Source organism: Salarias fasciatus, chromosome 2 (assembly GCF_902148845.1).
Source record: "Salarias fasciatus chromosome 2, fSalaFa1.1, whole genome shotgun sequence".
NCBI classification, from domain to species: domain Eukaryota; kingdom Metazoa; phylum Chordata; class Actinopteri; order Blenniiformes; family Blenniidae; genus Salarias; species Salarias fasciatus.
The window spans coordinates 18,475,124-18,536,071 of NC_043746.1; the positions used below are offsets into that span (position 1 = coordinate 18,475,124).

The window sequence follows — 60,948 nt, forward strand, 5'->3', positions numbered from 1 at the left end:
GAAAATATTCTGTGAACTATATTAAGTGACACTGATCCATGAAACACCAGTGAAACAAAGGCTGCTTTGAAAAGAAGTGATAAAAAAAATGTTTTCCAACTCTTTCAAACCTTTCAATGGGAGAGATCAAATCCATGAAGATGAAACACCAACTCTCAAAGCTTTGTCTGTCTCAAAAGCACCAACTATTTGAATAAATTACAAATAAAATCAAGTTTGAAATGCGGCTACTTGCAGGACTGGATGGTTAAAGTCGGATCAGCCTTGGCCACACTGCACTGTGCTTGTAATTTCATTCAAATAGAGAGGAAATCATAAGCTAAGACCTATAAAACAAAACATAAAATTGTCAGGCTATGATTGGATTGTCAATTTGACCACCATGTTACAAAAGTAGACTTTGAGGCTGAGGCTCACAGGAGAAAATCCTGCGGTTCATTTTTAACTAGTTGCAGGGCAGCACACGCTGGCTCTCCGGCAGAAACAATCTGTCCCCCGAGACTCTGAAAGCCCGGGACGCAGCTATGTAGACGAGTGAACCAGCTGTCCTTTCTGCCTCTCAGGCCCCATGTGGAAACGCACGCACACACATCTACCTCCCATCCGCCTCCCTGCCTGCCTTCCTGATCTTTCACTTGTTTAATGTGGATCTCCCTGGAAGGAACACTGTAATCTTACTTCAACGTCAAAACGTGGCACATCCACTCTTATCCATCTCCACTCCCAAGTGTACAAACTCCTGTCCTGGGAAACACGATATCACGTCAAAACAGCAGAGGAGCAGAGGTAAGTTATGGGCCGACGCAGTCTGGGATTCCTTGAAAGTGCTCGGTGACACAAAAAAATATGATGCTCTTCTGCTTCCACTTACCACGGGCAGCTGCTTCTGGCTCATGAAACTCCAGATAATTGGTTTTGTTTGCAGCTGCTGAATCTTTTTTTTTTTCTTTCCATTTTTCATCAAAACTCTTCTTTAATACTCGGACGCGCTGCCTCCTACATGCTGCTGACATATGAGCTGTTTAAACAGACGGGAAGTATTATCTCACAGACTCTTCACTCCTTGGCCCGGCACCACGCCATGCACTCGAGTGCACGTAGTCAATGAGAGAAATCTCACACCGGCCTGCAACCGAAATCTGCGTTTTCGTCATGTTCCAGTGAGAAATGCGACTGAGAGCGGTTGCATCATTAAGGAAAGAAAGAAAGAGATAATATGCATGTTTGCGAGCTGAGGGAGCAACACGAGGAAGAGCCTTTACTGCCAACGTTGTTCCCGTCCTGTCTACCAAGGTCATATTGAGGAGAACTACGGTGTTTGCTTACACAAATTCAAATTGGTTGCGTAACATGTGAGCCAAATTATTTATAGTTCCCACTGTGTGTGCCTTGACATTTGACTTAACAATGTTATCACATCATTAAAATATTGTTTAAGGCTGTTTATAAGCTGGTTAATGGCAGGAAAAGCTGTAATCGAAGAAACAACTGGCCTCAGTGCTCAAGGTGTTCTACACAAAACTTTACAAGTAACGGTATCTGTAGCTCTGGTGAAGGGCTGTTTGAAAGCTTAAAAACGTGGAGAGCTGAGTGAGAGGCATCTGCAAAACTTTCAAGTATGTCTATTTCAAGTATAGTCCAATGAGAATCTAGTCATTTTTCAACCCTTTTCAACAGAGAGTCATTGCAATTTGCGACTCAGGTACAGTCAAGGTCAACACTACTCGCTATTTAGTCGTTATCACTGTCAATCAAAGTCATTTTTATGATCATTTTTATTTTTTTAAAGACCTCTAATGGACATTTTATTTTTACATTTTTTTTTCCTCTTTTGAAAAGATTGAACCCCAGACATTCAAAGACTGGATTTTGCAGCTGTAATTACCTGACAAAATGTTTTAGTTGTGATAAAGTCAAGTCTTCAGTTTGTTCATGTAGTTTTATGCAACATTATGTTCATGTCAGTACAGTACAAAAAGAATAAAGAATCCTAATGAGTAAATGATTAAAACCTTATGAGTTTCTCAGTCTGTAAACTGTCTTTCCTACTATTAAATAGAGTCACTCATACTCCATTTATGTGCTCACCCTGGTAGTTTTTATCAATCTATTATAAAGCACCATATTTTATGGCAGAGATGTGCAGTAAGGGGATTCCTATTTCTAATAACTGAACTCACAATAAACTGCATGTTGCCGAATATAAATGGACATAGTTTCGAGAAAGAAAACGCCAAACAGCAGCAGCAGTATTACAGAGATTTATACTTTCTGAAACTGAAAGTGACGTGAAGGCGATGTTCATTGTGACTTATTGCCACAGGTGTGTGGTCCAGTCAACGTTATCTACATTACTATTATTAGATGTGACTTTGCTGCTCCTCCATGTTGGTTTGGTGACAGTTCCAGATTCTGTTCAGGAAGTTCAGCCACAACCTTATAATGCAGGTCATCCATCAGCTGCTCGCTGCTGGATTAGCCAAAAACATCCTATGAAGCAGGCATTTGGAGCGTGTCCAACTGGTGAACAAAGAGCTGCCTATCTCTCCCTCTGCTCAGGCAATGCACTTGTTAAACTCCGCATGGCGTTTGTCTTTTTTTTTTTTTGGCTTTCTGTAAGCCACTATCGCACTGCAACCGAAAACTTTTGACTCGTCTTTTTAATGCTGCTCCGCTCTCCCCTCCTCCTTCCCTCCCTTTCTAATTTGCTGGTCACAGTTAGGAGCCAGCCAAGTGGGACTTGGTCAGTAATTGGAGTCTCTGCAGTGACTGCCTACAGCGCGGCTCCAAACGATGCACTGGGGAGCGAAAACTCAATAAGCTCTTCACACTTAAGAGTAGTCATCATTACAATTTTTCCACTTTGGTGAACAGTGCACATCTTGTTGGCAACGCCTTCAAACACTCCAAAAAAAAAAAAAAAAAAAAGGAAGAAAAAAAAAAAGAGGAAAATAGTGGCATTGTTTGCTTTTGGGTGTATTTCTCTCATCCTTTTTCCATTTTAAATCATCCTTCATTTCCCATGGCACCGCTTTGTTGTTTTGAAGTGGGTCAAGGTCCTTCCTATTCACAACATTGTCTTTTTCCAGCCATTGAGCCGTCCAGCCGACATTTAAAGTGCACAGAAGAATGAAGCACATTTCAGACAGTCTGGTTTTTTTTTTCACACTGCAGACCTATACTGTCCAAATCCAACCATTTTGCCCTTGTTACAACCACATCTGATTTTTTTAATGACAGTCTGAAAAACACTTTAGATTTTTTTTTTATTTAAATCTCATCGACACCATTTTCATGAATCATCCTAAATTGGACACTTATTAGAGGTTTTTCACACTGACCTCTGTCTGTACAGTGATGTCGCGTTTTATCGGAGTTTTAGGTCACTGAAAGGAGACGGAGCTCACGATTCCCACACAGCACGCCGCATGTGACAACATGTCTTCACTTCAGGACTATAGAATATTCACAGTGGAGTTCAATATATATAATCTAATTTGAGTAAAATAAAAAATGAAACTGAGCATTAAAACCTGCTGTGTGACTAAAGCCTGAGCATCAGTCTGTTTGGTTCAAAAATCTGGAAGTCTGGAATTTAATGGCCACTGCTTTGAGCACCTCTTGTATTTGTGGAGACCAAAGATATTTTGTATTAATGTCGTGGTGTCTGGATTTGGTATTAAAATATCTATTTTATTACCAACTATCTACATTTCTATACATTTAAGGAAAATAAGCACAGGTGCTACATCAGTAAAGTGAAGCAAAGCAGGGCAACGCTGCTGTATATGAAGTATTTTTATTGTAATAAACTTCTTCACTGGCACTAAAATCACGAAGAAACAGACTTTGGTGCCAAATGATACATCTTCACAGGACCAAACTTCAGCAACTTATTGAAGTCATATGACATTTCTTTACTAGGACATATGTCAATACAATGTTAATGAAAACATTTAACTCCATGAAAACAGATCCTACTGATACAAAACCAGGTTAGGGTGAAGGAAAACCTGAGAAGCAAATGTCCGAACACCCAGTGGGACAACATCCTATTTCTGAGTGACAGACAGTTATTCAGAGAACATTTGCAATGTTGACAACAAAATAATCCTTGAATAAGGAAACATGACGAGCTGAAGTGTGACAGAATACATTAGCTGAACATCCCGTCGGTTCAAGAGCTATGTTAATCCAAGAATGTATTTGAGGTCTGACATCAACAGCATATTTGTCTGACATCCTCTGCTGTGACGGGGATATCGACTGAGCGGCGCTTGAGCAATAAAGAGCATTAAACGGTGATGCCCCCTTCCCACTTTAGGGATTATGTGCTTATTTGAAAGCCCACTGGGCACCAGCGAGCACATAAACAAAGTGTTAATTGCGAAAAAAAAAAATAGGATACACAGCCAAGTCAGTGGTACGATGGTGCTGCTGCTCCTCCACAAAGGTCTCACCCCCTCCGGCTGACACAGAAAACAGTGTGCAGGCTTCATGTGAAGGGAGAAAGATGAAAGGGACTCGAGTCCAAACTGCCTTTCCAACATTTATATTGCTCTGCCTCTCGAGATCTGTCAAAACTCTGGAAAGTGAGATCAGGTCTCTGCTCTGCGGCGGAAACTGATCCCAGCGGTGAAGGTACCGCTCTCAGGAGTGGGAATATAAATTTCAGCCTCAAGATGCTGCTTCTGCAGCTCAGCATATATGGTACGACAACCAGAACACACGATGAATCATGGCCGGTTGTGATCATTTCCTGATTAAGCGCTTCCAAAATTCAGACCCCTCTCACACCTGGTAAAGCATGCCGAGAGTCCTGACACGCAGGCGCTCGGGTGACATTGTGATGAATGGGTAAGTGATGAAACACAGAGGCTCCATGACCCCCCCACCCCTGCCCCCCACCCCAACAAACAGTGCCGCCGCCCCTCAGGAGGACAGAACGTATTACATTCACAGCCTTCGGCCTTGGAAAGATGTCAACATGATGTAGCGAAACTGCAGAGAGCGCTGCACGTTGCTCGATTAGGTCTTGTTTGCTTTACCGGCGCTGACAGTTTCATGTTTGTTGTTAAGGAAGGGATGTTAAATGCAACATTAAAACCTCCCGCAAGAAACTGAGCTGCTGAAATTTGGTACACTTTTAGTGCGTACCAAAAGTCCCAGTCTGTCGTCGCCGCCCGCTGAAGGGCCTGAGTTGTCCAATTAAAACAGGAAGAGTGATGACTCGGCTCGTCCTCGGTGAGATATTGTTTTCTGGACTCTTCGCTACGATGTGACTCAGCTCAGTGTCTTCCTCCAGATAGCGAGCCTGCGGTTCAGGCTTCCCGACAGGACGGATCCCGGCATGTTGTGTTATGGCGTCACCGCCACAAAACACACATCCCTCCCCTCCATCGCCAAGACGCTGTCGAGCACAGCTTGTTATGAAACGGCCACGATGATGCAACGCTGGTAGCAATGTTGCGTTCAAGAGTACAAACAAAAACATGAGGCTGTAGAGCGCCAGATAGAGTCACGGCCCCTCAGCGTAAAGGTGTAGAGCTGTGATTGAATCTTAACCTTAATCTTAATCTTTTTGAGGTGGAGAAAAGAAAAAAGCGTCTCTGTATGAAATGTCCATAATTTACAGGCTTTTTAAAGGTCTGCATAATACTTAATGAGTTGGGGTGTGTTTGAACAAGAGGGTCAACCCAGTCATATGAACGCGGTCCGCCGCTGCAGCAACGAACCACAAACCCTGACATTAATCCTGAGGGTAATGTGGCCCTTCCTGTGGCTAATGAAATCTGAAGCTTTTAAATGGCAGCACCTAATGACACTCCCTGACAGCTTTTGAATTAAGCAGCCATGACTGCTGGGACCAAACTAAATAGCACACAGATGGCCCACACTAAAAGTTTTGTCCACCCACCCCCAACATTGTTTGCCCTTGGCTGTTGCATGCGATGCCACACTGACCAGCGCATCACGGCTGCACGCAACTTCCACAGAGAAACCACGAGAACTTCAGGTCCGGCTCCCACCAATGCAAACAAATGTTTGTTGAACTATAACTTCAACTAATGAGCCTAGCACACAATCATCAATGTTAGATTACACTGAAACTCACATATGCTATAAAGCATCTACAAAAAAAAATCACATTTTTAAAGGCTTCTGTTTAATATTACTTCAGTAAAAGAAACTCCAGAGCTGCTGCTTAGCTGTCATGAACCTGACCAACATGAGTATGAGCGACGAAAACTGATTTGTGTTAGAGTCAAGAGATGTTTAGCCTAACCAGGACAGTTTGTCATCATATGAAAACTAAATACTCCAGATTACTGCATGGCAGAAAGTCTCTTGGACTTCAGTAACATCTAAAATCAGAAAAGAATTAATCTTTTTAAAGAATTTGATTAAAGGTTTCACAATGGCTCCTGTTACATTGTATACTGTTCAAAAACGGCGTTTAAAATGCAGCAAATTTAGACTGCTGAGAAGCTCAAAAAGTCACTACAGCACTGGAAGTTTCAGAGGTAAAGAGCTAAATGCATTCCACAACATCTGATCATAAATAGAAAAGAAATGTCTTAAATGAATAAAAAAATGAGTGAATGAAGAAAATATGTGTTGGCTTGTTACTGCGAGATTCAAAAAAAAAAAGTCTCAAACAAGTTGTCACTCTTGTGTTTTGGCCCATTTTCCAGGAAAAAAAAGGCTTGGGTAATTAGAAATAATGCTGAGGCATAAATTTCAAGAGGTGGCCTGCACCCTGTGTGACCAAGCAGGAGCTCCAAAAAGGCTTTTGCATGCAGATCAGTGTCGACTGCATGAGTCCTTGCAACAGTTCAGTTCCTCCAGGAGTGACACTGGGGTGGAGGTGGAGCAGAGGGAGCAGAGGGGTCTCCAGTTGGGAGCGAGCCTGAAATTATGATACCAGTCCAACGAATGAAACGTGGTTCACAAAATATGTTCACAGCTTCCTCCAGGGGAGGTCTCCGGGTACAGGTGGGGGTTAACGACAGGCCTAGTCAGCAGTTGAGGGAGACTTTAACAGAGACCAAGCTACTTGTCCAAGCAAACATTTGGAATATTTCTTTTTTTACTTAACTTTCCCTGATTTCAAAAAAATTCTTTTATCTTCAGCAATTCTCAGAATATCTGCAGTGATTTAATTACCTTGCACAGAAGTAATGAAATAGCACTTAGCTTCACTAATCAAATATAAATGTACATGTATTTTATTTCCATTAAACGGAGACACCTGTGAGGAGGGATCTTGTTTCTTCATTTGCCTTCTCAGCAAGTGTCAGTGTGTGAGTGTATCTGAGGGGAACATGGAGGATCGTTTAGAGGAAAGAAAATATACAATGCATGTCCATCCTGGAATTTAAAACAAACTATATAACTTCTCCAGCGTGGTTGCTTATCTTTTCATCCTGTGCACTGGGATGTTTTCCCCAAAACGTACATTCTCTATTCAGACTAACAATGAACATCAGGATGTTCACCTCGGTTCTGAAGATGTTCTGTCGTCACTTCAAGCCCACGACCAGATGAAACGGGCAAAATAACTGTAGTAAGAATACATGTGGGATCAGTTGTGTAGCGGTTGGCGCATTCACCTCAAAGTACAATTATCCCTGGATCTGTGTTGTATTTACATGTACTAAGGTTTCTTCCCACAGACCAAAAACATACATTTGAGGATAACCGATCGCTCCAAAATGTACTGTGAATGTGAGTGTGTTTGGCTTGTGACGGACAGCTGACCTGTCCAGGGTGAACCCGACGTAACCCAAACTCAGCGGGGACCGGCTCCTCCGCCTCCCGTCCCTTAAACGGATAAAGCGGTATAGATCATAGATGGATTTCTGTCACCACATTATTGTGTCGCATTATCTTTATTCATGACGCCAGGCAATCAGCCAGACATTAAACCCAGCCAGGCCCGTCGGAGGGTAGTTTTTGCTTGTCACAGCTGGACCCAAACATGAAATCCGAAACCACATAATTGCTGATTTGATTGCTCCAAATATGTGATGCATGCAATCTTCCCAAAGCAGATAAATAAATTAATTTACAAACTACCAACCACAGAGAAAGCGCTCTCTCGCTGACTTTTTTTGAAGCAGTGCCATGGAGAATAAGCATCTGCAGAAAAAAAAAAAGCTCGTACCCATTTCTTCTTTTATGTGCAACAAACAACCCATTCCAGCAAACCACAGAGGCTCACTGAGACTGCTGCCAAGGGAACAGAGTGTGAAAATGACTTTATATGGGTTGAAAATGCATCACAAAACCAGAAAATAGAGCTCATTTCACACACCGGGATGATGCTGAGGAAGGATATATCTCTGCAACTCTTGAAATTGTGTCCCTCTGCTCACAAAGCTGCTGCTTTATAACGTCAGTCTTTACTGATTAGAAGCAGCTCGGAAACCAAACATCCACGAAAGGTTAACTTTTAATGCACGGTTCAGCAAACATCAGCAGCACTCAAAGCAAAGTTTTTAAAACAACAGCAGCATCTTTAGGATTGAGTTGCGTGCCTCGCAGTGACACCAGACACGGAGCATACCAGGCTTATCTGCTCTGAAGAGCCTCCCCCGGAGCAGTGCGGGCCCAGTGTCTAGATAATGAGACGGCTCCGAGGGGCCTGGCCGCACATTCGATCACAAACACATCAGGATGAAATGCTTCGGCCTCCCGCTCTCATCTGAAGCAGCTGCAAAGGCGATCAGAGAGGGGAATGTGCCGCCACCTCAACCTACCAGGCATCATTCGCTGATTTCCCATGGTGGCTCAGTCGCCATGGGACCGTTGGGAGATGTCAGAGAGCCGCATTCCAAAACGACGACGAACAAGCAGCGATCGCGTTTCGATATTTCAAAAAAACTCAACGATCGAGTGTTTCTGGTTTGTTTTTCTTTTACAATAGAAGTAATGAAAGAAAATGCCACAATATAAACCAGCTTCATGTGACAGTGGTACATTTTCCAAAGAACAGATTTGTCTCGAATCAATGAATTTCTGCAAATCTGACTGTTGTGTGGTCTTCACAGCGGAGCAGTTGGTTAGCAATCATGCCTCACACTGCGATCCATCTTCAGCTGGAGTCCAGGGTCTTTCTGTGTGAAGCTTGAATGCTTTTTGTTCTTTCATTTTCAAGGAGGTACTGCGGTTCCCTGCCACAATCCAAAAAAAATCATGCATTTGTTGTTAATTGGTGACTAAAATCATCCTGCTGTTAGAAAAACACATCAAGGCCCCATTTTACAATAACAATCTAGCACTGATTGCACTTCATGATTGTTGCATCAACTTGCGTGAAGTTCCAATTCTGAAATGTTAGAAAGTCATTCCAGTCAGGTGCAGTAATATCATGTATCAGTACTCAAAATAAATAAAATAAATTAAAAAAGCATGTTAACAAGAGGAGCTTGATACTCATAAGCCCCTCTTGGAAGAGGAAATCTGTCGGCCACATAACAGCAGCTGGACCTCCATTTTGCTGCTTCCATGCTGGACAGGACAGGTTAAAAAAAAATGAAAGAAAGAAAGAAAGAAAGTCATTCATACATTTGTTAGATCCAGGCTGGAAATGTGAAATAACTTATGATCAAGATTTCCCAGTAAGGCTCCAGAACTGTTAATCTGATTGAAAATATCATGTAAGACTGGCCATATTCCACCTGGATTAGTTTACTTTCACTGGCATATTGAAAAATCAACAATAATATTTCACATCCTCCTGCTCGCCTACACAGCCCCCACTGATCAAGCTCCATTATAAAGTCGATCCATCTTCCAGTGTATCGTCCCTACAAGCCAAACACAGAGTGCACCAGCCTTGATCTACACAAAATAATTTACAAATGGAGCAACATTATCAGCTGTTATCTTCATAGAAATACACTTCACATCTCATTAATGACACTGAATTTTGTTTCATGACGCTCGCCCTCCAGTTCACCCCGGAATAAATGGCTCAGCATCATGAGCCAGGTGTCTCTGGGTTCATCTGCTGACTTCATATTGTGCTGTCGTGGTCCGGCAGGAATGTTACAGGTCCAGCAGATGAAACCTGAAACAGGGGAAGCATGCGGCAACATACTGAACCACGGCCAGACCTTCAACATACCAGCCTGGTCACCAGCGACACAGTCACAGCTTCACGATATCAACGAGCTGCATGATGATCCCAGGAGTGTATTTATCTCTAAAGTGTGTTTTAACTCTGATGAATCCCACACACTGCACTGACTTCATGTTACAGTAGATCAATCTTCGGCAAACCAAATGACTCTAAACTGATTCAGTTTCGCTTCTCAATACTGTTCAATCTATATACATGAATGATGAGCTATTTTTATCCATGAACACAACCCTTAAACTAATGTAACCCCCGCAGTTATTTTGTTGTTCCCTTAGGTTCTGAACAAAGTTTGAAGTTTAAAAGAGAGCGATGCTGTAGTTCTACAACTTCTTCACTGCCCACATTCACATGAGTGTTTAATTTTGCCTTTAAATCCAAATGAAAATTAATTCCGCTTAAAAAAAGACCTTGTAAACATCTAACTCTGAATTAAAATGATGATGCCAATTAAACTTAGTTTCAAACAAAGGTGGACAATTGTTCCTAACATAACCTGTCATTTAAGAGTCCCATTGCGTGCTTACTGTTTTTGTGTTGTTGTTTTGTTTTTGTTTTTGTTGTTGTTTTTTTTTTTTTGCAGTTAGTTGCAGATAATTTAGCGTGCACAAACTGACCAACTATTCAGGAACCACTTCTAGAAAGTCAGGCCTGCTCTCCGCCTCCTTCTAAATAAAGCGTAAAGCAACCTTTTGGAGATATGCGATGGTGAAAATGTGTTGATTGTACGCAGCTATGTGTTGACGCCACACTGCTGAAAGGGGAAGCCGTGGTGTGAAAGACTCCAGCCTCTGGGCGCTGATATCGCAGCGCGGTTGTGTGCAGTACATGTGTTTTGCGTGTTGATTGGGAGAGGTTTTTTAACTGAGGCATTGGCCATTTGCTTGACTGTGTAAGATCTAATGCCAGAAAAACCCTGCCTGGCAGTTAGTGAAACTAAATAGCAGGAACTGTTCAATTGACCCTGAACATAAGCCAACGAGCTGAGAGAGAAAGAGCTTTAAAAAAAATGTTATCCTTTAATGGAGCACCGGTCGACTTTTAGATTTATGGCCGTGTGCATTCACAGATAAAAATGACGTGAAATACAATTCCTAATACCAAAAGTCTAGTTGCTACGTAACTGAGAGAGGTCAAGCGTTCTCTGTGAAGAGACGCGGTTCCTTCAGAGACGTTCATTCATCAAGCGTCGCCAACATGCCAGAAGTACAAAGGACGGCATATCCTCCGTCGGCTCCCTTTTTGTTTGTCTTTCCTGTCTCTTTTCTTCTTTTTAAACTCTTTTCACAGTCGTATTTAACTTCTTTAAAATGACCAAGGCACAAAGAAACCACCATAACTCTTCTTTTTTTTTTTTTTAAGACGTTGTTGGCAGAAAGGCATCAGTAGCTCTTTCACTTTTTTCCCAATTTCACTTTAGATGCCGCTCATAAATATCGTGTCCTGCGATTTGTCAAGCAAGCAAGCGGAATACTGGAGAAAAGGATCTAGGGAATATGAGCGTTTCATTCGACTGTCAGGTGCTCTCCATCTGCATTTCATTGACGTACGTATAAAAGCCCGTTTAATGGGTCTCTAAGCTCATGTCGAGAAATGCCCTTCATCTACCCCCGCTGAGGCAGGTGGGGACCGTGGTGGCTCACATAAAACAGAAACAAATTCTGCTCTGGATACTTGAAGTCCGCCGTAAAACATAATGTGTCATTAATGAAGTTGCCTGCTCTTGGCCTTTTTCCTCCGTCGCTCCGTAACAATAGCAGCTGGGGAAACAGTCACCAGATCTGCTTCAACTTTATAGTCTGTGCCACCATGAATAATTTACTTTGATTGCACGTATCAGAAAAATAAAAAAAGGAGCACTTTTCAATGAAGGATTGTAGGGTTTTCTTTTTCTCTGAGAGAGCAAAGAGAATTCATAATGGAGGAAGGTGACAAGACATCAAAGGGAAATTTTACAGATAGATAAGAGACCAAAGAGCTGCGACTTCAAAACATCGCCAGAGTTTTCCCACTTCACTCCCTCTTCTTTACTCGCCCACACTCACATTAAAATAGAATTTTTCCTCCATTTATTTACAGTTTTTCATTCCGCTCTTCAAACCTTAAGAAACAGTGAACCTTTATACATCTGGAAAGCTTTAAAAAAAAAAAAAAAGAAAAAAAAAGAAAAACGAAATCAATCAATCACAGCAGGAACAGACATTTGAGCTGTGTAAAGTCCCTCCATAATCACCACGATATATTATACTACTGCACTAATGATATGAATAATTAAGCTTTGCATGCATTAACTACGTATTCCCGTGCCGGCAAGCTTAAGTCATCTTCTCAGAGTGATTAGGATTAATTCTGTATCTTAGTGCATAAAAGAACAACGACCAGAGAAGAGGCGCCGTGAAATTCATCTGTGAATCTGGCGATTTGGTGATTAGTGCTTCGTGCTAATTACTCACAAGGAGAAGCTGGTCACACTGGTGCACCAACTGCAAACACGCCAGTCGGGCAGACTGCAACAAAATAGTTCATTTTATTTTATCTCCATTGGCCAGTTTAGCTTCCTCTGACAGAGGAGAAGATGAGCTAATTTGTAATATTTTCTCATTATCTCCAGCGCCAAGAGAAGAGGCAAATGTTTTTCCAGGTTTTTTTGTGGTAGTGACATAAAACTGAATTATGTCTGAAACTTGGGCTAATTTGTTTAAAATCCCAGGATAATGTATTATTGCTGAAAGGTGACGCCTTTACAAAGTTGTATTTGACACTGTGATCTGCGTGGACTTAAAGTTCGAATGGATTCCAGCAAAATGAACAGAGCTTGCAGTTTGACATGAAGCCATGAGGTTCAGTAATATTTCATATTTTTCACATCGAAAACCAAAGCCAAAACATAAACGATCCTCCCACTGCACCAACACAAAGTCTGCTGTAGATCCAAAATCCATTAACAAGCTATCAAGACTTCGCTTATTATGTGAGTAACACTTAAGGAAAAAAACCCGCAGCGCCCAGGTGCTTTTTATATTTCCTCAGGCTTCTGCAATGACAGAAATTGGGGATTTTGGATGGTTTTTAAAGCTTTGTGTCTTCAGTGGGAACCAATGGGCTTTGGGTTACAAGCCACACACAGACTGAGGAAGAGGGAAGTATTGAGATGTGAATGAATGCCGTGCTGGTTTTGGACTTCATTTATAATAAAAAAAAAAAATTAATATAAAATATCAGTGACCTACAGAGATTTCAGAAAATATGGAAAGTTGCACAAAGTAAAGACATATTTATGAGGGACGAGCTCGAATTTGCTGAATGACTAAACATCTGCTCCCATCAGTCATCACCAGAAAAATTGAAAATGTTCTGGGTCCAAATCTGGGGAAAGTTTGTGATGCATGTGAAGTTGATCAGCGACCCTAATTTGCTCTTATGTGTGAAAACAGTTTGTCTCTCTGTGTTTGCCCTGCGATTGACTGGCAAACTCTCCAGGCTCTCCCCTGCCCCCGCCGACAGTTAGCTGGGATCAATTTCAGCTTCCCGCGACTCTGAACTGGATAAAACGCTAAATAAGACGGATGGGATGGAGTGAACAAAGGCAAATTGTTTCAAAAGAGCCCCACCCACATCTGATAGCTTGAAGAAAACTTTGATTACTTGAAAGGTTCAATGCACTAAGTTCCGGCACAAGTTTTTTTCATATTGAACCTTTTTCACTTCACAGTACAGACACACACTTTGTGAGTGTTCAAACACTCTGTCTTCTCCCCCAGAAAACATCCCCCTTATCTCTCATCTGTCAATTCACATTTCTCTATCTTGTTGCATGTCCGAGAGATCAAGCCGTGGCATGCTCGGTGCCCGGCACTTTGAAAACAGAGAGAGAGAGAGAGAGAGAGAGAAAAAAAAAAAAACGGCGTCCATAAGAAAGTAATCGGCCGTTTCCAAACTTCGTGCCGCTCTTCAGACAGATTCACCCTCTGATAATGACAACAATATTAAAAAGGAAGAGAGCTGCTGCCCACCTTGGACACAACACACCCTCCGTCGAGTTTGTTTTGACTCCGATTCTCCGTAATAATGGAGGGTGGATGATCGCCATATCTTCTGAACTATGAGGAAAAAACCACTCCAGGAGAATAGTGCACTCAGTGAGAAGAGGCCTGGTATTTTTAAAGTGAATGGAAGCGTGTAAAAGTCTGGCAAGTCGCCATCGGTTCCCCTCTCCACCGCACATACCGGTGCACATCGACGGAGGAGCTAAAGGTGAGGAGTCTAACTTGAGAAAGTTTGCGAGCAGTGAAGGAGCAGTCAGCACTCGCAGTGAAACATGGAGCTTTGAGGTTGACGTCAGAAGGGCTGCTATCACCCGCCACCTGGAGAAAAACCCTCAGCAGATCTTTATTACTGATTAGACAGCCGCGAGTGCAGAGGCATTCAAAAGACTTCCCTTGTTTGTTGTCTTATAATATCTACGGAGAATCTGTGCTCGACAGGGTGATGAGGGTGCGAAGCGTGTTTTCTACACGCTTTCCAGTGTGATCTCGAAACAAACCGGACTGACGAATGTGCGATATAATATGAATTGAGGAAAGCGATACGAATATATTCCTTAACAGCAGCCGCCATGCAGGTGCAACATCACGGGATAAAAATCTGCCCCCTGATCCTGCAAATCCGCTGAGATGGAAGTCACCTGACAGCGTCTCCACGATGAATAAAACTTCAGGATAAAACAGCTCCCTGAAAATAAAAAAAAAAAAAAAGAAGAAGAAGAAGTAGCCTTTTTATCTGTTGGCAGCAGCAGCAGTGAATTGTCATCTCATGCCGTATCTTCTTCTTCGATCTGCCACCGGCCACTTTGTTTCCAAAGTCTGATGAGTGATGCTGGACTGATTATGAAGAAAAGCGTCTGAGAGTCACGCAACAGCAGTAGGAGGTCGCAGAAGGACCATCCGTCCAGTCAATGAAGGGGGAAAACCCTTCAAACGGTTTGGAAGATTGTGATTAAAAACATAAAAAATTTCTATTCGAGTTTGCCAAAATAGAAAGAAACGGAGGGGGGTGAGAGGTCACTGTTCGGTGAATGTGTTTCCTTTTTGGACCAGCAGTGATCTCTGATCTCAAGAATGTGTGATTATTCTCAGTTCATGGCTGAATTCAGAGTCTGACCGACATTACAGGAGATAAACTCCAGCTGGAGCCCACATTTAGCAATAAACAGACCTCCTGTCTGTCATAATTTCTCAACAAAGAGGCAGCAGACAATAATTTGTTGTGTTATCTGTATGTTTAGCAGAAACTATTTAAGATAATTGCCAACTGCTGCATTTCAGGGCAACAGCAGCTCTCTGTGACAGTTTAATGATTACTAGGAATATGATTCATGCATGTATGAAATTAAAGGGATGTGTGTGACTGCTCTGATTCAATGCAACAGAATAGGAAACAGAGACTGACAGAAAATTGCCAGCGTATCTTCCAGGGGGCTTTCGTGAGTCTTGAACATTTCTCAGCTGCTGATAATGTCACAATTAAAGGCAGATAAGTTAATCCACAAAGTTTGCGATTTCTTGACATTTCAAGATACGAAGTGCGGGGCGCCCAAGGGGAGCGTAACATTTGTCTCGCGCCTCAGACGAGTGAAACCGAGCCGCAGCCCTCTCATCTCAACCCTGCAACTTTCTAATGAAGATGTCACACTTGCTTCTCTCGTCGCCGATTACTCCGGGAAGAGCTAATTAGCAAACCCAACCTGCTCTCGCTTCAACGTGGAGACTGAAAGTTGTGTTGTGACGGAGGTTTTATTCTCGTGACATTTTAACAAAGGGGCAAAACTGTGTTGCTGTGTCTATGTCACATCCTGTGTGCCGCGAGCATCCACTGCATCGTGTGTCGATACGACGACGTAACATCAGAAAGTAGCAGTCGTAGATTTGTGTGAGTGCTTTTTGTTGAAGTAATTAGGAATTGAACTAAATAATCGGGTGCACCAGGTCCCGTTTACACAAGAATGATCGACTGTCTTTGTTTCCTTGTGGCCGACATGAAGGGATTGGATGGAGCGCCGATAACATGCAAGTACAAAACGAAATACGGACAATAAGTTTTCAGACATGTCAGTCTGGAAGATGATCAGTCGTAAAATCAAAAACAAGAGCAACAAAAGAGATTCAGAAAAATATGACACTGGGCAACACAACACAGAGAACATCTTACAACAAAGTCAGCAAATAAACATTATGTGAGCCAGCTGAGGAAATGAATCTCACCACTATGACAGCAGGCATGTTATAAATAAAGGCTCTCACACACAACGCAAATCAGACAATGTGAATCACAAAGCTCCACAGATAATCATTTATTAGCAAAAACTCCTCCTGTCTTTTTGCGTGGTCTGGGAGACGCGCCTCATATTCTCTATTGAATGAAGGTAAACGAGCTCGACTGAGAATCCACAAGTTTGAGTGAGTTCTACAAGGTTTCCTCCTTTCTCTCAATTTCTTTTGTGCTTCACCTCTCTATAATTTGTGTCAGGTTTTTCATTGGTTGGCTGATTTAAGTAACTCTTCATTTGAGTTTCAAACATTTGTTGGTGAAAAGTTCATGTTCAAGCAGTTTTTACCTGTTCAAAATGTCTGTTTAGCAAATGAGATGTTGTCTCAGGTCAAACAACTACAATCATCAGAATTTTGTACAGATGGAGGCACGGTTTGTTTAAAAAAACATCACAGATATAGCACAAGCAGGCTAACGGGCTAAAACTGAAACATCAAAATGCGTTTCAGTTAGGATCCTTCATTTCTGAAAACTTTCTCTTGTTATTATTCACTTGCAGGTCATTTGGTAGAATATGCCATCTTCTGATCCATGGTTGGTGGTTCAATTCCCCCATCTTTCCCTGTCCAGGTAGACAAATGAACGTTGATGGTAACATTACCATTCGTCTGTCATGCAATATGGTGATGGTGACTGTGTCTCCGTGGATTTCATTGATTATTTACAGTGCATTTACAGCATTTTAGTATTTCATTATCTTCTTATCATCTTTAGCAAGTAAGTATACATATAAGTCTCATTCTAAACGTTTCACGAACACACACATAAAGGACATAATCTTTTTTTAACATACAAGTCATTTTGAGTACAATGAGGTTGACTTGTGCTTTGGAAAAAAAAAATATTTTTGTATGTATCAGAGTATCTGATACGTGCTGAAGAAATGGAAGCGGACATGGAAGTGTAGAGCTTACTTTTCCGCAACAATAACAACAACACGAACGTCCTGCTGCTAATCATTCAATCATCAGGACAATACAAACAAACATCCGCACAACTTCATTAGCATTCAAGAAATCCTGAGCTATATATAAAAAGCGGATGATAAACAGGAAATTGATGAATGCAGTAAATAAGAGTGGCAAATCTTTTCAGAAATCAGAGAATAATCTAACCCCAGCTGAGGTGACACCTGGTGACACACTGACGCATCCTGAAAAAAAAAAAAAAAAAAAGTCCGGAGGAAATGCAAAGATAGTTTTTCGTCATCTATATTACACTTATCTTTAGGAATGTCTGTCCGCTCTCTGAAAAAGAGGCAGGAATCAGGAAAAGTCGTCATTGGTGCCCACATCCAGACATGCACCGCATTCCTTCATCAAACGTTTCCTGTAAACAGCCAAGTGCTTCCTGTGCTGAGACACATGTGGCTGTATTGCCGCCCTCTGACTGCTGCGGCCCGTGTTGTGTTGCCGGGCCTTGCTCCGTGTCCCTGGATGTGAAACGGCGATCTCTTCCGCTGGCTCGCGCTCACGCCGTGGCACGCAGTCCACCGATACACTCGGAGGAAACACCATCTGTTACATTTTCATTACAGGCTTTGCTTCAAGCTAAGACAATTAAAGCTAATAGAGTGCAAATGTTTGAGCTCGTTACTGCCAACTTTACTATGTCTCACACATTCTTATCCATATCCATAGAGCCCTTTAATGGCTGCCAAATTTACTGTTGTAAATGATCATGGGTAACACCTGGATTCGGCGTATTCGAGGTATTTGCATCAGTTTCTCGACTAATACCCACATTAAAAGTTAATTTAAACCAACTCTGCAGGCAGTTACCCCACATAGCTTTGAAACTATCCCTGAATGTTGTATTAGATTGGATTTTGAATCGCTTCTAAATACTAAGTGGGTTGTTGAAGGCACTATAATCCTTGCTATCTGTCATTGAGCACAATTGGAAAGAATTGCCAGTGCTTTATGTCACTGATCAGTGAGAAGCTCTGAGAAAACACTGCGAACACATTCTTTTTAAAGGCACTTGGGCGAATTATCTCTCAGCTAAAAACAGGGCAGGCTTGGATAAGCATCTTTAGCCTCGGGGGGGGCGGGGGGGCTTGGCCACCCCTGAGGTGAGAGGATTGCTTCACATGAAGTGAAGGATTCAAGTGCTGCATGTAAAAATGGAAGGTGCTCTTGTTGTTGGATCTTAAGTGGGTGGCAGAGACATGTTGGCCTCGGGGACCCGGGGCCCGGGCCAGACAATGCTCTGGCTCTGTGAAGCGGGAGCAGCAGAGTCCAGGGTCACAGGGCCCCTCTTCTCAGGTCTACACCACTCAAGTGACTGTTTAGTGACAACACATAGAAAAAGGAGGGCTTTGGTAGGGGGGGGTTGTATCTGGAGGTTGTGACCAAAGGCGGTTCATCCATCATGTGTCACTGCAGCCCTTTGGGGACTCTGATCTTTGTAAACAGACTCCACATAAACCCAATATCAGCAATGCAATTATATTTAAGATTATTTATCTGCTTGTATTCTATCACTGTCGCTCCAAGTTTTCTTCACTTTCATAAAGCCTGCTGAATTCCACTGCTGTAACTCTCTGCGTGTAAGGGTGGGGTGTAACATGTCGTAATTGGGTGGACTTCAGTGTTGCTGTTTCTTTTCTGCATGCATCAAGGAAAACACCAAATTTATGGTCCTTCCAAAACAATTTCATTCTCAAGTGGAGATGTAGAAACTTGTCGCCTTGATGTAGCTCCATGGCTGAACGAGATAAGGAAAGTTGTTGTACTTCTCGCGGTTACTCGCAGTTCTCACAATTCACAGCGAGAAACGCAACCTTTCCTGTTTATTGTCTGATAAACAAATGAAAAAAACTAACTTGACTTATTTTATAGCCGCGCAGGGTGTTGGTTTACATGCAGCTTTTGTTCATGGAAAGAATATAATCTGTATAACAAAATAAAACAAATGACTTCAGGGGCAGAGAAACAAATAGCAGCAGTGATGGAATCGGGCAGAGGCTGATAAGTTTTTTCCTGCAGTTACTCCCGGCGTCACGGACACTAACTTCAAACGGCACGAATGATTTAAGCTGCGTCTTTAGCGGCGACGGGGCAGCCAGCGCCAACCGAAGGTAAAGAATGGTGCGAGGAAGAAAGGTCTGTTCAGCTGGTGCAGATACAAAAGCAGGAAGGCATGAACCTCATCTCACACCTTCCCTTCTTTCATCTACTTCCCCTCATAAGCTGGTATTTTGATTCCTGGATTCCTGGCGAGCAGCCCTGCTTGCAATTCAAAGACTTTTCAACAAGAGCATCTGTTTGGGTATTATCATAAACCTGCATGCACCGCACCGCACCCCCTCCACCTCCCACCCCACCTCCTCCTCCCCCTCCTGCCCTCGCTCCTCTCTCTTTCCTCCGCCGTGCGCGCTCGCATGTGTGTGGAAAAGGGGTGGAGATGGTTGGGTGACGACGGTCGGGCAAAAAGGGGTGGAGGGTGGAGGGGGCTTTTCCGTGACCCAGAGAGTCAATGATACATAAGCCACATGACCAACCGGTCCTCTCATCCCACGAAAAACTGGATTGACACACACACACACACACACACACATGCACCGAGGCACGCTGACAGACAGACCTGCAAGCTGACTTGCAGCACATTTACAGCTTCACTGAACTTGGCTCTCAAGCTGCCGTTTCTCTGACAGAAGAAAAGAAGACACACACACACACACACGCACGCGCACACACACACACACCTCTGTGGGAGAGCTCAGATAAAGACGTGCCTTCAGTCTTGGAGTGGCGCTGTCACACACTGATATACAAATACGCATTTAGACAAATACACAGGCACAGTCAGGGAGCCACCACACACACATTCTCACAAATTGACACACTCACTTATAACACACACACACACAGGAGCAAACAGTCTCTCTCTCTCTCTCTCTCTCTCTCTCTCGCTTTCTTGCTCGCTCAACTGCTCCCCTCCTCTCCCCCCTTCTCTCTCTCTCTCTCTCTCTCTCTCTCCTCTCTCTCTTCCATCCACACACACACACACCACTACAGTATATCAGCGAGTGACTAGCGGAGAGCCAGAGGGGAGTGCAGAAATGAATGTGAAGATCCTGACGCTGGTGATTGTGCTCTTGGTGTCTCTGCTGTGTTCTGCCAGTGCTGGTGAGTACAGGAGCGGCCAGCCTCGTCGCCGGTCGTCTCCTCTGCTTTCTATTTCTCTCTGTTTGCCTTGTGCTTGTGCAGGCTGCTGTAGTTGATCAGTTACCCAGCATGGTTAGGCTTGTGTGGGCTCTAAAAGGCAGGAATATCAGCACCTGGTTGTATATAGTACTGCACTGCAGTGGTTATACTGTCTGCTATTGTACTGCCTTTTGCTTTATGGTGAACTTGAATATAGGGTCCAGCTCAGATTGATCATTTTTTCCTCCCTGCCTCACCTTGATGTAGGCTTGTAACTCTTGAAAGAGATAAAATGTGGGGAGGTTTTTATTGATGGACGTTTACATGGAGAGCTATTCTTGAATGATGGATAATGCTGAATGTATGTGTGACTGTTGTGAAATGTCAGATATGCATGGAACATGTTCTGTGAGGTGGAATGGACCTGATTAATTTATGGCTTGATGATTTCCACCTGACCTAGGAGCTATATGACTACTACATGACTGTGATTGTGCAAGCATGGCAAACACGGCACCTATATATGTGCACGTGCCTCCTGTGGTGATGATAATGAGGACTGTAATTGTTGTACACGCTGATGAGGGGAGCACGGATCCCAGGTGGACGGATGGTCTCTGGAGGGGCTTGATGCCTTGTCAAGGTAAAATCCAGGCAAGTGCTGCTGCGTCTCTGGAGCCACAGATGGACTACATATCAATTCCACCGCGGACCTGAAACGTCTAAGATTTGGAACAAAAACACTGACTGAGGACAAATGTACAGGGATGCGGTTGCTCATGGGAGAAGACAGGCTGGTAGAACTGTGGCAAAGGGGTAGCTCGGAGACCGATGGGAAATCTGCAGATGTGATGCAGGTAACGTTGTAGTGTGAAAAAACAACAGTTAGGCCTGTGCAAATGTCTAGACTATTCTTGAGATTGTCACCTACCCACCAACTACAGCTGCTTAGAAAGCACAGGCAGGTTGTGTTTGTCTTTTATAAGACGCTGTACGGAATGAATGTTGTTTGGATGTTACACAATTTAGGAAGAACTAAACACACCTCATACTGAAAGAAGCAGGCCCTATCATCATACAGTGTCAGATGCCCTATAGGCTGAATGTTGCTAGGTGCTGTACGGATTGTGGTTGTAAGATGCTGTGTAGACTTTATGGTGTCCACTCTCTGTATCGATCCACGGCCAGAGCACTCACAGTTCCCATGCTTCCCAGCGCATTTGTTACAGCGACATGCTATTTTTGTCCGAGGCTCGCTCTCAGCACATGAGTAAATGGGAAGCAATTATCTAGCATCATGGTCAGTGTCGTTTTTCACGCCCTGCGTGTGGCTAAGCATGTTCCACGCCTGAGAGCCCACCGTGCTACAACCAGCGACGGGTAAAAACAAGGGCTGCTGCGCCTCGGGCTTTCATGGGAGCTTATCCTTCTCAACGCTCGAGTCATGCCTGCTTATGCGCCTCCGTGTTCCCTGGCTGCTACTGTAGTATCAGAGCTCCATTGACAAGAGAGGAAGCGAGAGAAATGGAGTGAAAGAGAGGAAGGGATGCAAGCGTGGTTGCGGCGTTGATGGGTGTGGGGAGGGATGCTAGCTGGAGAGTGTCTGCGTAGCACAAGCCTCTGCTACAGTATGCGCTGTCGCGGGAAGGTGTCGGAAGAGGCTCTGCATGTAGGCAGTGGGTGTGAAGCCTTTCATCTTGAGACAAACGCTTTTCTAGTTCAGTGGGCTTTCTCTCAGGCATCTGTGTGTGCGTGTGTGTGTGTGTGTGTGTGTGTGTGTGTGTGTGTGTGTGTGTGTGTGTGTGTGTGTGTGTGTGTGTGTGTGTGTGTGTGTGTGTGTGTGTGTGTCTGAGAAAGGAGAGATGCAATCGAGAGATGTCCAAAGCATGTGTGCTTACAGACCCGGGGATACAGGACTGGTGTAGGGTGGGGAAGTGTGAGCCTTCGTTGAATTTACCATCGAGATGCTTATAACTAAGAACTCCTTGTGCAACAGGCAATTCACCCCAACCACCTAAAGCTAGTTACAAATATTCATTCAGCACACTAAACAAGCAGCTGTGGCCTTCTCTATGTAATATTAGCATCCTTTAGCAGCACACTTAAATTACCCATCCTTGAAAAGCACTCTGGCTCAAGAGTGGGCTTCAGCTTTAGACATGTGGTATCCATAATTCATTCCGAGGCCGATCGCTCTTCCTCTCTCTGTGTAACTCGTAAGGCTGGGATATAAACAGTCCTTACTCTCAAAACATTCTTGTGTCTGTCGCGGTCTCTTACAAGATATCAAAGCTTCAATTTTTTTCTTTTTTTTCCCCGACATGGAAACATGCCGCCGATGCTCACCTGGGGACGTGCGGGATAAAAACAATAGCAGCTGGCTCCGGCACATGCATACAGACACACATCGTCACCCACGCACACAGGTGCAATTGGTGAGGTCGAACAGGTGAGGCAGTGCCGAGTGTAAATGGGACCAAGGCCCAGATCGGAGCTATTATCTGGCAGAGAAATCGTCTGCTCGGGAAGGGGACAATTTTATGAGAGCTGTCAGCAGCGCTATTATTCCATATTAAACTTTGATGCATTGTTGGGGCTGGCTGCTCTGTGGCACCAGCGCGCACACGTACTGTACTCGCCAGCCACGCTCAGACGACCGGCCGAGTGTCACGGGTCAAAGTACGACCCAAAAAGAATTGAGGGCAACAATCCACACAGCCACATAGAAGCACAAAGCCGGTCTAGCTTGGTTTGACTGTTGTATTAAACAACACCCATCGATGTAAACCAACCGTGACCGGGAAGCTTTAAATCATAAACCCCCGGTTTTCTAATCTAGAGAAGGTGTTTGTGCCTGTGGACGTGATAATGGCGGCGGTGGAGAAAAGAAAAGCACCTAAACCTTTCCAGATGTCCAGGGATAACATAATAACAGTGGGCAAACAGTTGTGTCAAAGGGGGAGCAGTGGAAAGGTTATTACAGGATTACGGAGAATCACAGCGCCTCTTTTTTCTCTTTTGAAGGCACAGGAGCTTGTTGAACCAGCCTGATTTATATCTTTCTCTCTCTCTCCCTCTCTTGCTCTGACGCCTCTCACACATCTGGAATAAAAACCTGGATTTAATCTTAATACAGCATTATGGCCTGCAGCATCGCTGGCCATTTCACACATTCAGTTAAGGGGCTTTTGCTTTCCTCTTGTTTGTCTCTTCTGCATCGGCTGAACTTCAAGCTATGTTTTTGTGATTCTCACGTCATAGTCTTATATTGAGTGAGCGTGAGAGGTTGCTGTTCACAGTCACTGATTTTCTCATACTGTTTATAATGTGAGAACAGAGCTCATTTCATATCGAATTCACTAGTCGCACCCAAGCCTTTTAAAAACATTTTTTGATGAATGACTGTTCACCTTTTGACCATTTTTTCAATGTATCTATGTAGACAAGTGTAATTGTGCCATTACTGCCTTTATAAATCAAAGGACAACCTTGTAATTTTACCAATGTTCAGCAAAATGCATGTTTTGGTTAGTTTAGTGATTTTATCGTCCGCTCTCTGCTTCCGAGATGCTTTACAGCAGATAAAGTCACTCAGTGCACTAAAAAAGGAGTGTCCATTAAAAAACACACAAGTTTTTTTTTATTTTTTTTTTTTTAAACACAAAAATGTTCAATTTTCAATATTTTGGAAAATATTTGCAGAAAAACTTAATATTAATTTCTGAAACTAATTTAAAAAAAGGACTCACACACTCATACATAGTATACTGGGCAGCACTGGTGTCTCTAGGATTTCTGGATGTATTCTGGTTTTTGGATCAGGAATTACTTTTGTCTTTGAAACCTGTAGCTTCAGATTTTTGTGGTTAAAGTTGCAGAATATGCACTGATTTACAGAAATGATTTTCTTTACCTTTTTTTTAGACTGGGATTTGTGCAATGAAGTGCTGAAAGCAATATTTCCAGAGAAGTTTCTTCATTCATGAGGACTTTTTCCAAGCAAAACTGATGCATAATGATTCAGATCACTTTACGGAACTTTGTGAAAACTGCCAAACCCGGCCAGGTTTTGTGATAAACAACTCAGTGTGACTGGAGGGTTCAGTGAAAAGAGGCTTTCTGTGATAAAGCACTTCACATCTGTATAATATCACCCAACATGAGCCGGTTGAATGGCACTCGCAAATAATTGCTCTGGAGTGGGAGTTGAGGAAGAGATTTAGTGAAAAATCATAACTCATTTGGTAGGGATATAAGGCTAACCTTTGGGTGAATACTCCCCAGAGAGCTCAGATGTTGAAGACTTTGGCATATGTGACTGCTGGGCTGCTGTAATGTGATTCAGAACTCTTTTGAATGAATAAATCTATGCACTTAGATCTTCCCTTGAGAGCACATCCAGTCAAGGGAAGGAGGGGAGAAAAAAAGAGTAATAGGTAGTAAAAGACAGTCCAAGGGGACAGAAAAATGAAAGGGCGGACAGGAAGAGGTTATCTGGGAGCTGAGATGTTGTGTGAACAACCTTTTCACGGAGAAATAAATGCCACAGCCACATTTAAAACTTCACAGCTGGTGATTTGATTTATCTTTAAGATTTTAATACAAGAAAAGTTTCATTCAGCTATGTGAGCTACATTTCCTTTTTTTTCTACAACAATTTAAACTCCCACGAGAGTTTTGAGGGCTCAGCCCTTTAGTTTTGGGCGAGAGGTGGCGAGCCTGCTGAGGGGGAAAGAGGGGGTAGAAGGGTTCTGTGTTAACCAGACCTCATGTGATCACCAGACCCTATCCTCAGGCCTGGGGCGCTCCTTACAACTTAATTAGAGCCAGATATATATATTTAAAAAAAAAAAAAAGAAAAAGAAGAAGAAAAAAAGCTGCTGTTTTTTTTTTTTGTTTTTTTTTTTGTGCCTGTTTCCAATATTAAAGTGATTTATGACTCTCTTTTGGAACATTAAGTGTTACATTTATAGCGGTTGTACCCGCAGATCAGATTCCTGATCAAGATCTAGGTGGACATTTTTATTAACCGGCTGCCAGACCACAGGATAAATACTGCGGTTTGGGGAATGCAGGTGCTTTAATTACTTTCATGCTCAATTTGTTGGAACCAAGAATAAGAAAATATGACCTCTTTATATCAATTCAGAGATGTTCTTTGCAGATGATTTAACAATGTTCTTCGTAAAATCATCATTTTTTAAGACATATTTAAAAGTAGTGGAAGTAAATTACTGGAAAAAAAAAAAAACAAAGACGCTTGAGAATGGTCTGGTTATCAAAGTCAACTGTCTATAGGCGTCATCATGAATCAGTGAGATTTCACATCTGGCTGAAAGTGCAGCACAGCTGTCTGTTGTGAGGCTGCTGTGGGATTTTGCTGCTGTGAGGATGGCAGTGTGGATTGGGGCGATGGGGGTGTACTGGGACTGCAGGAGATTTTGAGTTCATTTAATGACGCCCCCACTGGGATCTGCCTAAACTCAAGGCCGCAGGCAACACAATGTGCACGCTTCCTTTACTCTGAGAGAATTATACCATTTTGTGTTACACCTCATGAGACTTTAGATCGTCATGTAACTTATGTTCTCACCCTAAATCAAATGCTTAACAATGGGAAAAAAGGAACAATGCACTTGGTCTTCCGCACAACTGGATCCTTTCTGTACTGAACTCGATCTGCCTTTGATCATTAATATGATATATGTTTTTTTCCCTGCATACGCTTCCAATCCTGGTCAATCAATTGATTAACAGTGCGGATCTGAAGGCTTCCTGTGTCCTTATGTCTTGCCCTCTGGAGGGGGGGACAGGCCGTCAGGCACTTGGAGACCCTGAACATGAGCAGATGTTTGTAAAAATGGAGGCGCTCAGCAATATGTGGAATTCATAAACACAGATCTCCATCAGGCAAACAGTTTATTCTGATGAAAACGTTGTGGACACAGAGGGCCAATAAAGATTTAACTTTAGCTCCTCGGCAGCCCTCTGGAGCTGAACCTGTCAGTAAAAATCTTTACGATTTGTATTTTTCCACTAAATATGCGTGACGAGATTGCTTCTTCAGTTTCACTGCAGTGTCTTTTCCCGAGAGGTCCAGCCTACGTATGCTCAGTGCAAAATAATAAAAGTTACATCAGGAGAAATATGTTCAACAGAAATGCACAAAATAGCTACAAAAGCATTAAAAAAAAAACTATTTAATTTCACTTTATGTGTATCTTTTGCAAATAAAAAACTCTTGATATCTATGACCAAGGATTCTTTTGCTGAACCAACACAGACAATAAATAAGCTCCTTCATGATTTTAAGAGGTAAATGTTAATCACATTCTTCGATATCTAACTTGATGCATTTCCTGTGAAACCTGTTTTTGCAATATTTCAGTGACCGGATACTAAAGTACTCTATCCTGTTAAAACTCCCATTCCTGAGCTATTGTTTTGTGTTCTCCCGTTTGCCGGAGCAGTAACGCAGTCTGATGCAATGTCGGTGCGATTTTCCTTTAATAGTGCTGTATATGCTATAGGGAGAGGTGATGGTCTCCTCGGGCTTTAAAAGCTGCAGTGAACCCTGCGCAGTGTTGTTGCTCTCCTCCTTTCTGTTTCACTCTTTTTCCCACATCTCAAATGGGAAAAGGTTCACAGCATGGGGGAGTGATGGCACAGGAGAGGGAGGGGCCGTGTTCCACATCTGATTAGCGTGCCCATGGAAACGGATGGTTGGAGGATCCCTTTGCCCTTGACGCGCAATCTCTGGAGATCGGGGCAACGGTTGGTATCCATACCTACTGACTCTACCTCGCCATGCGTAAAGGTTCACCCTGCTGCGGTAAACGGAAATGGCACTCGGCTGCATTGGCACACCCAGCGGAAAGTTGTGAAAAAGAGAGGTGCTTTGTGGTCGCTGCTCAGACCGGGCAGTGTTCAGTAGGTCCTAACCCGCAGTAACCTTGTAGCCACGCGTTCACCTCTTCGGCAGGAGCGGGATGGTGAATAAACCGACACGCAGTCGAGGGGAGTCGGTGGCTTCATTAGCTGGCTCAGTGCCGCCGCCGGCCCTTTGAACTGACAGCGCTCTGATCATGGCGGAGTACGGAGTCTCACACCTCATCATTTCATACGCTCTCCAATTCAGGAGCACATATAGCCGCACACTTCACAGGCGGCTGATTGACTCAAAGGGACATGTGCGGAGAGCTACAAGCCAGAGGGCTGCGCAGTTTGTTTTCAATTAGGCCTGAGCCTTCCCCGAGAGTTGGGGGGTAACTTTCAGCACAAGGTGGGCGAGGGGTTAAGTTTAAAAAGCTGGAGTAATGGGAACAACTTTTCATGCACTCTCGTTTCCTTGCAGGAGTTTGTACAGACAAAGCCGGCCTTCAGCTCAGCCACAAGCCTCGCATTATCGTGGCACAACAATGCTGCATATCAAATAGTCCCCGACAGAAGTAAAAGAAAGGGCTCCCGACCAAAACAACAACCCCCCCCCCACCCCCCTCAGGGGGGAGGAGCACTCAGAGGCCAAGTGTGGTAGCCCACAGAGGTGGTTAAAAACATCACGTAGTCAGAGGAGTCCGCCACTCAGAGCCGGTGCGGCGAAATTTGTAAACCGAGAACCTGGTTGATTTCGGCTGACAATGTCATTCTTTTTGCTCCAAACTAAGCGCCTTTCATGGTGGCTGCCATGGTAACGTGGCCTGAAAGTCGGCAAGCAATTGGTACCAGTTTCTGCCAAGGCCCAGACTTACTGGTAAGCATGTAACAGGCAGCATTTCCGACTTCAAACACTGGATTGTGAGAGATGAACAACAAGGGACAGCCTCCTGAATTAGGCACCATTCCATATGTGCAGGATGAACGCGTGGGGAAGCTGTCAGGCTGCTAACAAATCCACTGTATGAAGCTGTCGCAACGCTGAGGCTTATTCTAGGTTAAAAGAATGTTTGGCTTGTATCTGGCACAATTAACACATTTCATCCGTGGCTTAATAACCCTGATCCTCTAATGTGCTTATGCAGTGGGAGCATCTCTGCCCATAACGTGTCTCTGTCTGGCTGTGTGCGTTAGGCTGTCTGTGGTAATGGCATGCTAGAGAGGGATTCATTAGCTAAAGCTGCTCCTCTCCTTTTAGTGAATGAAGGAAAGAGGCACGCAACGGAGACAGAAGGCCTGCTGCTCCAACGTCATGGTTATAACCATGACTACACACACCAGGGTATTTATCCTTCCTGTCTCTCACTGACACAAATATTGTTCTGATAACCCTCAAGGATTGTGCACGCACATGAAGCGATGCAGCTACCTGCATATGAGGCACAAATATTCCCAAGCGTCACAGTGTATTTCCAGCAAATGTTGTCATGAGCAAGGCCATTTTCATGTGACGTGTATTTGTGGCAAGAGCACAAAAAAAAAAAATTCAGCATTACCTCTTTAAATGCAATCATGGATAAAGCAGAAATTATCTCAGCACTGATACAAAGTAGAAACAAGAGTCCCCTCAAACGGCTCAGTGAGACTGTACTTTGACACAGCGATGCTCTGAGCAAAGCGCTAATGTCAGCACGCTCGCAATGACAACGCCAACATGCTGATATTCAGCACGCATAATATTTACCCACTTACAGCAAAGTCAGCATTCTAACATTTGCTAATTTGCACGTAATGTAAAATACAGCTCAGGCTGATGGCAATGCCAATAATCTTACATGGAGAGTTTGTTCTCAGAGGGGCGTCATTGAAGTGACTGAATTACGAGGAGTAATGTGCTGATCCGATGTGGTTTTAATGTCAGCATCACCCTGAACGCTAAAACAATGAGGATTTTTTTTCATAGACTTTAAAATTCTTGCAAAAAGTAGAAGTTCATAATATAATTTTCAATCGTGAGTTAACACATAGTGGTTTAGTTTATAAAGGTCACCTATCCGCATGAATTGTGACTTTTGAAGGCAAAATATCGTGAATAAAAATAAAAGAGAGCCCAAGGCAACCTTTGTGAACCTACCGTTTAATGAAACGTCATCTTCTTCCTGAACACAGGTTTATTTATCTATCAGTGAGATGGAAAAGAAAAACTTCTAGACAGTGAATAGCGCAAAAACTCGTAAGTGGTATAACCACTCCAACTGTAAAACCTGTTCAGTCAGTGTTAAACAAATAAATATTCATGCAGCACGTTTAAATTTTCAAATGATGCCTCATACCTGGAGATTCAATTCGTCTATAAGTTGTGTGATCCTGAGAGTGTATCACAAAATCCCCTAAAGATGTCTTCATTCACCCCTTTGTCCTGCTTTATCCTATTCAGTGTCACAGAGTGCTGGAGTCAATCCCAACATGCAGTGGTGATAATACACTGTGATAATGTAGCAAATTGTTACTGGTCAGCCCAAAGTGAGAAATGTAATTGTGACTACTGTTAAAACAGGGCTTTTCTGTCTGGCTTTTCTCAATTATGAGGCATCTGAAGTTGAAATAAGTTGATTTTAAAGTTTAGGTAACACTTAAGTTATTACCTCAAATCCCTACAAACCCTTCCTCATTTCTCCCGGCAATTTGTTTACATTTCCCATCTGTAAAAAAACTGCTCCAAGCACGATGCAGAGGTGTCAGATAGGTGGCGTCGGGAGAGATTTAAAAAAACACAGACAGGGAGGAATAAATTTGAAAAGCTCAGCCAACCGTAAAAATGCATCTAGGAGAGTGCGCACAATTGATTCTTAATCAGTGTGACTGTGAGTGATGAGCAATACAAGTAAACAAACAGATAAGATTCAAGGCGACAGCAAATCAATTAGCGGTGACAAAGAAAATTAAACACCGCTAGGATTCAATTCTGGTGACCGTTCTTCACTCCGCATGTTCACATTTGCAGCAACAGCTTCTAATGACTGCGGCCCCGTGTGTACCTGTTGCAGTCCTGAGACGCAGATTGATTTAGTTTAATTGCTTAAATCCGCGTAGCAGAAACACCATTATGCTGTGGTGGCTGCATTCATAAGTGTTTGCATTTGTTATATGGTCATTTTGGCAGTCGGAACACACAAATCAGCTTTACAGCTATTAATAGGCAGCTCTGGCCCATTTGCCATGCTGTGTCCCTGTACTGAATATGCATTGTGATATACAGTTCACTGCTGTTTGCTGATGAACTTGGCGTTAATCTGGAGGAGAGCCACTTCTCTCCAGGCCCCAGTGATCGACTGCAGCAGATTCAACAGGGATAAACTGTCAGTATTCCAGTTTTGGGCGGACCACGACAAGACAGAGTGCTGGCTGTTTTGAAAAAGACAACATGACGGATATCACTGCAGAAGGTGGAGAAACTAAGGCGGAGGGGAAAAAGGAAACAACCCGGCACTTGCTCATCATTAGTCTGGCCAGTTTGTGACACTGTCCGCCACTCTGGTCTCTGCCTGATGCCTTCTACCTCTGCTGTTGTGCACACGCCTACTCGTCTCTCTTCAAAGGCGGGAGCAGAGTCGTAGGCAGCTCTAAATCCAAGGCATTCCTGAAATTCCCCTTTTATGAAATTTTAATTAGGGAATTACCATGTGCGGGAAGACATGTTGAGATTCGGTGTAAAGAGGGTAAACTCGGGGCTCCAAGGTCATCAAAAACAGAGATAAGGCACTTATAGCTGGGAGACATGCAATATCTGAGCGTTTTGCTGTCTCACCAGCTGAATGCAAATGTAAGGATTTCTCATGAGAAAAGATCAAATGAGATACTCCAACAACTGGATCCAATTTCAGGGCAATAAGGCGTCTGAGATATCTTTGTTTATGGAGATGGAATATGCATTAACCAATGATAAACCTGCCATGGAAACAATCATAACATCTTATCCAGGAGCAACAGATGCTGCCACATTCAATCTATAGGTATTCCACCACAGACGGCTTGAGGCACACACTGTGTTGTATCTGCCACACCGAGACGCTCTCCCTGCAGCCTGAAAGAGTAAAAATCTATACTGCCACTGTTATCACCCGGCCCGGCTTATTTTTAGCAGCTTTCATTACACTTTTCCATCCAGTATCCAGATTGGAATAGGTTGAGATTTGTCAGGAGACTCACGAGACGTTCTCCCTTCAAACCCCGACGCTGAGCAGCGGCTGACAGCTCGCCATGGAAGGAGACATCTAAATTGTCTCATTATGGACCCGGGTTATGACAGGCTGAGCCACCCAGAAAGGGACTGTCAGATGAGTTGTATGTGCGCGCCGAGGTTCAATTACTTTACCATCTCACACTGCAGTGTGTGTATGGTGTGCATAGTCACCGAGTGTGACTTTTCGTATGTGTGTGTGTACACTTGTTAAACTTGCCTATCACTCAAGCATAAGCTGCAGTCATTATTTGCTGCAGGTATCACTGTAAGACATATTATGTGTCAGATTGCTTTAACCCAACACCTCACTGATGGACAAATGGTCCCTGTGACTACGTCCTTTAAGCTTTCCAACACCTGACACAAGATTTATGTAACTCTGCGGAGTGACAGTGCCTCTCATTTCAGGGATCAGTCAGAAGTGTGTGGAAAAGCGGAAAAGTAGGAATGAGTTAGACTTCTCCTGCGAGCTTTTTCATGTGCTATGTGCAACTCGGTTCAAAGCTTTGCAACAAGTCGAGTGCTCTGCTTTTCCAATTACCGGATCCACTGTGGAGCACCTCTCAATGAACGTGCCTGCATGGACTTGATTATTCTGGTGATCATCATGCTGCCAGTTTCAGTGTTTGCACATATTACAGTATTGCTGCGGTCTGTGATGGGACATGCCGATGCACTGTCGCAGTCAGCTGAGCGAAACTGCAGGTGATGAGACTGATCAGGTTCAGAGGGATAAAGAAATCACAACTGTCTTTTCAGATGGAGACAACAGCCTAGTTTGAACAACTTTATTCTTCTTGAGTGAAGGAAAGCGTTGTTCATCACATTGTAGCCTTGTTTTTTCTGCACACAACCATGCAGCCAGTACAAAGAGGAGATATGCATAGAAAATATTTATTTTCTTTTGCAACTACCGACACCCTATCAATCCTCTCCCACCAGTCTGATCATTTTCTTCATCCACTGCCTCCTTCCACTACACCTTCCCGGTGGCACAGGCTAAAGTGTAGGGCAAGGTTAATTTTTTTTTTTCTGTTGCTCCCTTCATTCATTGCGAGCAATCACAAAAATCTGCAGCACAATGTTGGCATTCAGTCGTGCTAAATCTGCTATAAACCAGTGGTTTACAAGAGCTACAGTCAAATCAGATTAACAATTTCATAATTGCAAAGTATGAATAACCAGATTTGTTTGCGTTGCAAAAAAAAAAAAGCGCTTAATCACAAACATGATCATAACAGGACAAAGCTCACAACTGAAATACTCAAGTACAGCGAACCTTTAAAGCTGGTGTATCTGATAAAAAGCGCAAAATACCTCATTTCAAATCACGTTGTTGCCTTAAATGTTAAACATTACATATTTGTAATTGTGTGCTCTACATGTAAATGCTCAGGGTTTCTTCAGTGGAGAAACAGGACCCCCTGTAATACTTGTGTTTGTCTCTAAATCTACTCAACCCCGAGTATTACTATTCAAGCCCCTGGATTTAAAAGAAATGAGCTGAATGCCTTCAGAATGTGTGAACGTTGCTCATTCAGTGTGTATCTGGAACAATAACAAAAGGATAATGTGAAGATTAGTGCTCCTGGGGGTAAAGATGTGATTTTGTGGCTTTCGATGCGGAAATATGTGACCACGGTTTTCCTCGCTGCAAATGAATTAGCCCAGTGTTAGCCCACAGATATACTGTGTAATATGCTCACGGAAGGAGATTAGTGTGGAAATGGAACTTGAGATGTCTGGCGTTTCAGGGATATACATTGAAAACATTCAACAAGCTGTCTGGCTCAGGCATGCAATTCACCATTATTTCAAGCTGAAAGCCAGAATTCTTTCTCCTTTTCCTTCTCAAATGAAGCGTTATCTTAAAAATAACTTCATGAAGCCACATCTGAAGGTCATTCTTCGATGAAGACTGCAAAGATTCTTCACCTTTTCTAAATGCTCACTTTGAATTCCACACTTGAGAAGTCTCGCTCTATGAAATCACAAACTCCAGGTTTTTTTTTTAAATCTTCTCTTCAAAGTTTAAATGAGGCAACAGCGTTTAATATCATGACTCTGCCGCCACTAAATACAGAAAGTATTGAAAAGAATCTTAAGGAAGAAGTGAACTTTGCATCATCATGGCTTTTCTAAGCTGCTCAACTGCTGTCCTCAGTATACTTTCTGCTTTTACAAGCGGCTGCAGTCAACTGGCTGACTTATCTTAAGCTGTGTCCTCACCCGGGCTCTCGTAAAGCCAGGGAAGGTCATTCCCTGGGGAATTCTAAAAATGGTGCCCGTCTTTCGGCGGAGAGGTGGGGAGACAGGAATGTCGTGAACTCACGTGAATAATGTCAGTCAGTCTTGTGGCCGGAGACACACAGTGACGAAAATGTGTTCGTTTGGCTCTGAAAGACTCTGCACGCTTTGTTTTGCGTGCAGAGGCAACGACTGAAGATCACTTAGCAGAAGAAAAGAGCACCTTGAAAAGACTGTGGAAAAATCTGTTGCTTCTGAAAGTTCAGACAACTTTGAAGTCTGTCTTATAGAATCAAGGTTTTGAGTTAAGACGTTGTTTTGGGAAGACAACATCTAGTTAATATTCACAGCTCAGTGTTAATGTTAAGTCAATCCACACTTGGGAGTTTCCCACACTTTGTGAATCCTTTGAACATCACCCACTCAACCTCAGCATGGGTTTGATTCTCTTTAACATGTGTTATTAATTAATAATAATGCCTACTGTAATTGGTTTCTGTGTTATTTCACCACTTTATCAGGCCCGCTGTAACATGTCTTTTGCTGCATTGACACACATTTTGCTGGACTTGAGGGCCAAGCTGTAACGTGAAAGATCACCTGTGTAAAAAGTCGGATTACATGGACGACTGCAGACTCTTCGTAAAATTTCTTTGGATTTCTACCAGGAGGTCTGCTGGTCTGCAATAGGTTGAAAGGTCATTGAAAAGCTTGAGGTGGACCAAATCATTTGGAAAAGAGGGGCTTAAGAGGATCAGGCCACACTTATTGAGAGGTGACTGAAAACATCTGGGATCACTCTCAAACACACGTAAACCCCACGCCACACTACACGCCTCAAACATTCACACATTCTCCGTGAGACACGCTGCTATGAAACTCATCCCTGAGCTTGGATCAAACACAGCGACAGGATGCACCTCCGCGAGGATTGGTGTGATGTGGTGTTTGTAATCTGCAGAGAGAGTGACGGAGACATAAGACAGCAGGGCTTGAGTTTCTACTCTCTGTCCGGGCTGCTTCTATCGGCTGGGTTTTGCACTGGACCGCATCGACTTGCTGAACTCTATTGCTGGGTGGGCTACGAGGGGCCCACACATGGTCTCACACACTTATCTATACATGTCTCTTGTTTCCTCATCCATTACCAGTGTAATCCCTACTTGAATCTTGCTGCGTGTTTTCCTTTAGCATTGATAGAGTTAGCTCATTATCAAGACGTGATACCCAGGGGTGGAAATAGTTTAGGTGTCTGAATGGGTTTTTTTTTTTTCTCCGTAATGTGTCCTGCAGGTCCCATGGCCTCCACGGAGCATGGCAGAGAGCTGGAAGAGGCGGCTACGGTGAGAAAAGTGGTCCAGCAAAACCCTCCGAGGGGCGGTCAGACCCACAGACCAGCCGGCTGGAAGAGAAGACGCCCACGGCCCCGTCTCTCCCACAAGGGGCCCATGCCGTTTTAGAGCAAGGTGAGTTTCACGCAGTCAGGGGTTAAAAAGATGCTCGTGTTTTGTTGAGAAAACATAAGAAATATGCGGCTGAAAAGCGGGGGACCTGCAGTAAAAGCTTCAATCAAATAAAAAGCATGTGTCTGTCTTCAGTTTGCCCACTGGACCAATTTTCTGTCAAGTCAGAGCTGCTCAATTCTCAGGAGAGTCTCAGCGAGAGTACTTCCCGATATAAATTAAATCATATCTGCTGACTAGAAAGGAAAGACAACATCTTAGGGGACTTTCTAAGAGGAATGCGATGGCAAGTCGTGTAATACTTTGGCAGAATCAGCTTGGACATTTCTGATGATGAGAAACTAAAACTCTTAAAGGAACAGTGGAAAAGCTCATAATGACGACCGCTACACTCAGATTAACCTCTAATGCAAGGAAGTTATTGTTGGCATGAAAAACAAGGGCATTTCTTTGTAGACTTTGGAGCTGACCTACCAGTCGGTGTGGCTTTTTTAAATCTACGTCATTTGTTTTCTCATACGGCACAGAGTTGTACTTAGAAACCTAACCTTTTGAGTCAATTCAGCTGGAATAAGTCTTTACTCTCTGTCTGATTTAGCCAATTAAGACCCTTATTCCAAAGATAATAGTAGGTGGGGTTGGATTTCTTGGCTGCACTGATTTTCTTGTGAAGAAATATTTAACTTGACATCAAGTAAAATAAAACCTTGAGAGAAAAACACTTTTGTCCAAAATTAGAGATAATATTTAGCTTATCGCTTTTCATGGACTTTTTTTTCATCCTGAACCAAAATAATTTCTCTGCATTTCAACAAAAACAAATCCAAATTTAAATGAGAAACTAAAACATACAATAGCCAATTACATGCCACCAATCACATCTACAGGCCATAGGCTACAAATTCCATCCCGCTAAAGTCAGCTCGTCGCTGCAGCAGCGTGTTTCTCCCAGACACAGCGAGAGACAGGGAAACTCGACAAGACACAATATCCCTGCAGGAGGTGCCGACCATACAGCACTGAGCTGCAGAGGTCCACCATAAATTAAATCTGTAGTGAGAGGAAGCTGCAGCCACAGAGTGTCAGGGCATGGTTAATCAGTTTTAGGGAGAAGGGATCAAAGCCAGAGACTCTGGAAGCTCTATTCTCTAAAGCAGCCAGAGGCTTTTTACAATGCATAGCGAATTATGGATGATTATGGTATTTTTCTGGGTGAAAGTAATCTCGCCATTTAACACCAGTCTTCAGACGCTCGCGACAAAGGTGACAGCAACGAGCGAAGACCGAGGCAGGGTAGTCTTCACTTGAAGGACAACATGGGCCTTACAACTTCTCTCAGTCTGCCAGTAAAATGTGAGAATCCTCTCTGTGAGTTTAGCGGTCAGAGCTTATGTTCAGTGCCAGAATGCTGGCCACATAATAAGGGGAGCTTCAGGAAGTTGTGAAGCTCTGTAAAACTGAACGGCTCAGTGAGTCACAATGCTGTCTCCGCAAACACCACTTAAACCACAACAGCTGAAGATTTCCTTTTTTTGTTCGCCTCCCTCTCAGGCTCCCCTCATTCTGGCGAAGTTCAGAGTTCACCTCATTCAAGGATTTCTCTCCGCATACCGTGCCAATTTACCCCGACGGGGCAGCAGTGGGAATCTGGCTGTCCATTAGCAGCATTTTAGTGATAGTGCTACCAAAACTTCACTGAGTAAATTATCCACAAAAAAATCTGGACACTTTGTTCTAGGTCAGATGAGGAAGCAGAAATCATTCAAGCAAGCAGTTTATGCTGTTTTATCAAACATCCTGCCAATGCTACACTTTGTTTCTGGACCGAAATCTTTTCTATTATCATCAGACAAACTTTCATCTGACTGTAGTTCACGTTTCCAATGCTTTCCTTTAACAACTGTAGTTTGTTCACATCCCAACTGAAAGAATCACATCTTCTATCAATCCGTCCAGCGATCAGCTCTCGTAATAACACATCAGCTTGAGCGTCTCTGCTCCCCCTCGTGCGCCCGGACTTTCTTCTTCACTTTGTGCTGATGATGGGAAAACCACCTCTGGAAGCAGCTGGAGTTGCAGTTTGTTTGATCAAAGCGAGAGTTCAATGAAAGCGTCCAGCTGAGGACCGAGACTCAAACACAGTCAGACTGATGTGTCATTATTGCGCTAAACGTAATTACTACGCTGTTTATAGAAAGATCAGGAATAATAATTGCTTTGACAGCGTCCATCCTCAACCTCTGAGCTATTTAGTAACATCACCTCATTTCAGTGTCAAAAGCAGCTCATCTTTTATTCCCTACGACACCTGAGGCAAAAAGGATTTTTCCTCATTACACATTCCAGATGTGAGCACCCAAAAGAAGAAAGGCGGCGACCCAGGTCATCCTCTCCGAGCATCTGAGTAGATTTCACATCAAACCACGCTATTACAACTCTTGGATCTAAGCCATGCCAGTGACAGTCTAAGAGACGACAGGATATTACAGATTTAAAGCCGGAGGCAATTTGTGCAAGCCCCTCGTGGCCCTGAGTGAGAGAAAGCCCATGAATGACTCTTTTAGAGAGTTTTCCCATTACAGCGACGCAGAGCAGGTCTCCTCTAGGTGCTCGCTACGTGATGCAGTGCGACTTCAAGGCAGGCTGCTGCACTGAGATCATCCCATGGACACAAAGGCACAAAGGACAGCAACAAGCAACAATACCATTCGATAAGGTTCAGATATACTGTACATCTGTTCTGGTGGCATTACATGGCCACAGAAAAATGTATTCTTGAAATAAGAGCAGGCTCTTATCAGTGAATGAACCTCGTTGTCTGAATCTTCTGATAGTATCACGGGACAGGAGGAGGTAAAAGATGTGGGAAGATGAAAGATTTCTTCATTGTCAAGAAGCGATCCGGTTCCCCCGAGCGTAACGTAATGTTGTGCAGTGAGATATACAGTTGTTTTTCTGACTCCCTGCAGCAATTTTTAATCAAAGACCATGAAATCTGGTAGGAACATGTCTGGGAGAGCCTTTTCTTTGAGTGATTCAACTGGAAGACATCATGAGGAAAGAGAAAGCTTCAGTAAAAGCACCCTAAATGGGATGTTTGATAGCGAGGAAACTGAAATGTTGAAATCTCTGCATTCTACTTTGGCAGAAGAACAGCATTACGAGACTTTAATGTACTGTTGCAACTTTTTTTCTACCTTTTCGCTCTTCGACACCATGACAGACAGAGAGAGGGAGGCGAGCTCGGAAACAATGAGAATTTTGGGCTTCTTTGTTGGGGAATGTTTTCGGTCCAGGCAGAGTTTCATCCAAACAAGCCAACCTTTGTTACGAGTCCAGAGAAGGAAACATTACCACCGTGTGTGCTTTGAGTGTAGCTCAGAAACGTGTCCAACGCAACGGAAAATGAGCGCTGCCTCACGAGCGACACCAGAAATATCAGTCGGTTAGTGTTTCATTCACATAAAAGACGCTGTCCAACGGTCACGCGGTCACTCGTCAATGGAAATACAGCCGAAAGCTTGTCTGCATGGTGATAAAATCCAGCAACACCACTGATGATGCTCTCTGTGCTCTTCTCCTTGTCTTGCAGGCACTGTTCTGAGCGCCCTCCCCCAGGTTCTGATTTCTATGCTCTTCCTTTGCCTTGGGGGGCCTTGCAATGAAGGGCCTACGCTTGCCCAGCCTGAAGAGTGATGTCCATAGCACCTGCTGGTTCTTCAAGCAACTCTGTCCACAAAAAAAATCAGGACAAGCCGCTCACCCTCAGCTCTAGGAGGAATTGGGGGCAGGGAAAGGGGGTGGGGGGTATTGAGCCCGAGCTATCAGACTCTATTTCTCTGTCTCTCTTACTCTCACTCCTTCACTACTACTTATCTATCTCTGTCTTCTCCCAAGTATTTTTTTTTTCTATTAGTTGCTTAATAGAGCCCGATCATAACGATCTCCCTGAGTGTTTCACACACTTTGCATGACATGTGGTGAAGAGGGAGCCCGGTCAAAACAATCCGAGTCTTAAATGTCCCTTCTCCGTGACGCGGTGTTTCCGCGTCTCAGATCCATGGTTACTGCAGCCGCTGATTTCATTGCTGTGTAGCTACTTAACTTTTCTCGAGGGTGAGGGTGCTCATCGTGCAGACGGGCCGTGTCAGCTGTACTAGATGACAGGAAGTAAATATTAGGAATCACTTATGATACTCTGGATGTTGCTGCGAAAAGGAATAAAAGGTTTTGTGTTCAAAATGGACAAGCGAAGGCGTCACATCTGAATGGCATCATGCTCATGACTTAGTTTTCATTATTAATGGTGCTTTGTACCTCAGAACGACAGCAGGTTCACATGCTAAGTAGGAGATGGGCTCGAAAGAGAGCGCATACTGTCAAAACAATCGATTTAAGTCACAGAATAATTCCTTTATTCTTCAATCCAAAGCTATTTGGGTGTCTCTGAACTCATTAACGCCTTGTAGGGAGGGAGGGAGGGGTTTACTGACGTGCTCAAGGTTACTGTTACATGTCCCACCTTGGATGAGTCCTTCGACCCCCAATCCCGATCCTATTCCCAACCCCACAGCTTTCTCACCACATCGCTGCCCTGCGCAGCTGCTCTACACGACTGTTAACTGGCGGTGGCGGTCCGCTCCACCGACGGGCCGGCTCGCCTTTTAATGAAGTGCCAAATAATAACCTTCTCCACAATGCTGCCAGGAACGAAGCGAATGAAAGGTTAGGGAGAAACACATTACCTCTCGTTTGAAGTCTTGATACACTGATACTCATTATGCATTTTAAATTATTGCAAACAGAAATCCCGTGTGAGACGATGTTAGCAAGGAGGATCAGTTAAATTAGGGCAGAAAAAAAAGAAAGAAAGACGAAAAAAAAAAAAGAATCAGTTTCAAAGCCGCCATGATCAGCCTACCACTAGTGCTCTGGCTGTTTTAATATTGAGCATATGGCTGGTTTTACCCTTTGACCTATATCTTTCACTGACGAAATGCTATGCCTTTCCATCATACTGGAATATATTACTGTTAATGTTTATTTCTGTGTTCTAGTTTTATTTCTTTTTCTCAGGGTGCTGTGATATAGGCTTGTACTAGAGCAGTCTATTTTGTGCATTTATTTAAAAGAACACAAGCATACAATACATTTAAGACTTATATGAGCATATTTTCGTATACTGTATCTTTACTCTCCATCTATGTATAACACCATTATAGCCATGATTTACTCAGATTCATCATCCCTCTTACTACGTTATGTTGGGTACAGTTGCCTTTCTAGCCTGCCCGTCCACAGCACAGGTGGTCGTGGCTTTGATCATTACACTCATTAAATCCAAGAGTTAATCTTTCTCAGATGGATCTCCCCAAGGCTGGCCGGGGCCACTTAGTCTGAGCTCATTGTTAAATTGGCTTAGACAGAAGCCACGCCCTTCCCCCTTTTCAATCTCCAAACCCCCGCTGATTCAGTGCGTAACCATGTAACATATTCGGACTGTGACCTGTGGAGCAGCCACCTCGCCATCACTCGCCCATCATTGTTGCACGAGGTGTGCAGAGCAACTTCCTAATTACATTTTGCTCTTTTCAGTTTTTTTATTTATTTTTTTTTTTTATTTTGGTGAATATCTGACTTCGATCTGCCGCAATTCAATCGGCAAACTCCCTCGCTTCCGATCAGATCAACGTAAACAACCGACAACACGTTAACCTAGATTCTCAACACTTTTTTTTCCCTCTCGCCATGTCTCATGCAAATAGTACAATAAAATGCAGAGTCTTCTCAGCCCCAGCACGAGAAGCTTTTATTAAGAGAGCATCTAAAATCACAGTGGTAATCCACCCAGCCAAGCTCACCGTGATTAAAAATGTATTAAATCCTAGGGCACTGTGAAGTGTAATAATTTCAGTTCCACCATTATTTTTTCATACCCTCTCAGACAGAGATGTAGATTTCATTAATGCTCCTCTGGAGTGAGACAGCTTTGCTCAGGATGTCTCATGTATTATTGGGGGAGATAGTAGGAAGATATGAGCTGGGGATGAAAGTTCAAAGCCGCAGGAGTTGGGACGCTGGAAGCAGACTGGGTCATGGCATCGGGGTTCAAATCAATCTTTCCCCATCTCAGAAGTTGTTGTTACGGAGCCGAGCGACGTCTGTATTCGCACTGTTTTTCATGAATGTATCCTCACCATCTGCACCAGCCATGCTGCCCTTTCAGAGACCAGAGCAAACCAATGTTTATATGAAGTACCCTTTTTTTGATTTTGGTGTGGTTAAAAAAAAGAAAGAAAGAAAGAAAGAAAGAAAGAAAAAAAAATCAGAAGCCAAATATCCCACTGATCCAAAGCCTCTGGTGTCAACTTGTCCCAACAAATAGACGTGGCTTTGCTCCAAGACTTCTCTGTATGGGTTTGCAAGGCTGCACTTTTTTGCAATTCCATTATGCTGCTGGAAAAATACACCCTGAAAACAAGAGTCTGTTGATATGGAATGGTTTTCCAGTGTATTGTGACAATTTCTTTGTCTGATTCTTGTCTAGCTGGTTGTCCAAAGCTTACTTTTTGAATACAGTGTGAGAAGCTGTATCTTTTGTGGATGTAACAAAATAGAAAAGTAGTCTGCAGCACAATATGTCGTGGACACGTGAAAGCTTTCAGGCATTCTTTTCTTGTAGATCATAGCCCACAGCCCTCCCCTGCACATCAGGTTAATGGGCCTTGTGGTGTGGAAGGACAAGCACGTCCAGGCTCAAACTGAAATGGTAAACCAATACATTATGCTCGGGGAGCAAAACCATTTTCCTTAATGGTCTTTACCAGCAAGGCTTACACAAGAGAAACGATTCCTATCCTCTCAATGTTTTCTCTCCAGTTCCCCTTCTCTGTGACCATCACAAGGCCTGAGTAATGTTCCTATGCACTTGTTAGCATGTTTCCCTTGTAAAAGAAGAAAAAAATAATAAGTTTGTTCTACAAACTTGCCCCCCTCTGTGTTTTAATACCTTATTTTGTCCAAATACATTTGCCTGGGAGTGTGTAAAGACGGGTGGAAACGAGCAAAAAGAGATAGACGTGTTACTGGTGAAGAGGAGGATAAGCTCGCAGCAGGTTTTATAATGTTAGCTTTTCCACTGAGTTCAGTTTTCTCAACAGCTGAAGACACAAGACCCCCAACACCCCCACCTACCCATCCACCACCCCTGTTTATCATGTTTGACTTTACCTGATTAAGTTCCTTCTTTTGTTGTTGTTGTTTTTTTTTTTAACATAAAAACCAAACACTTTGCTTACTGTAGAAGTGGAAACAAGAGTCGGCGCGCAACACATTCCATGATTTTTACCTTGTGGATCCCTAAAGCCCATCAAACTGTTTCATGTTGGCCTTCAGGGTGGGTGTCTGCAGGATCAAGTGGCTGATATTTAATCCAACGCATTCACACTTTTCCACCGGCTGGGCAATCCAAAGGATAACTAGATTTTATCCCCCGTGAGAAATGACGATGATCTGTCATTATCCCGGAGCCTCGGAATGAGACTTCCTACACCCAGAATAGCACAGCCCCCCCCCCTCCTCCTGCCTTGATTGTGACACATTCTCCATCTATGTAACCACTGTGTCCGAGATCAGCTACATTCAGAACAATCTTAGGAGAAATGCAGTCTGTAGGCTTGTACGCCATCGCAACAGTGTTACTAAGTCTCAAGCAGAAACCATTTGAAAGACGATGTATTACTCCGGAAACTTATATTCTGTTTATGGTGTGTGCTCATATTACTCACCAGGCCAAATGTACAGTCCCTGTCTCTGTTTTGATGTTGAACTGGGCAAAAATAAATGACATAAATAAATAAATAAAACAAGTGTATCAGAAATGGTTGAAATACTGTGTACATATTTGAACTTTTGGTTTCTAATTTATAAAAGATAAGCTTTAGCTCTTGGAGTACTTATTTTATTTTTTCCTTTCATGCGTAGCTTTGTGTTTTTATTTTCTATTTCTGTAAAGTGTGTAAATATATCTTTATGATAATAAGTAATATTAAAAATCTTATTTTAAGAAAACATATTGTTCTGTCTTTCTTGGGTGTTAAACACTTTAAAATTGTTAATAATGAAATGATAAATGGATCTACAGTAATTCAAGAAGACGCCTGGAGGTAGATGCTGACCGTGTTGACAACCAAATGTTTTTAGTCACAGTCAGAATTTTCATGAGACTGATAATGTACATTCTCAGTATTCTTCCCAAAGACCGCATAAATGTCTAGGTGAAATTTCATACCATTTCTTCAATCCTAAAAGAAGTTTTCTGTAAGCTTTTTCAAATTCCAAGAAATGTGGCTCCTTTGTGGGTTCAAATCCCGCTGCAGACAGCTGTGGGCCCCTGGATAAGACCCCCAACCCCACAGTGGATCCCCGGGTGATGCACTATGGCAGGTTCAGGTCATCCACAAAAAACTTGATTTATTTAGCTATGTCAGTACAAACAAGGATGAGTGGTTCAACAACACCACTAACACTTCCTTTCTTAGAACCACAAAGTGGAGATTTCTTTGAAGAGCCAACTTCTGCTATGAAGTTGATCTGTCCATTGTACATACCCAGGGCAGGTTAGTCCCAGCTGACACTGGGTTAGAGGTAGGGAACACCCTGGTCAAGTCACCAGCAGAGCGGACACAAAGAGAGGTGCAATCACACAAACACACATTCAGGCTTGTTTTTCAGTCGTGTATCATTCCTTTCCTAATGACTGCTGAAAGAACCAAGTAAATACCAGCAGGAGAACCCACACAGGCACAGCGATAACATCCAAACCCGGATTCAAAGCCTGGAATCTCTTAGCATGGGTTAACGGAAATGTGCACAGCTCACGTTCTCATTGTTTGGGCGAGATGATCTCATTCTAATTACTTTTCTTATCAACAGAAATAATGTGTTTAATCTGTCTCTTGAAATAAGATAAGCTGTTTGAGTGTTTCACCAGAAACTAACCTGAAACTCTAAAGACAATATAGAAAAAACTGCAACATCCTATTCTGACAGCTATGAGCATTAACCTTTTCCTTCAGCTGCATCCTGTATATAAATTTATTCACCACAATGTGCACATGGAAATGTAAATCAACCCTTCCATCCATTAGGAAGACTTCAGCAGTGACAGGTAGCCTTTCCACATTATATAGTGCATACTAAGCATGCTGCACATTAATGCTGAGCATGCATGGGAGACTATGGATATGTCTAAATGCAATGAGATTCAGTGTGCATACATGACATGTCTGCATACAAGGGAGTGTGCTGCAGTGCTGAATGCTGAATAACCAGAAATTCAGTACAAGTGAAGTCAGTTCATTCAAGCGCTTCCATATACGTCCAGTTAAACGTTTGATGAATTATGCGTAGACTTCTGTATTTCTCTTAAGTTAGAGCTGGCTTCTTTTCTACACAAACAGCCTATTTGTTGTAATGTTTATCCAGAGAAAAAGCCACGGCGGCTCAGTGTGATGAAGTGCACGGGGTCGTGCATGGGAGCCACTCTTCCTCCACAAACCCCACGGGGACCACTCAGGGAAGTGTCTGGTTAACGCAGTGGGCTGGCATGTCATGATAGACAAGCGGTGCACCCCTGAGCCCCAGCAGACCCCGAAAGACGCCCAAGGTTATATCATCAAGCCCGGGTCGGCTGTATAATTGGGCTTGGGGTCACCGGGAGGATATGGAGCGTGACAATGAAGCTATAGAGTTACAGTTTGCGGTCGGGCACCGTGGGCTGTCGGTGGGGCACCGCGGCAAAGGCCAGGCGTCTCTTCAAAGAGTTCAAGGTCCATCTGTGAGAGTGGCTCCAGCGCTACAGGAATGTGTCGCTGCTGAGAGGGTGAGGGTGAAGAGAGAACGGGCACTGGGTCTGTTGCAGCAAAAGAAATAAAACCCCTTAGATCATATTCATAATGTGAATGAATGTAAAATGCAGATTAAACTCTTATAATGTTGTTTAAGCCAATAACAAAATCCCTTCAGCTTGACTGTCAAAACAGAAAGTCGGTGAGACTTAACAATGAGGCTTTCCGACAGGAAGCAAAACAATTCCAAAAAGGTTTGAGCGACGCAAACATCTAAAGCTCACGGCATCCAGCTTATCAACATTCCCAGTAAATGTAATACAAAAGACTGAACTTTAAATTATGAGGGGCAGCGGTTCAGTAATGCATTGATGCACTGCATGGCAACATATTTGGCCAAAAAGATGCATCCAGCCTTCCTGCACTCATCTGTCTCGGCAGCAGATGGGATTTCACTTCATTATTTCAACATTACATCATACCTGGTGGTAACAAGTTAGAAGTAAGAGGCAAAGTCAGAAGCGCAAAGAGCAAAAATCATATAAAAAAAAAAAAGACTTTAAACAACAAAATCAATCATCTGAAAGTCTATATACGTACACCACGGTAACATATATCGGATGTAACAGCTGGGTTGCTCTTGGCACAGTATCGCAAATTCAGCTTCTGCCACATCATAAAAACCTTTATTGCAATTGGCTCTCTCTCTCAGAAGCACCAGAGAAGCCCAGAGAGAAGCCGGCAACCCCGCGCTGATGGATGTTGCCCAGCTCCTTGCTGTCGCTCCACCACCTGGACTCCATGGACTCAAATTATAGAGACTGCACAGAGCGTGATTGCAAATTAAGCACACTCGTAACAAGCAGGTGCTACAAAAGTTCTGATTACGTTTTTTTATTATTTTTCTAAATGTTATTCTTTAATTGTGTGGCAGTAAGTAGATGATTTAAGAGGTGTGTGTGTGTTTGCATGATGATCGAGCCAAGATCTTCCAGGAGTCGCACTGATAGAAAGATCGAAAACACGCAAAATGATTTTAGCTCATTTTAAGACAAAACTCTGAAGTTCAGGCATTAACAAATATTTCAGTTTATATTTTACTTGGGAACAACTCATTATTTCAGAATCAACTAAACAACTAAAATAAAACCTGAAAATACCAACAAAATGCTCCAGTATTTTGGGTTTTTTATCACACCAAGTGCAGAGCAGTGTGCCTCTGCCAGCTCCAGTCCAGCTCATTCCTCTAGTCTAGCACCAACACAGCTGATTGACAAATTGAGTAGCACACATCAATCCAAACTACGGTGAGTGGTGTTAGCGGTGGACTGTTTCCTTCATTTACTCCACTCAGGAACTGAAAATGTGTGTTTTAATATTTCCTCAGAGTTTAATAATTAGCTGCAGCAGTGTTCAGCGGTCAAGTCGTGGCTGCAGATGCACTGACCCGACACGTGAGATGTTAGGTGACCTGAAATATTTTTCCATGCCGCCAGTCACGTCAGCGTGCTGCATATTCCTGTAAATGCAAAGGTGAAACATTTCTGAGAAAAACAAAACACTGTTTTAAAGCTTTAATTGTGGTTTGCATGTAAAAACATAAGAGCATCGATATGAGTAGCACCAAGGCTTCCCCTCGTCAGTAGTGTTTCCTACATTTTTGAAATCTTTCTCCGGACGAATGAGCTGAGGTTGTTGACTTTATCAAAAGCAAGGACTGACTTGCTTTCTAAATATATGCAGTACAGGAAGAACATGCAAATTACCTGTTGATGTATAATTTATCAAGCAGTCAGCTTAAAGAAGCAGCACTTACCAGAAAACATCAGAATGACACCAAGTGGGTTTTTTTTCACTTATAGCAAATGTACAGCATTTCATTTGATGAATGAAAAGATCTAGCAACACCGCTGACAGGCCGCTGATGTTTCTGCTGCTGTATGATTCTGTGGGAGTCACACAGGAGTTGAGGCCACTTCAGAAGCGAACACACAAAGAAAGAGTGCAGAGCCTGGAGCCAGGTAGAAGGACCAGCAACAACAGTCTGTAATGCACCTCAGCTGTGTTAATATGGGCAGCTCTGCTGTGGTAACGGATCACTGGAGTGGTCGTAAAAACAAAGCGAACACAAACACGAGACAAGAGGCAGCTGGTGGAGAAATGCAAAACTGGGGTGGAAGTGACATAAAGAAAGAACAACTTGCGGCCGCATGACTTGCCAAGAGTTTCACCTCCACTGTACACGTGTTTGGGATTTTCAGTAATTTGAACTTCCCCTGCTCTCTGAAAGCCTCTGGAGGGAAAACATGACTGGGGCGTCCAGTAAATTTGCACCTTTCTTTTAACTTTAGTCCCCTGTCAGTGAGCCAAGACTTCTTTCAGGATTAATCTATACACTGTGAAGCTTAGCCACATTAGCTTTAGCTCAGAGGCCATGAACAAAGTGAGTGCCGCGGCCCCGAGGCTAATACAATCAGGGTCATAACTTTCCCATCATTAGAACGTTACACATTAATGACGGATGGACTTGGGATATAAACTGTTCGCTTCCTTAAGCCTTTCCTCAAGTGTTCCCTTTATGGGGGCCAAGAGGATGTTTCCTTTCCTTCTACAAAGTGGACTGCGGGGTCTTTTCCCTGCCAAGACATCTTCACAAGAGCATGAAGGTGTCCGTGCACACCAACAGGAACACCAGTGAAATCCTTCCAGTCATAAATAACGGTGATAAACAAGAAAAACATGCAAGGAATTTATGCGAGCCATTGTGGCGAGCTGAAAGTAAAACTTTTTACAGCAATGCTCTCTGCTGCTTGGGTGCTTGTAATATTTAAAGTTCCACTTGCATTCCTGCAGGTGACATTTCTGACAACAAAGGATGGAAGCAGCTTCAAACAAAAATCTAAAGCATCCAGTTGTCCTTGAAGTTTCCTCAATACCTCTCCTCTTTACCCAAACAACATGCCGGGCCAGGAAATGCGTGCGCAGATCCTCCGGGTGTCACCCGGAACGCAGAGTTTATCAGCGCCGTGCGTGGCTCAGTTTATCTGAACAGACACATTTTGGACAGAGATCGCTGAGGAGTCACACTCAAGGTCACATCAGGAGAGCCTCCACTCCTATGCTCCATTTAAACAAGGCATTCAAAGAAGCCATTTGCTGCTGATCAGGGGATCCACGCAGAGTTATTATCAGGTTAGAGTCAGTTAAGAGGCCACGTCTCTGACGACTGAGCTGAGACAGGAAGACATCCTCCTGCAGCCGTGCGACCGCAGAGCTGTTAACATTTTAACCTGTTTGCCACATGGACACTCAAAGACACAAACAAACTCTCACACGCAGACAGAAACTAGAGTTTACTGTTCCCAAATATTTCCCAGATATGTTGAGAGCCTCAAATTCAGGGCACCTGAGAGGGGACTGTTAGGGCTCTTCCCAAAAAGGCTCCCAAAAAGCCATTCTGGGACATTTCTTTAAGTGTTTTACAGACATATTGAGCAGTTTAAGTTAGATAAGGAGGCTTTGATGACAGCTTTCAAACACTGCCAGATTTTAAAGAAACGTGTGATTGTCTTATGAGCAGTAGAACTGAGTATATGAGACGCACTGATGACAAATTTAGCAAATACTCTGCTAAAGCCAAAGAGTTTTTCATGTTTTATTGCTACTGATTGTTGTTTTGAGCTTCTGGCACCCTCGGGTGCAGCAATCAGCTGGTTTGATTTTAATAAATTCAGTAGAGAAGTTGCCCTGAAAATAAAGTTTGGATCCTTCCATTGGTTAAACAGCTGGAATTTACATTTGTTTATGCAAACTAATTCTCAAGACAAAAGATCAAACTCATCCAATACTCATTTCCAGTTCCAGTTTACCAGAGGTTCTTAAGTGATTATTACAGAAAAATTTACTGGAGATATGTTTATGTGTAAAAAATGTGTGATTGATTAATATGTGTAAATCTTTTGAGGTAAAAGAAACTGTTGGACTGCCATTCTGAGAAATATCAGAAAGACTTTTTTATCAACAAAGTGAAATACAATATCAATAAAACAATATTATGATAATGGCCAATAATGTAATAATTATGACTGACTTCAGTGTGATAAAGCCCATGACATAATAGTGCGATTACTGCAAAAATACTTTGCCAATAATGTTGGGTTTTGTGCAGTCTGCCTATAAAAAATAGGTATAGTAGATTCATTGAGGATACACACATTGCTAAATTCTCTCTTAATCGTGGTTGTAAAAAAAAGTATGGTTTTTAAACAGTATTGAAAAATTATTACATTATAAAATCATAACATTAAACATGATTACATTACTAGTTGCTGCACACCTTAATCACAAGCCAAGTTTGATTAAAAGGTAGTTCACAATTTTTTCAATCAAACGCTCTCTGAGCTAAAGCAACGGGCTTCAGGCATAAAATCTGTCTTCATCTTTAAAACTCTTCTACTCAATCAAAGCATCTGCGTGGGCAGAGCAGGGACCGTCATGCTGGTTAAATTTAATTTGTCGTCTTTATAAGCAGAGGAGTAGCAAAAAAAAAAAGCACTTTAAATAGGAATCAAACAATAATCCAGCAAATCCATTGTGGTTTGGAGAGAAACATAACTGATTGCAGCAGAAGCTGGTACTGCGCCATTCAAAGGGGAGACAATGATGTCGTGACACACTCTGACCTATAATTGCCAACAGCAGAGTGCTGAGGGGCAGTGATTGGCTGCCTCTCAGGGCCCTGTGGCCTCGGAGGATAAGAGCAATCTTGCAATTGCACAGGATCAGCAAATCACTGTCAGATGCCCACTGGGTAGACCATACCAAACAGACAGCACTTTTCCCTCAGCATCACAGGGTTTACAGAAAACAATAAAAGTAAAACGGTTACAGTAAAAGAGAAAGAATCCTTTCCGCGTGTTTCATCAAAACGTGCGAAGGTCTGAGAGGAACAAAGGGCGTTTGGTTTTAGTCACAGGGCGCTGCAAGTGCATTTAATGCACGAGACATAACAGAGCCGAGGAGATGAGTGTTGCTCATGAGTTGGAAGAGAAGGGTTTCGTGTACATGTCGAATAAATACATTAAACTGAAGACGGAGACATCAGTTGGCGAGGATGCGTTTGGTCGGTGTCCAGGCATTTCTAATTTGCCAACACAGATTATGTGAACTCTGTTGAAGCCACAATAGCACATTTCCTTAAATTACTGCCAAAACTCCGCAGTTAAACAAGCTTTTGAAGATGTTCTGCAAAACTGTTCCCATTACCCCGTCAGGCAGTTTCTGATGTCTTAATGCAGGTCAAGTCCCGGACCTGCAGCTGCACACAGAGAGACGGAGCGGCGAGAAGGGGGTATGTGGAATAAACCCAGAATCAGCAGCTCTGCCTCTGCCTTCCTTTCTTATCTGCTCACACAGCCAGTTGAGAAGCACACAGGCGCAGCACTCTCAGACACAGCCAAGCTTTCCTGGCATCTCTAACCCCACTACAGAGGGATGAGTTTGTCCTCCCCATCTACACCTCTGTGTGAAGCCCGGCGCACATCAAGCAGCAGCAGCAGCAGCAGCAGCAGCAGCAGCAGCAGCCATGAGCACATTTAATTGGCCAGCTGTCTGAGTGGTCAGGGCTACTAATTACCTCAGAGGCGGCAGACAGCAGTTTTCGACAGTCTCTCCAGCCATATAGGGGCACGCTTCAGAGGCGTACGTACGAGTGCGGACATGAGCCGTATGCAAATATCAGAGCATTGTCCTTGCCCCTACGTTTTTCACCGGAGCGGATCTGCACTTTTGTATTTCTCCTTCAGGACGGTAATTGATTAAAAATTCAACATATGGTAATACAAAGCTTGTGAGTGAGGCTCGGCTTGCAGGCAACAGAAGCAGTCAAGTCTCTACTCTAAATGAAAGTGACATCTCATCGACTCATTATCTCCACTGAACTGTTTATCAGAAGCCGACCCTGTGAACTTCTCCCTCCTTCACTGCTGGGCGTCCGTCAGAGCTCTGCGCCTGCATATACTGTATACCGTTACGTGAAGTGGGTATTTATGCGTGCGTGTGGTAGGTGACATCTCGGGCTAACATTGCATGTAGAGCTGTAGTAAACACAGACATCAGCAGTATACAGAGCACACTGACCGCGGATGGCACCGGGAGTCACAGCAGAGATGAGTCAGGAGAGCCGGAGGGTGGAGGAGATGATGAAGGGCCGGCGGGTTAATGCTGAAACGAGCACACATTGCTTTAATATGAGAGGCACTCACCAGTGTTGATGGTGTGATTGCGTATCTATTTAGCTGTGTCTGCTAAAACGATGCTATGTAATTATGCAGCATAGTTTTAACACACAATTTGTTGTGTCGCCGATCTCCTCCTTTCACAAGAACAGAAAACTTGAGTTAAAAAGACTTTAGCTTAAAATCAAACAAACATTCACAGACAGACTTCAGCGTCGTCCATCACAAAGCCAACCATCCTTTTTTTCCATTTTTTAGTTTACAAAATTGAGAATCAACATCCTGGTGCAAACAGAATCATGACCATAAACAACATATTGAACCACATGTATATCCTAGGCATTTGTAATTAGTCGGCTTCACTTTTGTAAAAGGTGGCAGACTGCTAGTCGGTAGTCCAGCACTAGTCACAGCTACAGAGCCAAAAGGGTTTGAGTCCTGCCTAAAGACACTTCAAGTTATTACTTTATAACATCAGCATGTCATATGAACTACAAAACATGAGATTATTACTCGAATGCAGGTATATTGGAAGAAGAGAAGGGTCTGAGGAACAAGGAATATATTTTTGACAGAAAACCCACAGGGGAGAGAACAGTGAAACAAAACCTTGGTTTAATTCAAGAGCAAAACAAAACAAATTGCAATATTTTCATTACAACACACGCATAACTTTAAGTACATTAACAATAATTTCCGTTCCATGCAGGAGACAATAAAATATTGAAGAGGGTTGCTCAGTTTACAAGATTGTGTTCAAACAGCTTCAGTCAACACCTTGTAGACTGATATCCAACAATAACATCTGTAAACTTGCATCTGGTTTTCACTGGATATGAAGAGAAGTCAAATAAAAAAATAATAATTTATAAAAACGACTTAAAGGGGAAGATGGACCACTGCATCAAAGAAGGTAAATGCTTAATAAAGAAACTCCAAACATTTTGTATGGTTTTGATTTGAACAAATAGTGCTCTTTTTTTTTTTGGCTGTCACTTTTATTAAGCTTGGTTAATTTGTAAGTGTAAGATGCAACTCATGTATTTTCACTGTTTAAGAACAATAAGAAAATGTGAAACAGTGGGATAAAGTGCGTACTGTACCTGACGGTGACATCTGAGGGCAGTAGCCATAAACCTCCAGTTCAAAGTGATGCAGGAAACCAAGAGAGGAAGTCCGAAGAGGGAGAAAGTCCAGGTCAGAGGTCAGCCTGGGGAGGAGGACGTGACATGTAGGGCTTTGGGACACAAACAAATGGAAACATTTAGTCCTCCTGTTGGAGCAACATGTAAATAACTTTATTACAGACGACAGTATGGGCATTCCTGTGTATCCCTGTCCTGAGGTCAGCATGTTCTGAGCAACAACCACAGTTCATAGAGTTAATACGCAATAAATTTGAGAAAAAATGTTAGAAAAAGAACTTGTTAGAACATTTTGTTCAAATCACAGTAACATTACATAATGACCATCTTTATTGCTACCGTAGTGCTGTCGTTCTAAGACTACAGTATATTACCGAAAAAGACCAAAATGAGCAGGAAATGTGGTTGAAGAGTGGAAAATAAATCCCTTTTGTGCTTAGTTAGCTGTATCCTAATTAAAACGAATGCTATCTCAACTCAGTCGGTTTTAACAGACTCACGCCGGGAACGCACTGGACGCGGAAGCGTAGCGGAGGCGCCGCGCGCGCCGCACGCGTCTCCGCGCCGGCGCTTGGCTGTTCGCACTGGAGGCGCCTGCGCTCTCTGCGCTGGTCACACATCGGCTGCACTCGGCTCGGTCCGTCAGCTCTCGGTTTTCACGTTTGTTCCCTGTTCCCTCTGTCTCGCTCTGCCAGTATGGATGTGTGTGTTTTGGTGACCTGTGGAGAGACATTTTCTCCTCCTGTCCTCTTTTTTTCTGCATCACGTGAATGTCTGTCGCTGTGTGTGTGTGTGTGTGTGTGTGTGTGTGTGTGTGTGTGTGTGTGTGTGTGTGTGTGTGTGTGTGTGTGTGTGTGTGTCTGTGTGTGTGTGTGTGTGTGTGTGTTTGGGTGCGTACATGCGTATGTCTGTGTGTGTGTCCATCTCTCTTGTGATTAGACCCAAGTGACAAATTATAGACGGACGAGCAACACCGTCCGTAACTAATCGTTATTTAATTTGTTATATTTTGAAAATTGACCGGATTCTCTTGCCTTTTCTGTTTCCGACTTCCTGTCTGGTCCGATCTGCTTGATCCAGCTTGACACATGGCGCTCCCGGCGCTCGCGGCTCGCGTGAAAAATAGAACGAAGCGGAGCGGGCGCGCTGCAGAGCGCGAGCCGCGGCGCGCGCGGCGCTCCACTGCGCGTTCGGTGCGGCCGGTTAGATAGGTTAACATGGGAGGCGATCAGAAGCGCCGTGCGCGGCGCTACCGCGCGCGGCGCTTCCGCGTCCAGTGCGTTCGGGCCGTCAGTGTTTTCACCCAAAAATGTGAAATGAAATAAAGTTCCGCTGCAATGTATTTAAGGATGAGTTACTTCCCATGTTTTTCCATGATCCAACACCTTGATGCACAAAACACTCTGGTGTCCTTCATTATTCTGAATATAAAGAACTTAAAATGTCAAATTCTGGGTCATACCTGTCTTTCACACAAAACGTTGCGGGTCTTCTTCTGTTGTCTGAAGCAGCAGCTGTCTGCTCTCATTACAAAGCATTACCGCCTCCTGCTGGTGAGGAGTGTGAATGGCCAAGGCTACATTGAGTTTTAGCTTTTTATGTGACAGAAATAAAGAAAGACACTGCAGGACCGTCAACACGATTCATGGGGGATTTATCATTTCACAGTGACCTGGCTGATATGGTTCCCTCATTTAGAACAATGGCGATGGCCCTGCAAAAACACAAGTCAGTGGCTCCAGCGTGTTAATGAATGTGTCAACCTCCAGTGGTAGTTGAGTGATGATAGCAAAAAAACATAGGCTGAGAAAGCCGTTTTAAAATGAGGTTTTTTGAGATTGTTGCAAAGTTGACACAGTAAAGGCACCGCTAAAAAATAAAAAAAAAATCCCCACCAGTTATGAGCAACGAACCACTAACTATAACACATTAACATTTCCGACTATCTATCACAAGTTTTACCACCACGTAGTATTGAAATACAGATGCATCAAGCCAAAGCTAGGAACAGAAACATTTATTTGGTGATCTATTTTTACAAAATCTGATTTCTGTCAGATTGTTTGAAAGTTTGATGGTAGGTTAACAAGTGAAAACACCATGATAGGAGGAAATTCCAACAATTGTAATTCAATAATTTCTTTAAATTTAGCTGCTCGAATTCTTAACAATTGTGGTCAGGTATAAATATTATTTTTGACTAAATTTATTTATTTTGTATTATCGGGCCGACAGTAGCTCAGTTGGTAGAGCAGGTCGTCTTATAACCGGAAGGTTGGCAGTTCAATCCCCACTCTGTCGTTGTGTCCTTGGGCAAGACACTTCACCCACATTGCCTAGTATGAAAGTTGTGAGAGTGAATGGTTGGTGGTGGTCGGAGGGGCCAATGGCGCAGATTGGCAGCCTCGCTTCCGTCAGTCTACCCCAGGGCAGCTGTGGCTACAGTAGTAGCTTACCACCACCCAGTATGGTGTGAATGAATAATGCAATGTTGAGTGTCCTGAAAAAGCACTATATAAAACCAATGTATTATTAGTTCATCTTTGATCAGAATCTGAAGATGTTTTCATGAACAAAAATTGGCAATTGAATTGTGTCAAATGGGAATCATGCTGATTGTGTTGATACCATAATATGCATTTTATTGATCCTTTTTTGCTGCATTTGGAACTGACAGAAATACGATGCTCTGCTCAAATATCCCTGAAAACCCGAATGGGCCCACTCACAGTTTACCATTAGTCACATAGGTTTATGCAGTTTACAGACCTTTGGTACTTTCACTGTGCATTTGCTTGTGGGTCTGGATCCACAGCGCGTCCATGCTTTTCCTGGAGAACATCTGCCTGCAACAGGTAAACACTGGAGGCAAACCACATGAATCAACCCACAGACAGCCAATCATCCCTCGGAAAACCAATGCGGGGGAAGGCGCTGAGGTATCCAGAGTACACAGTGACTGATAAGGATGATGTCAGATTAGGGATGATTTGACATGACTCAGATCTCCAAAGGTCACATGTGTGGCCGCCTCACGTTTAGAGGAATTAATTCACTGAATTTAAGCATGACGAAGGAATACTGAGTAATGTAAACAAAGAAAGTGTGTTATCTTGATCATAAAAGGCCCAGTCCGGGCTGGTAGCTCGGGAGCGTCCCTTCAGCGGCTCCTCCTCTAATGTAAACATGACCTCTGTTAGACTAACAACAGTCTGAACAACTTTAAAAGTGGTCTCATTCCACAGAGACTCTCTGTAAAACCAGACCGAGCGCTCTTCAAAACCCAAAGTACGTGTGGCACGGCTCACCAGAACCTCAGTGACACATTCTCAGCTTCAGTTTACAGATAAATCATGCGTCTGTTTGGCCCCGGCCGACTGGAGGTGAGCGCCATGTGTTCCTGTCATCACGGGTTCAAAACCAGCTCGCGACCTCTGCGAGACATCATCTGTTTCCTTCCCAAATTTCCTGTCATGTTCCGCTGCGGACTATCTATTGCAGCAGAGGCTTCCTTAACGGATAATACTGATGTCTCCGAGTCATCCCCTCTTTTGGTGGCGTCCCTCAAAAAGCAGTTATCTGTTGTTATTCATTTCTGTGCGGCACGTAAAACCACAGTGACGTGAAACTCGCAGAAGACGGTAATCCTTCACAGCAAAAAAAAATTATTTTGTCACCATCTCCAGTTTTATTCTGACCGAATAAAATGGAAGCTACCTTCAGGAAATAATCCCTGAAAAACAAAAAACCATGTCACTTTACGACCTCTGTTTCACTTTATTGGATTGCATCTATTTTCAAGCTGTGCTGCTGCAGAAAAGCTGTGAAACATCGTTAATACAAGAGCAAAAAGAATGGACGGGTGCATACAGTACAATCTGTCTCCGTTCACGTCAAACCTTGTTTTGTTAAATACTTTAACCTAATTTTCTATGTGGTGAGTGGCCAAAGCTCAGGGGGTGAAAGCCGCGTTGCATTCCAGACCCAGTGGGAGGAACAGAACCGTGATCTGTGATTACATTTGTCAGGTTGGCAAAATATTCTCCACTGAATGAACACTGAATGAAAATCATAACATCAAGTCATTAGCCTTTACTTTTCATCACCAGAACTCACTGATTCAGTCTTACAATGTTTCTCCAGAGTGTGTGTGTGATCACTGTCACACCCTTTACTCGGTATGTTCACCTTATCAGTGTTATTTCTCAGTGTGACTTGAAAGATACAACGAACTGATACATTTTGTGACTGCAGATAGCTGGCGATGGTGATACTATGTTTCATTTGTCCTCTTTAAATGTGATTTGCTACTCATTAGTAGCGCTGAACAGTTCACCAGATCAACAATGACATGACTTTGAATTGCAGCCACTTTTTGAACGACTGTAACAGAACCGAAGAAATGACATGTTGCCTGCTGTAGAGTCTGCGCTGAGAACGGGTTGCATTTCAGAAATTTAACCCAAATTCCATGAAAGTTCTCAAAAACAACATTGACTTTGTTAACTTGAAATGTGGAGGGGGACTGAATGGCTCACTTGCAGCTAAATAAGCAGAATCATATCCATTGTAGAGAGGAAACTGTTTAATGTGATGCCTGGAGCAGTGACGGAGTACAACTCTCCTGAATGCATCACCAGCTCCTATTGTGAGAGTACAATCTGTCTCTGGTTATTTCTTTCAAAAACGGCTGAAAATTTTTGAAATATAAATGTAATTTCTGCAGAGCACGTTGCCGGGTGTACAGGGTTCAGTTTTAAAAGGACAGTCTACCGCAGTCGCAGCCAATAGTTTTGTCAGAATTCATTAAGATAAACTTGTCCGACTGCAGTAATAACTCCAATCAGAGCCACACGCAGCGGAGTTGGTCCAAAGAGTCAATGAAAATAAAACTCTCTGGTCGCAGTTGACTGGAGAGTCACACTGTAATGACCCCAGCCCTCTGCAGACCTTTCACCCTGTGCCAACAACACAGCTCAAAAGGCAACAAAAAGGACACCGGCACAGACCTCTGGCTGTTTAACACACTCAGCGGCTCCGGGGAAAACAGGGCAGCTCTGTGCTCAACCTGGATATCTGACAGCTTATTATCCCATTAGATACGCTTCATTTACAGTCCGGACAATATATGAAAGCACAGAGGGCGACCGCGGCCGAGGCTTTCAGATAGAGATCAATTGCTCCTGGCTGCAGTTTGATCCAACTTGTGTTTTGCTTTTCGGCTCGTTTTTTTTGGTCACGAATGTTTCTTCTCCCAACAGGAGATCAAAATTACTTCTAGTTGAAGGTTAGAAAAATACAGTATGTATTTATCAGACTGTTGTTCTTTCATAGAGATAATTGTGTTGAAAAATGTCCCAGGCCAAAGAGATTTTCACCCCAACAATCCCCAGTAAGTAATTCACCCGCTCTTCACTTCAGCATGAGCACGACTTTTACTGTGCAGCAAAGAGCACTTGGGGAAACCTGAACTTCTTTTTAGGTGAAGATATATTCCATTTTTTAAACGTCTGTATCCCATTTGTACTACTTAGGTAGTTAATGGTGTTTAGGAATAAATCATTGTTGCCATAAATCATTTCTGAACCATTTAAAAATGAGGGCGCTCGGTGCAGCTCTATCACGCCCAAGGTCATATTTGATTTTCAGCGCGAGCAAACTGTTCCTCCATCGCTGAATGTTTAGGGACTCTGTCAGCATCAGGCTAATTGCTCCGCTGTGTGATGCGTCTGTGAGGCATGAGGCGGGAATGTAAAACACGAGAGCGGATCCATGTAGCAACAGATCCCGCCGACGTGTTTTGACGCAGCTACGAAATCCTGAATGTTACAGGAATCAGGGAAGGAAAATGTCTGTTGGACTTTAATTTCAGGTCAATGTTAAAAAACACAAAAACACATGTCTCCTGATGAGGGGTGTGATAATGCATAAGTTATGAGCATTAAAAATACATGTACCAGTCCGTGGAGTTATTGACCAGGAAGTAAATAATATCTTTCTCCTGAAGAATAACTGTATGTATATATATCTATATATATATATCTATCTATATATATATATATATATATATATATATATATATATATATATATATATATATATATATATATCTTATATCTTATATCAATAAATGAAATAAATAAAAGACCTCTTGTAAAAAATTCCAAGAGGCCAAGTGTCTCCCTTGTACTAAGCTAACAATGATGGTCATGTGCACACACACACACACACAGACACACACTAATAAAGGATATCACAATTATGATGGGGTTTTTTTTTCATTTATTAACTTAATCTGTATGATTTTGAAGCTTTTCAAAGGTGTGAAGGAGCTTCAGTACTGTAAGTGTTACATTTAGTGACACATAGTGGCGGCTGTGGCTCAGCTGGCAGAGCGGTCGTCTCACAATGGGGAGATTTCGTTGGTTCGACTCCCTTCTCCTGTTTTCCACACGTTGAAGTGTCCTTGGGCAAGACACTGAACCCCGAACTGCTCCCGGTGGATGTATTGAGCGCCTTGCATGGCAGATGCCTCCATTGGTGTGTGAATGGGTGAATGTGATCAGCAGTGTGAAGTGCTTTGGGCTCTGCTGTAGCAGCGTGACAAGCACAATAAGTGTGGTCAGTTTACATATTTCATGTTGTCTTGAAAATCTCCAAGTTTTAATGCAATAAATATGGCCCTTCTTCCATATTGTACTTTACTGTGTTATTACTTTAAATGTCAATCATTTTTCTGTCACTGTGACATTGCTCTTTCAAATGACCTGAACGGGACTTTGCATTAAATATGATCATACTAAATATGAAACAGATATTATATGGGTCTCAGATATGGCCATTTAATCATCTGAGAAACAACAAAGACTAATTAAAACCTGAAATTATTGCCAGACAGATTTACTTCCTGACAGCCAAACCAGCAGTTTTCAACCTTAATGAGATACGACTGAAACATGAAGACAAACACGCATCCATCCATCTTCTATAGCGCTCCATCGTGTTCAGGGTCACGGCCTGCTGGAACCAATCCCACCTAACTGTGAAGACAAGCAGACCCGTTAAAAAACATATCTAAGACATGACGTCGTCATGATATCTGATTTTCACTTGCACCTTTAAACAGTCAAACACTGATCTACACAAGCCAGGTCTGTTCTCAAATACAACAACCGACACTTTTGTCCGCTCCCTGAAGATCTTTTGGTGAATGGGGAAACAGATGTTTATGCGGTTGCCATGACGACCTGCATAGGTGTTGCACGATCTGCATCTCCTGCTCACACAGCCACCAAACAGCTGCTGTGTCGGCTGCTGAAATACTATCGCCTCACCAGGGCGGGTGCCGTCATGCCAGAATGAGGACACGCACCAAGGAAAACACACTGATTTTATTTTCACATAAAATGCCATTTCACCCCCCAAAAAAAAAAAAAAGCCCAGGGAGTTTTCAATAGGTTCCAAATACGATTTAAAATAATATTCCCACGTATCAGTCCATGAGATAAACACAGCCGACTGGAGTATTTTTGATTCTGCTATTTGTTTTCTTATGAAAGCTTCCTTTTGTGTAAGGTATTGTATTTCTTGAGACACGATACTCGTTCGTAAATACATTTTCTCCCAGAAGTAAGCATAAACAGATAAAATTGCACTCCACAGAGGAAACCGGTTTGAGTTTCCTGTGTTTCTAAAGTTAGCGGTGTCTGGGATACATCCATAAAAATTCACAAGGACACTGTGTGGCCGCATTTAAGGAGGCCACGGCTCTAATTATCAATTAACTGGGTTATTGCTCTCTCCTAAGTCAGTCAGGCAGAACATATGTGCTGCTCTGCATGCATGATACATGATTGCAGCTTAAAACATGTTATTTTTTTTACGGCTCTGCCATTCTGTAGTGATTTCCTGTAAAATTTCGAGTTTAGGTTTATTGTTCTTTTCATAGTACAGCATAGTACAGCAACATATTTTCTTAGACACCCACATGAGAATAATTAAAAACATACAAAATGTCCTCTTCAGTGTGAATACGGTGCTCGGGGCTACTGGCAGAAACAGAAGGGGATATGCACCTCTGACATGTTGTGCCTTCGAGTTGGCCAATAAAATCTGGTGTTTCACCGCCTGAGAGCTTTGAGGTGCAGATCTGGTGCTCCGCCTGGCCTCCTCCCCAAACATTTGTCTTCATCTTCGGCGTGGCTGCCGGCTCTGGCCTTTGCCGCCAGCTCCTGGTCGCCTGTTTGATGATTAAATACGTTTTGATTTGGC

At 43.1% G+C, this 60,948-nt stretch overlaps 1 protein-coding gene across 1 annotated transcript; it reads left to right on the forward strand.

Moving 5' to 3' along the window:
- The first annotated feature begins 20,007 nt into the window (after positions 1–20,007).
- Positions 20,008–40,577, forward strand: apln (apelin). Its single transcript, XM_030116939.1, has 3 exons — positions 20,008–20,604; positions 35,279–35,451; positions 39,041–40,577. The coding sequence occupies exons 1-2, from the start codon at positions 20,538–20,540 to the stop codon at positions 35,443–35,445; spliced, it is 234 nt and encodes a 77-aa protein (XP_029972799.1). The 5' UTR covers positions 20,008–20,537; the 3' UTR covers positions 35,446–35,451; positions 39,041–40,577.
- Positions 40,578–60,948: the final 20,371 nt, after the last annotated feature.

Bases quoted from the DNA above. Each gene is read 5' to 3' on its own strand.
- apln (XM_030116939.1), top strand. From the start codon at position 20,538: ATGAATGTGAAGATCCTGACGCTGGTGATTGTGCTCTTGGTGTCTCTG. The intron at 20,605-35,278 runs GTGAGTACAGGA...TGTGTCCTGCAG, and splicing joins GCTGTGTTCTGCCAGTGCTG to GTCCCATGGCCTCCACGGAG.